Source organism: Eucalyptus grandis, chromosome 5, assembly GCF_016545825.1.
Source record: "Eucalyptus grandis isolate ANBG69807.140 chromosome 5, ASM1654582v1, whole genome shotgun sequence".
Classification (NCBI taxonomy): Eukaryota; Viridiplantae; Streptophyta; class Magnoliopsida; order Myrtales; family Myrtaceae; genus Eucalyptus; species Eucalyptus grandis.
This window is the reverse complement of record NC_052616.1, coordinates 10684832-10744899: the sequence shown is the minus strand read 5'-3', so window position 1 is coordinate 10744899 and position 60068 is coordinate 10684832. Positions and strand designations below refer to the sequence as shown.

Below are 60068 nucleotides of genomic sequence, written 5' to 3'. Positions count from 1 at the left end.
CAGAAGCTGATTTTTAACTCCCACCAAGCTCCTCTCCTTAAGTCAGTCTATTGTGAAAAGAGAGAGTCTTCAAATGATAATTAAGTGATGACTTGCTGATTATCTTCAAGGTTCATAAATGATTAGTGCACATGTAGGGTAAATCTCACTCATCAGTAGGATGAAGTATATACACTTCGACACTGCTTATAGTGCTAACATGATAGGCTGGACATGGGTTCCATTTTTCTTTGTTAATTTTGTTATGTATCTCATTTTCTTTAATTGTTGCTCCTTATTTTATTTGACGGATTCACAGGTTTTGTTGAGTGAAAAAGATGTTCCCGCAAGTTGTGCTTTTGAGAATGTGAATGAAAATCTCAAAGTGTATCTTAAGGTTCAAGGAGAACTTAATGCGGAAGCAGAACGTGAGAAGATCAAGAATAAGATGGAAGAGATTCAAAAGTAAGTCCAGTGAAAGTACTCTCCCTCCCTCCCTCCCTGGTGTTATCATGTGGATATCACTTATGTCATTCATGTGTGGCACAGGTAAAAGCCTTTGCTAGCAGCTTAGCACTGTACATCATTATGTCAACAGATTGCTTATTTAGAAATAATGTGCAAGTTTCTTTCTGTCTTTGTTGCACATTCTGACAAAAACGTTCATGAGTAAACCTGTTTTTGTCCCATGATAACTTTCCCAATTCTTTCTATGTTGTTGTTAGTACATTGTGCTGGAGAAGTATGGCATTTTTCCTTGTTGTGGACCTCATTAATCCACCTGGTGTCATCAAGACAGTCCATGTTAATTTCTCGACCTTTTTTTTTTTTTTTTAAAAATTAATTTCTCGACCTTTTTTTTTTTTTTTTTGGTAAAAATTAATTTCTCGACCTTTTATCTTGTTAACTTTACTAAAAGCTGTTAAATTCTTTTCCCCTTCTGTTTCTGTAAGTATCATTTTCTCAGATAAGTCCCATGATGTTTTCGTTGTCCCTGATCTTGTCTATCCACTTGATGTCCTCATTGTTAAGGTGATCTGTGTTATATTAATTTTTCTTGTGAATTAAAGCAATATTTTGCAGATTACTCCCCATTTTGTAGGATATTTAATTTCCTTGATTTTTCCATAATCATATAAAGAAAACCTTGAAGACAAGGCTTGGATCACTGAGCTTGTGGGCTGTGGGTCTCGTAATTTTGGTGTGACCTGTCTACTTATGCAGGCAACAAGAGAAACTCAAGAAGATCATCAATTCATCTGTCTATGAACAGAAGGTCCCAGTTCACATCCAGGAAGAGAATGCTGCAAAGCTGGCCAAACTCATCCAGGAATTTGAATTTTTGCAGAAGGAGAGCTCAAGATTGGAAGCTATCGATGAATGCAATTAAACCATTTTGACAGGTTTTCTCATACTTTACTGGCCCCACAAAGCTGAGTGACTGCGACAAGAAGCCCAATGCAATGAAAAAGTGGTAAAGGATTTTGTGAGGCTGATTCTATATTGAAACCCTGGCTAGGACCAGGAGATTTCTTGCAGGGTTATTATCTTATGTATCCTGAGGTACAATACACAGTCTTAGGTGGCTTGCACACAACAAATTGCTTTCACACAAATCCATGTCGGGTATTTGTTCCTTGAGGGGGTGTTCCTCAAGTGGGGGAAGTGCATTTGGAGGTCTACTCTGAACAGGTATACGCCCTAATTTCAGGAGAAAGAACGCAGTCAAGAATAGATAATATTATCAAATTGGAAACAATTATTTGCTATAAATGCAAAGTGTGCACAATACTGCAATCTTTCTCAGTCATATCACAAGATTGAGCTCAACACGAGCTCTGGCATTGTTACTTAGAATGATCTTCTGAGCTTAGTTCTCACCCTGATCAATCGAGTATTGCACTACATTACTCCTTTGATGGATGTTCATTTGCTTTACTTAATATAGTAGTGATCTGCAAATCCTTGCATAGTTTTACTGAAATTTGTCTCTCTCCAAAATAAATATATTTGGGAACTCCTTCCTTTCTTGATCGACACGGCGGTGTCAGTGATATCATGTAAATGCCGATAGTTCTATACTTCATCAGTTGACTCGCTTGGGTGTTGAGTAGAGTATAAAACCCCTTGCACAGACCCATTAATGGCTAGAAGAATATCAAATTCTCCTACCATAATCACGTCCTGGAAGGGGCCAACTGAGTAGGCCTGAAATATTTCGCTCATCCCTATAAATAATCCTATCTTTGAACTAAATCCTAGTTATTGAGACTGTGTGCAAAGATAGGATATTCCATGGCGTTTTTAAAATAGAGTCCATGCAATGGGAGATAGGCTCTTTCTCTTTCACTCCATACTGAGAAAGAAATCTGAAGTAGAAATGGAAGAATTCCCTGTCAGATAGAATGAATCATGAATATGCTATATGTCAAATTTCAAATTAATGGCCTAGCCTGCGAACACAACCATGGAGCTTGTCATCGGCTTCATCGGCTAAGTAAAGAAATGCAACTACTATCGACTCTTGTGAATGAGCAAGTATGTCGTAGATTCCATGGCCTCAAGACTGCGGGGTTTGAGATGAAATGATCTTGTATTGGCCTGACAATAGATTGCTTTTTTCCTTCCTCCTCGTCGGATCCTAAGGTTTTCCTATCCCAAGTCATGTGCATTCTAAGGAGAACGCAGCACCATCTCTCGTGAGATAACACGACATAAGATAAAGCGGCATACCTATCCACTAGCTTTACCCAAGCCTGTCCATTGGCATTTTGGATTAAGTTGGCCTCAACCTCGATGACGATTTTTTGTATGAAAATATCGGATTAATCAGGCTTATTTGACGACAATATACTTGCCAAAAGAGCAAGCTTGATATCCTTTTGTCGGTTTAAATAACAGGATGTCTTTACTGGCTCCTCACAAATGTTTCATCGCCGGAAATGTTCATGCACGTTGGCAGAGCGAATGCCTACCGATTATAACATGAACATTTTTGATAACTATGTAAGACACTCATCTCTCTTCCGGCATTGTCATGGCAGGAAGATTGTTGATTCATTAGAGGACATCTCTTTGTTTCCCCTAGCCACTGAAATCCCAAAAACAAAGATATGTCAAGCTCATTGTCGCTAAAAAGATTAATGAGGTGAAAAGAAAGAAAAAGATAAGTGTACTGGAAATTGTAAAACTTGTCATAAAGTTAAGTCATAAAATTTTTAAAAAATGTAATCAAGTCCTAAAACTTGTTAGGAGAGCGTAATTGAACTCTAAAACTTTCAAAAATTGCAATCAATGGAATGACTTAAATTGGACCAATTTTGATAAATCTTTAGAATTAATTGTAATTTTTGAAAATTTTATGACTCAATTACAAGAGAAAAGGAATTGAAGATACTCAAGGCTGTCGTTTAAGCAGATCTTGCTAAACTTAAGGTAAACAATTAAAAGAATTTTTGCTATATCGTTCATGTCAATGATGGATAATTTTTTGCTTCCGGTGATATTGTAATGATCTGCAAATCATTGCACAGTTCTGCTGAAACACTTTTCTCTCCAAAATACTATCTTTGTAGAAGATGAATATTCTTAAAACAGATTAATCAAATACATACCACTAGCGGCTCATGACATATTTTATGTGTTAGTTATTGGTGGTGTAACCGGCATAGTTGACCATCCGCAGGTCCTGTAGTGCAATAGGCACGTTGCCTATTGACATATTTAATGTGTGAATAACTTGATGATGCAATTGTTATTGGGAGGATGGCTAAAAAGTATCAAGAACCGCACTCCAGAAGATGTCACTGCATACTTCATTGGTTAGGGAAGGAAAATGGCTTACGTTTGGCACTAATTCTTTTCCACAATAGACAGCTCGAAGATTGACCAAGAACAGGCGACGCTATGGCATCTATAAAGAGGTGACGGTTTTTGAGCGCTCAACCTCGTACTCTGCTAATCTCGCTCTTTGCTCAAAAGTCAGACCCCAAAATCTTGTCTGCACGGAAACGGAATTGCCAAGGCTTCGTGACATCTGGCCTTTTGACCATTTGAACTTCTGTTTTTCGGTTTGAAATTCTCTTCTTCATTTCTCTTTCACGAAAATTCTTCTTCTACTTCTTCCATAATTCAGCTTATTGAGAGATTAACACAGCAATTTTTTTGTGGGTCGATTTCAGTTGAGGTCGTTGAGGAACGATGAGTTCAGATGGTGCGAAGGAAGATTGTCTTGGTTGGGCTGCCAGAGATCCTTCTGGACTTCTCTCCCCCTACAAATTCAGCCGCAGGTAGTACTGTTACCATTGTTCTTTATTTGATTCATCTGCTCCGTACTCTTTCAATTTCTATTGAAGTATTTTTCTGAGTAAGTCTCAATACAGTGTTCTCTGGTCCTATCCTCTCACCTGTAATGCAAAACAGTTTTTGATGCTTGTCATATATTTAAATTTCCACATTGACCAAACCATTTCGTTTTTCTTTTTAAAATTTTGTTGTGTATGCACTAATTTCTGGGTAGAGAATTGTTCGTACGCATGATATGGCATTTCCCAGAATGAGTCGCTTAGAATTTCATGGCAGACATTAGGATTCAGGTGCTGCCCTTTGTGAGCATTTGAGGTCGTATGTACTATTCAGACAAATGCCTATATCATGGATTTGGTTCCTTTTCATTTCTCTTTTCTTAAATTTAGTTTTGGGTTGAATGTATGATTATCGTAAGTCACGCTTAGTTTATTGATCTGAAAAATGAGAATAAAAGGAAACTGAGTCTGATTAGTTGCTTGATTAGATGCTCAACTGTTTGGGAATTCTCTCTTTAGGACCGTGGGAAGCGATGACGTCTCGATTAGGATCACGCACTGTGGAGTGTGCCATGCAGATGTGGGTAGGACTAGGAATATGGCGGGAGACTCCAAGTATCCTCTGGTGCCAGGGTAGGATGCAGCGTGATTCGAATGTTAATCTTTTTTCTTAGCACCATCCTAATAATTCTCTGAACAAACTTTGCGAATGATTTTTTTGATTCATTCAGGCACGAGATAGTTGGAATTGTGAAACAGGTTGGCTCCCATGTCCAACGCTTCAAAGTTGGCGATCATGTGGGTGTGGGAACTTATGTCAATTCATGCAGAGAGTGTGAGTATTGCAATGACGGGCTAGAAGTCCATTGTGAAAAGATGGTTTTGACTTTTGACCGAATCGATATGGACGGTACAGTCACAAAGGGAGGATATTCTAGTCACATTGTCGTCCATGAAAGGTAATTGCTTATTGACACAATGTTATTAGGCAGCATTTTGGACTGTGAAAGAATTTCAAATCATGGTTGCCAAAAAAAGATTTCGTATCATGTCTTCTTCTCTGCTAATTTTCTTCATATTCTGATTGTGACCAGAAGTAGCATAATGCATAGGACTGTGAGGAATGGCTTTTAGGCATTAATTGCATCTTGTGGAAAGGGATAAAAATACTTTCTATAACGGCCCTGGATAGTCTTTAAGTTCTCTGTATCCAATTACCATCCAAACCATTCAATGGAGAATTGGCTTTATTAAATGCAAAAAGAAATTCTTTCTTTTCAATAACCATTGTCAAGAATGGAATAAGCTGTCCTTAGATTGTTAGAGGTAGATCATACGTATCAGATCAAATGGGTAGCTAAATGTATGTGCTTTCACTAATTCTTGTATCTGATAGAGCCACAGGAATCTTGTGTCCCTTGGAGAAATTGATTGAAGGAAATAGAGAAATTACGTGTTCAGTCAAGCATATGTGATATGCCACCAGTTTCCTTTCTTAGAGCAAGTGACTTTTCTTAATTTTAATCGAGTGTGGCCTCCGGTATGCTGCAATTGCTTTATTTTCGTTGCTACAGCAAGAAATGTTTGTCTTGAGCAATTTGTGGTCAGAACAAGGATCACAGAAACAACATGATGCTGAATTGTGGTCTAAGCAAGTAAAATTCCCAAGCACACAGAAGAAAGGATTTCTGGCTCTGTGATTGGATACCTGTAAACAGAAAAGATGGCATGCTGACTCTATCGGGAAAACACTTCCTCTTTCTGGTTTTGTTTGGAAACTTAATTTGCAGTGCTTCAATGGCAGATACTGCTTCACGATTCCAGAAAACTTACCGTTGGCTTCAGCAGCACCATTGCTCTGTGCTGGAATCACAGTATACACTCCAATGATGCGTCACAAGATGAACCAACCTGGTAAGTCTCTTGGCGTAATTGGACTCGGTGGGCTCGGTCACATGGCAGTTAAGTTTGGGAAGGCTTTTGGACTGAAAGTCACAGTGTTCAGTACGAGCATTTCTAAAAGGGAGGAAGCACTGAGCTTGCTTGGTGCTGACCATTTCGTCGTCTCATCTGACCCGGAACAGATGAAGGTAAAAGGGGAAATTTGGAACTACCAATACTTTAGATCCATGGAGGTCAAGTTCTGCTGTGATCTGATGAATCCAATACATGCAGGCCATGGCTAAGTCCCTGCACTTTATAATTGACACGGCAGCCGGCGATCACCCATTTGATCCTTACATGTCTCTTTTAAAGACGGGTGGCGTTCTGGCGTTGGTTGGGTTCTCACGTGAAGTTAAATTCAGTCCAGCAAGCCTTAACATCGGTATGCTCTTGTCCTCAAAGCTCATCACTAGGTGAATACTAGGTACCTGATAGATGAACAAGCTAAGTTGCTCATAACGAACTTTTTGGCAGGTATGAAAACTGTTTCGGGTAGTCTAACGGGAGGAACAAAGGATATCCAAGAAATGATAGACTTCTGTGCGGCGCAAAAGATATACCCAAATATTGAAGTGATACCGATCGATTATGTCAACGAAGCTTTGGAGAGGCTCATCAAGAAAGATGTTAAGTATCGATTCGTGATCGACATTGAGAACTCCTTGAAGTGACACCATCAAATGTTGTAGTTAACTTTCAATTTTTACATGTCTTCAATAATGTAATAGTGGAGTCCTAGTCAATAGGAAGTGGCTTGTTTTTAGGAGTTAGTTTCTGCACATGTTCTGGTTAGTGGAGTGTGTTAGTGGGTCTTTGTTGTTGTTATTCTGTAGCTATCTCCTTGCTAAGTGGTTTGGATGTTCTGTCTATTTAATAGGCTTCTGTTCTAATGAATAAAGTTACAGCAACAATTCTCTTGTGTGTTTTCTTCTTCGAGTCTATTTGATTAAATTTCATTTCGGAAGTTGGAAATTGTTGCTGGCAAAGCTGATCACACGGAGAGGAAAAAGGGAGTTTCAGCTAGAGGAGAGCATCATCTATGCCTTTTTACTTGCTCTGCTGGAGTACAAATAAAATATGCCTGATATACTTCGATACCCGCGAGTTTTATAGCAGAAATAAGTGAAATGGGTAATGAAATCCTAGTACTTTTCTATGTGATGATTGAGAAACTGTCTGAAAAATTGGCTTATTGAGAGTTATGCTTGAATGGCTTCGCCTCTCCTACAGGTTTTCTCCTCAAGCATCTCCTTAGCCACTTGGAAAATCACGGCCATGTGGCTCTTTCCGAGGATAATATTCGAGAGACGTGATTGACTAAAATTTGGAAATGTTTAAAAGTCAATTGAACCAAATAAAATATTTAGACCCCAATTGAAAATAAAATATTTAGAATCCAATCGGTCAAAGGGCAAACGATCAAATTGCTTTTATTTTGTCATTTATTTGCTCAGTCCTCCTCGTTTCCCTTTGACCTTTCATTTTTGTCCAGAAGAATAAGATTCTTTTAATGACTTTGTAAGATCACTTGCCTTTTTTAACCACTTACCCTGGTGGCCATCCTTTTATGTTGGAAGGGGATTTCTGTCCCTTCTCAGAAGGTTGGGTTGAAGAATTAGTTTCATTCTTTTAATGAGTGCTTAGAATAAGAGTAAAGTAGGACTGGCCAAAAAAATTAAAAATGATCCGTTGCCTTTTCAATGTATTAATAAAATTAATATCAGAACACGATTCCTTTTGTGTCGTTTTTCAATTACGTCTATCAACTACATGTTATATCATCATTCACTTCCTCTCCGATAACAATTACGATCCAAGTCTTCTCTTAAAATTTATAAATTTATATAATGACTAGTAGAAAATACACCACTATATGTTCGTGTCAAATTAATAAATTTTATTTGCGAATAAGCAGAAAAGGCTAAAAAAAAAAAAAAATAAGAACAGGAAACTCTTATTTCGCGCTCCCGCCGGCTGCCCACGTCGTATTACGAATTTCTTTCTTTAATTAATTAAAAAAGCGTCAGAGCCGTGCCAGTCTGACACTGTCAGAAAAATCCCTGCTGACAAGTCCCGCCGCCCTCGCCTCCGCCGAGCTCGGTCGCCGTCAAGTCGTCTCTTTGAAGTCACGGTCGCCGCCCTTGTTCGCCGGCGGCTGTTGGGTCTACTTCTAAACGGAGCTCAACCATCTGTCCCGGTGCTTTCTCTCGTCGGAATCGAACTTTGGTTGCAGTCTCACGCTTACCAACCATCGAAATGGTATGTTTTCTTGGGTGGAAGCTCGTCTGATTGTAGCTTATGAGTTATTGGGTTAGCTGTGAAAATGGCAACTCTATGATCGTAATGATCAGATTGATGAGTCGATGTTGGTCGTGCAGTCTCAACCGGATAACAAGCCGGAAGGCGTGGAAGACCTGGAGAGGAAAATGAAGAAGGAAGAGAAGGTTTGATCAATGCATCATTTGATTGTCTTTTGAATGCAACGGACTTCATTTGGTTTGAATACAATGTAATTGCCCTTGCCAACTGAGGTGCAATGCAGATCATTTTTCTTTCTCTCTTTTTTTTGGCTTGTCTGGCTATACTATAGCGTGTGAACCTTACAGTTTTGAATGAATGACTAACATCAAGTAGCAATCAGCTTGTTCCTCCGCATGCATTCCTATCCATTCGCATAGTATGCTGCGGAGGTGGTCAAGATCATTGGACAAACTTGTCCCAGTTTTGTCAAATTGAGGAGGCTTTTTAGTAGCTTTGTCGATGGCAATTTGTCTTACTATTCTACGTTGCGTTTTCGTGTTTTTTTTAAGGCAAGGGAGAAGGAATTGAAGAAACTCAAGGCTGCCGAAAAAGCAGAGCTGGCTAAACTTAAGGTAAACTATTATATACCTGTTTAAAAGAATTTTTTGCTATATAATTTTTGTGAATGATTTGTATTTGCTCCTTTGTGTACTTGCTTTGAATCTCATAGCTTTCAATATTGGCGGTTGATGATTTACTTTATGTAGGGTCCCGAAAATGCCAATGTCTGTATGCATGTTAACATCGATGACTTTTTCATTTTATTTTCTTTTCAAGGCTCAGCAAGGTGCTGATGCCCCCAAAAAGAGTGCAAAAAAGAATATAAAGCGAGATATAGGTGAAGATAATCCAGGTGATTATGTCGACCGAGAGACTCCATTTGGCGAGAAGAAAAGGCTATCCCGCCACATGGCAAAGCAGTATAATCCAAGCACCGTTGAGAAATCATAAAAATGAACTCGTCTTCTGTTTACGCTGTATTCACATTATTATTGTCTCTCAGAATTTTTTGGACCCACTTCCTGTTGATTTAGATGGTATGCATGGTGGGAGAAGTCAGGCTTCTTTGTGGCAGATGCCAGCAGCCCAAAACCGCCATTTGTAATTGTGAGTACTTTCTACTTCTGGACACTTTTCTTAGAGTTATTGTTTGCAACTTGGTATCAGTGATTGAGTGAGGATCTTACTGGGGATCTTAAGATTCAATTCAGTAAGTTCTGTTCACCGGTTTGGGTTCTCCTGGAAAATTTATAGTGTAATTGCAAATACATAGACTTCACTTGTTTACTATGTATTCTGTTATTTCCCTTTCAAGGAGGCATGCTTTTTGATGGTTCCATGCTTTTCTTTCTTTCTTCCTTTCTTTCCTTTTTCATTTTTTCCTATTTTGACAGCACCAATTTATAAAACTATTTGCAATCATAATTGACAGAGGATTAACTTTAGCATGGATTAATTCGCCACCATGTGCTACTGAACATAAGTGATGGTAGGAAGTGTACTTTTAGGAAAAAGCAGTCAATTTTAGAAAGACTCCTTGTAATTTGCTCGTATTTCGGTCCCTATTAATGTGCTAAATTTTTGGTTTTTTTCTCTCTTAAGTATAATTATTTATTGTTCTTATTCCTAAAATATGGTACATGGATCTTGAAATGAGTTAAGAATTGGATGCTCTTATTTCGGTTGGCTATTAAACTGTGTATATGGAATAATTCATGCTTAAAACAGTCATCTTATCAGTATCAATGGCCTTAACCAAGAGGTCATGCTACCTTCAAATATTTTTCAACACTATTGGTGGAACAGTATGAAAGCGGATATCGCCAGACATGTTACCAAGTGTTTGACGTGCCGGCAAGTGAAAGCACAACATTGCAAGCCTAAATGACTTTTGCAACCTCTCGAGATTCCTGAGTGGAAATGGGAACATATCACGATGAATTTTGTGATGGGATTGCCGAGGAGTCAGTGAGGTAATGATTCCATATGGGCTGTAGTCGATAGGTTGACAAAGTCTGCTCACTTCATTGCCATACAAAAGGATTTCGCATTAGACAGGTATGTTGAATTGTACATGCAACAGAAAGTTCGTCTTCATGGAATTCTAGTGACAATCATGTCAAATCGAGATCCAAAGTCTACGGCAATTTTTTGGAAAAGTTTACAAACTGCCTTGGGAACAAAGCTGCAATAGAGCACGACCTATCATCCATAGACGGATGGTCAGTCTGAGAGAACTATTCAAATTTTTGAGAATATGCTGCGAGCTTGCGTATTGGACTTCAAAGGAAGTTAGGAGGAACAGCTTCATCTAGTTGAGTTCGCCTATAACAACAGCTATCATCACAGTATTAAGATGGCACCATTTGAAGCGTTGTATGGCAAGGCCCACAGAACTCTTGTTTGTTAGGATGAAGTTGGAGAACGTAAGATTACGGGCCCTCAGTTGGTTCAGCAGTCAATCGATGCTGTCAAAGTCATTCGAGATAGGCTCAAGACCACTCAAAGTCGTCAGAAGAGTTATGCAGATAAGCAGCGTAGACCATTGGAGTTCCAAGTAGGTGAACATGTATTCCTCAAAGTGTAACCGATGAGGGGTATTTCGCGTTTTGGCAAGAAAAGGAAGTTAAGTCCGAGGTATGTCGGTCCTTTCGAAATTTTGGAGCAAATTGGGACTTTGGCATAATGTCTTGCGTTGCCACCGAGACTTACTCAAGTGCATAACGTCTTCAACGTGTCGATTTTAAGAAAGTATAAACCTGGTCCAACCCACGTGCTAAATTTCAATGAGATAGACATGGACGAGAAAGTGTTGTACATGGAGAGACCGATTCAGATAGTGGATCAAAAAGAGCAAGTGCTACGCAGTAGGACGATCCCCTTGGTTAAAGTGGTCTGGCAACACCATGGAATGGAGGGAGCCACGTGGGAAAGCGAAGAATCAATGAGACGTCAATACCCTACCTTTTTGTGGAATGATTGTAATGGTATAAATTTTGAAAACGAAATTTTTATAAGAGGGGGAGAGTTGTGACATCCCAAAATTTGGTCCCATTCCGAATATATGAAATGGTTGTTTCATTGACACGCTTATGGTTATTTTAGTCGAAACTGATCACTCGCGAGTTAACTAATCTATTAGGTGAGGCGATTAAGGGATATAAACACGACAGACTAGAGAATTCAATCAAAAACCGACCGCTTGACCATAATTATCAGCAATGGTCAATTTGACACTATTATAAATCTATTAGTGAACAAATACAAGTTGATTCGACAAAAGTATGTAATCAAATTGCGGGTGGTTCCGCACAATTACGATGTTCGCGTCGAACGGCAATAACCCGATTTTTTATAGATATTATATTCAGGATACGTAATTGAACCCTCGTAATTTTATGACAATCAAGCGTCGTCAACAATTCGAAGATGCACAAAAGTGGATCGAAAATTGTCGACCACGGGTCAAACGCGCTAAAACCCCTAAAAACTACCCGGTAGATTAGGTTATACTAAAGTCACGTTCGATTGATTTTAATCACGAAATTTAATTCGATTTTGAGAATCAAATGTTCGAGTGTGTCACGATTCATTTATTGGATGCCGTCTTATCTTTCGGTGAATTTTCGTCAAGTTCGGAATTTTGCTGAAAAACGATTTTCGGACAAAAATAATTAAAGGAATTCCGATGGGTAGAGAAATTGGATTTTTCTACCCAAAAAGGCCTTAATTGTGAGAAATTAAAGGGAAAATGGCGATTGGATGAACTTAGGACTTTTGAGGCACGAAGACTTTGTGGCATAGGTGATGATGGTGTAGATATTTCCCTAAATTTGTGATTGATTGTTCCTTTGATCTCCTTATTCCTTCTCTCTCTCCCTCATGCACATTCAATCCCTCCCCCACCACCAGTAGAACAGCCCCCACTTTCCCAGCTTCTTCTCTGCCTCTTTTCCTTTCATTTTGCTGTTGCCGCATCACTATCCACCGCACATCTTCACCGCCACCACGACGCCACCCCAACCAGCTCCCATCACGCCCAGCACCCCAACTTCACCCGCCATCCATCAACCCCATGCCAGCAGCTCCCATCCATCTCCACCGTCCACTCCTCATCCACCACCAGAACAGCTCCTCCGCGTACAACGTCCAGCCGCCATCTTCACCGAGCAGCCACCACCTTCACATCACCACCACCGCATCACCACCTCGCCATCCTCGCACCATCACCAGCCCAGCAGCCCCCAAGCCAAGCCAAGCCTCCCTTGGCCGAGAGCTTGTAGGGCCGACACCGCCGCTGTCAAACCTCCATTTGAGTCGCGGTTGTCTTGTGTTTTCATTGCCGTCATGTTGCCGTCGCCGAAAGCTCGCCGCCGTAACAAATCGTGAGTTAACTCCCTAATATTTGATTATGTCATTAATTGTGTTTAGGGGTGGTTAGATTAGTGCTAATAATGGTTAGTCTTAGTTAAGCCTAGATTAGTCTTCATTAAGCTTAGTTTAGTTTAATTGAAATTAAGCATGGTTTAGTTTAATTTTAATTGTGATTAGCCTAAGTAATTATGATTAGGTTAATTAATTATGGTTAGGTTAATTAATTTGGTTTATTTTAATTAATCATAATTTACTTAATTTAATCGTTATTTATTTAATTAATCGCAATTAGCATAATTAGTGACGGATTAGGCGTTACGTAGAATTTTACGCTCGTTTTCTTAGATGAACTTATGCGTGATTTTGAGTGATCGTATGTGTGATAATATGCAATTGATTGCTCTATGGTAGTTATCGATTATTATTGCAAAACTCGATTTCATAGGCAATTAAATGGAAAAATGCTAAGTGTCAGGTTTGGACGCCAACTTTTATGTACTAGATAAAACTGTGGAGTTTTAAAATGGGAGTGTACTAAATTTGACGGTTTGATTTCGAATATGTGACCACGTGCAATTATTTTATCAGTATCAAAAAAAAAAATTTGTCCAAGTTCATTATTTGAAAATAAGGCATTTGAACACAAAGTATGGTATTCTTGACTAAATATGTGCTTGTATGGTCACTTAATGGAACTCGTCACCCGACGAGAGTTAAGGGCGATGCCCGATTAAGTTCGGATGCCCCCAAGTCAACGGAATGCCGAGTCACGATTGAGGCTGGACCAATACTCCTTTATGAAATGCCATCTAGGCGGGAGGTGCTAAACGTTGTAGTGCTCAATGGGACGCGCCATAATGGTTTTGCCTTATAATCAGGACCCGTGTGAATGTTTGGGTGGTGAGAATTATGTGTTCTGGTTATTGATTATACTTGTCGTATTTATAACGGCATATGTGATGTGCTAACCTACCGAGGTGTGCTGAGGCGAGGTGAGTTTGTTTGTGGTGTTTGTTTAAGCTGCCTCCGAGACGAATTTGCGTCCTAATCGAGGCTTGGGGTTTAACTCGCTAAGATTTTATCTCACCCATTTTGGTTAAACATTTTCAGGTCCATAGATGAAAATCCACCCGGTCCGATTCGGGGTCCCATGGGATATGGAGGTAGAGTCTACCTTCTACCCTATCCTCGGGACCAACCGAACTTGTGAGTTAGTAGTGACGACGGTTTGGGTCGATGAGGGTTTCTTTAATGTGGTGCCTCATCATTTCAAGGCTTGGTTTATCAATGAGCCCAACGGTAGTCAGGAGGGTTCCTTGCGGGGTTTTGATGGACCGCCCATCAAAACCGAGGATGGGCAAGTAGGTCACCCCATGGATATCGACATCCCGGGCAGTGTTGTGGTGGATCCAATGCCCAAGTCGGAGGGGTCCAAGGTGTAGGTCGCCTAGGAGTTCCTTTTTGAGGTAGACTTGTATATATGAACTCGTTGGGTTAACTTGATATATATATAAATTGTAGTTTGTGAAAAATTGTGATGTGCTTTTACTATCCCTAATTTTATTGATTGACTGGGTGTGTATTTCATTCACTTCCGCATGCGTATAATCGAAAGATAAAAAGAATGGGTCGGCGACGCATCCTGGGACGTCGCATTTTTAATCGACCGCTGAGAAATGTTTACGTACCCAGAGTTCGGGGCGTGACACATCAGGAAGACGAATTCCTACAGATTATTGCATGAACATTTTTTATAACTATGGAAGACACTCATCTCTCTTCCAGCTTTGTCATGGCAGAAGATTGTTGATTCATTAGAGGATGTAATTTTGTTTCCTAAAGCCACTGAAATTCCGGGAACAGAGATATGTCAAGCTCATTGTTGCTTAAAAAGATTACCGAGGTTGAAAAAAAAATAAGTGTATTGGAAAAACTAAACCTTGTCATAAAATTGCAAGTAAGTACTGAAATTTTCAAAAATGCAATGGAATGATTTAGATTAGACCAATCTGACAAGTTCTAGAACTTGATTTCAAAGTTTCATGGCTTAATTGTACTTTTATGATAAGTTTTAAAACCTCCAATGCACTTATCCAGATAAAAAAATTGGTCAAATTGTCATGAACTTAAATATTTCTACAGTCCACTCAAAACAAGACGCATCACAAGCAGAACATACATAAAACAAGCATAGACGCTCCCAAGTATTTGGAGTCAAAGCTCTTTTGAATATTTTTAATATAGGATATATCACGTGACAATGACATGTAAGCCAACAAGTCTAATAAATGGATATTCTTGGGATAGTAATTTGACGGTACATCATGTCGGATGTGTAACCAACAACGTATGACCATTCATAGGTCAACCATTCATAGGTCCTAGCGGTAGATTGCTCATTGACTTCTTTCTGAGTATATAACTCGAATAATTTGATTAGGCCGGGGATAATATTTAACACAGAAAAAAAAAAAAAATTGCCAGTAACCACTATCTAGAAGATGTCGCTGCTTACGTTCTCTCGGCTAAGGAATGGTCATGGCATACGTTCGGCGTGAACATCAATGACTATTATTGCACTTATTTTGTCATTTATTCGCTCAATTAACGACTTTTCATTTTATGCATCAAGCTTTTTTTGGTTTGAATTCAATCTAAATGCTCTTGCCACCTCAGGTGCAAATCATTTTTTGCCCGCTTGTCTGGCTATCTTATGGCACATGAATCTTACAGTTTCAAATGAATGACTAGAAGCAGGTAACAATCAGCTTGTCCCTCTGCCTGTATTCCTATCCATTTGCACAGCAGCTGCGGAGGTGGCCAAGATCGCTGGAAAAAACTGTCCCAGTTTTGCCAGATTGAGTAGGCTTTTACAGCTTGATCAATGACAATCTGTCTTGATATTATGCGTTGCATTTCAATATCTGTTTGAAGGCAAGAGAAAAGGAATTGAAGATACTCAAGGCTGTCGTTTATGCGGATCTTGCTAAACTTAAGGTAAACAATTAAAAGAATTTTTGCTATATCGTTCATGTCAATGACGAATAATTATTTGCTTCCGGTGATATTGTAGTGATCTTCTGCAAATCCTTGCACAGTTTTGCTGAAATACTTTTCTCTACAAAGTACTATCTTTGAAGAAGATGAATATTCTTGAAACAGATTAATTGAATACATACCACTAGAGGATCATGACATATTTTATGTGTCAATTATTCGTGGCGTAATGTAGTGCAATAGGCACGCTGCCTATTGACATATTTAATGTGTGAATAACTTGATAATGCAATTATTATTGGGAGGATGGACAAAAAATAACAAGAACCGCACACCAGAAGACGTCACTGCATACTTCATTGGTTAGGGAAGGAAAATGGCTTACGTTTGGCACTAATTCTTTTCCACAATAGAAAGCTCGAAGATTGACCCAGAACAGGCGACGCTATGGCATCTATAAAGAGGTGACGGTTTCTGAGCGCTCAACCTCCTGCTCTGCTAATCTCGCTCTTTGCTCAAAAGTCAGACCGCAAAATCTTGTCTGCACGGAAACGGAATTGCCAAGTCTTCGTGACATCTGGCCTTTTGACCATTTGAACTTCTGTTTTTCGGTTTGAAATCCTCTTCTTCATTTTTCTTTCACGAAAATTCTTCTTCTTCTTCTTCTTCTTCTTCTTCTTCTTCTTCTTCTTCCATAATTCAGCTTATTGAGAGATTAACACTAGCAATTTTTTTGTGGGTCGATTTCAGTTGAGGTCGTTGAGGAACGATGAGTTCAGAGGGTGCGAAGGAAGATTGTCTTGGTTGGGCTGCCAGAGATCCTTCTGGACTTCTCTCCCCCTACAAATTCAGCCGCAGGTATTACTGTTACCATTGTTCTTTATTTATTTCATCTGCTCCTTACTCTTTCAATTTCTATTGAAGTATTTGTCCGAATAAGTCTCAACACAGTGTTCTCAGGTCGTATCCTCTCACCTGTAATGCAAAACAGTTTTTGATGCTTGTCATATATTTAAATTTCCACATTGACCAAACCATTTCGTTTTTTTCTTTTTAAAATTTTGTTGTGTGTGCACTAATTTCTGGGTAGAGAATTGTTCATACGCATGATATGTCATGTCCCAGAATGAGTTACTTAGAATTTCATGGCAGACATTAGGATTCAGGTGCTGCCTTTGTGAGCATTTGAGGTTGTATGTACTATTCAGACAAATGCCTACAGTCATGGATTTGGTTCCCTTTCATTTCTCTTTTCTTAAATTTTGTTTTGGGTTGAATGTATGATTATTGTAAGTCACGCTTAGTTTCTTGATCTGAAAAATGAGAATAAAAGGTAACTGAGTCTGATTAGTTGCTTGATTAGATGCTCACCTGTTTGGGAATTCTCTCTTTAGGACTGTGGGAAGCGATGACGTCTCGATTAGGATCACGCACTGTGGAGTGTGCTATGCAGATGTTGCTTGGACTAGGAATGAGCAGGGACACTCCAAGTATCCTCTGGTGCCAGGGTAGGATGCAGCTGAATCTGAATGTTAATCTTTTTTCTTGGCACCATCCTCATAATTTCCTGAACAAAATTTGCAAATGATCTTTTGATTGATTCAGGCACGAGATAGTTGGAATTGTGAAAGAGGTTGGCTCCAGTGTCCAACGCTTCAAAGTCGGCGATCATGTAGGCGTGGGAACTTATGTCAATTCATGCAGAGAGTGTGAGTATTGCAATGACCGGCTAGAAAACAATTGCGAAAAGGGGGTCTTTACTTTCGATGGAATCGATGCGGATGGTACAGTCACGAAGGGAGGATATTCTAGTTACATTGTCGTCCATGAAAGGTAGTTGCTTTATGACATAATTTCATTAGACAGCATTTTACACCATAAGGTTTCCAAATCATGTTGGCCAAAAAAGAATTCAAATCATGTGTTTTTCTCTGCTGATTTTCTTCTCATTCTGATTGTGACCATAAGTGGTATAATACATATGACAGTGAGGAAGGCATTTGAGCCATTAATTACTTCTTGTGGGAATGGCTAAAGATATTTTCTATACCAATTCTAGAGTCTCTAAGTCCTCAGTATCCAATAACAACCCTACAGAGAATTGCCTCTATCAAATGCAAAAAGCAATAAACCTGGTCAAGAATGGAATATGCAGTCCTCCAATTGTTTTACAGAGAGGATCCCTAGACAGTAAGCAGTAGATCAAATGGGAAACAAGATGTATGTGCTTTCGCCAATTCTTGGAACTGACAGAGTCACAGGAATTTTGTGTCCCTTGGAAAAAATTGATTGGGCAAAATAGAGCAATTACATTTCCTGTCACGCACATGCAATATGCAACTTATTTCCTTTCTTAGGAGCAACTCTCTTTTCTCAATTTCAATCTAGTGTTGCCCCCTGTATCCTGCGGTAGCTTTACTGTTGTTGCTATAGCAATAAGTTTTCGTTTTAACCAATTTGTAGTCAGAAAAGAATCTTCAGAAACAACCTGATTTCGAATTATAATCTAAGCAACTAAAAGTCCCAAGCACACAGAAGATAGGATTTCTGGCTCTGTGATTGGATACCTGTAAACAGAAAAGATGGCACGCTGACTCTATCGGGAAAACACTTCCTCTTTCTGGTTTTGTTTGGAAACTTAATTTACAGTGCTTCAATGCCAGATACTGCTTCACGATTCCAGAAAACTTACCGTTGGCTTCAGCAGCACCATTGCTCTGTGCTGGAATCACAGTATACACTCCAATGATGCGTCACAAGATGAACCAACCTGGTAAGTCTCTTGGCGTAATTGGACTCGGTGGGCTCGGTCACATGGCAGTTAAGCTTGGGAAGGCTTTTGGACTGAAAGTCACGGTGTTCAGTACAAGCATTTCTAAAAAGGAGGAAGCACTGAGCTTGCTTGGTGCTGACCATTTCGTCATCTCATCTGACCCGGAACAGATGAAGGTAAAAGGGGAAATTTGGAACTACCAATACTTTAGACCCTTGGAGGTCGAGTTCTGCTGTGATCTGATGAATCCAATACATGCAGGCCATGGCTAAGTCCCTGCACTTTATAATAGACACGGCAGCCGGCGATCACCCATTTGATCCTTACATGTCTCTTTTAAAGACTGGTGGCGTTCTGGCGTTGGTTGGGTTCCCAAGTGAAGTTAAAGCTCATCACTAGGTGAATACTAGGTACCTGATAGATGAACAAGCTAAGTTGCTCACAACGAACTTTTTGGCAGGTATGAAAACTGTTTCGGGTAGTCTAACGGGCGGAACAAAGGATATCCAAGAAATGATAGACTTCTGTGCGGCGCAGAAGGTATACCCAAATATCGAAGTGATACCGATTGATTATGCCAACGAAGCCCTCGAGAGGCTCATCAAGAGAGACGTGAAGTACCGGTTTGTCATTGACATTGAGAACTCCCTGAAATGAAGCCATTTGTTGGGAAGGTGGGATTTCTTCCAGGCATAAGAAATCTCGAGGAGAGGAAAATGGAAGACAGAAGGCAATAAGCAGAATCATATGTATATTTTTGCCCAGTAGGCAATGAATTCTACATCCATCACATACCTTAGTTGAGAATCCATTGTTGAAATGAGTGAATTAGTAATGTTGTGTTACTTTCCTGTAGTATGATAAGAATCAAGTACTTCGAATTATTGGCTTCTTTAGTTCCCTGTATCTTTATTCGACTTCCTTCAAACGAAGTATTAGATCCATGAAAAAACATGCTTGCATTGAAATGGTCATCAAAGCCAATTGATGTAGGTTCTCTGAATGTTAGATGTCTCCGTTGCATTGTCACAAAACTGCCATCCATCAAATGTTGGACATTGATTGAAAAAATCAGTTTGACATACGTTGATGAAATGAAATCCATCTGAGAGAGCTTAAATCATAAGAAACTCCCTAAAACTTGGCATACACTGTCTTGTTCCTTCAATCTACTACTGCAAATATAATTATATGTATTTTGAAGCTACAAAAACAGTCTATGTGAAGTTTGATTTATACCGACTGTCACCGACATACATTATATGACAATTGTTCAAGAAACATTAACTACAGATTCGTTGAAGGTTTCCTTTTCCATCATGAAATCTTACTACTAGCTCGTAAATTATTATTAATAATAGACATGTTCACAGCAACTTTTTATGTTATAACTCATTAGTCATACGAAGAACGTCCTAGCCTTACATCAATGTTTACTTATTCGTACGAAACATTACAGGAAGCATCAGTTATTGATATGTTTGCAATATTCTTTTCTCTCTTTTATTTTTTTATTTTTTTATTTTTTTTTACGTAGGAAAGTGCTGTCAACGTGAGAAAGGAAAAGAAAAAAGCTTGAAAGCAACCGTATGGTTTTGTCTGGGAGTTCATCTGTCATAATCAGGGTCAAAGTGAGAAAAGTGATTTGGTTTGACCCCGGAGCTCCGAGAACTCATTGTTTGTCCTTTGTTTTGGCGATAGCATCATCATAGATACGTTTGGAATATGCATTTCAAAGTAGATTTAAGCCTCATTTGTCTCACAAAAAACATTTTCTAAATAGGTATTTTCCTTATTTTTTCAAAAACGCTGCATTTTTTGCAAAACCGGCAAAGCTTTAGACCTCTAAGGAGTTTTAAGACTTTGGAAATACAGAATATGTCATCCTTTTCAAGTTAATGGCTTATCTAGCAAACCCACCCATGGAACTCGGAGTCAGTTTCCTCGTATAAGTACAGAACTGTTACTACTATAGACTCTTGTGAATGAGCAATAGATTGACCAAAAAATCAATGATGCATTAGGCCGATGATAGATTGCTTTCGTTAATCCTCGTTGTCGCAGATGATCGAAAATTAATGTCTGTCAGCTCCTCACCAATGATTCATGGCCGAAAATGTTCATGGATGTTTGCAAAGTAAATTTCTACCAACTATAGCATAAAACCTTTCGATAAGTAATACATAAGGGTGAGCAACCAAATCGGTTTTATTCGGGAACAAGATGAGACCTTCCAAAGCAGGTCCTAGAACAAGTTCTGAGTGAATACCCACCTAGCAGTCGGATCGGATTGCCTTGTTTTGGAACCGGTTTCGAAATCGGATTTATAAGCTAAAAGGCCAAAACCTTGATTTTGTTTCCCAAAATCCTAACAGCAGCCCTCCTTCATCTTTTGTCATTCTTTAGAACTTCTTGACGGTCTTTTTTATTCCCTTAATTTTTTATGGATAAAGTAGAATGAATATTTTATCATTTATAATCATACATTTTTGGTGGATAGGGATTTTTGTTGTCCATCTTTTATTTTAAATCATTTTGTTACTCATAACCTTACTTGATTTTGTTATAAAAAATGAACAAAAAAAAAAGGGAAAAACAGAAAAAGAGAACAGGTTCTCAAGTCAAACTAGAACTGGACTAGAATAACAGGGCATGTTCTAGAACCAGTTCCGAGCAAACATGATAGGTTTCATGATCAAAAAATTGGGAACTAGTTATAATAAGGTGAGTTTCAAGTTTTAGCTCTGAAACGTACATACCCCTACTGATACATATAAGAGCTTAAAAAAATCGAAATGATGACTTTCTGTTTAGATACCATACGAGATTTGATGAAATGATCGTTAACTGATATGAAAATTGTATCAAATAAAAGTTAACATATTATGTAAATATTCTAATAATAGTATGGCGACAATGGTTGAGCGCTCATCCTCGTGCTCGGCTAATCAATTTTTTTACTCAGAAGTCGGACAAACAAAATCTTGTCTGCACGTAACTATAATTGCCAAATCTTCGTGGCATCCGGTCTTCCTAGACCCTCTGAACTTTTGTCTTCTGGCCATAGTTGAAGTTCTCTTCTTGGTTTCTTTTTCACAAAAAAGAACAAAAAATTCATTTTCCGCTTCTTCTCATGCTTCTGCTTCTTCTTCTTCTTCCATAGTTCAATTTATTCAGAGATTAACACGTAGTAACTTTTGGTGGGTCGGGTTCAGTTGAGGTCGCCGAGGAACGATGAGCTCTGAGGGGGTGAAGGAAGATTGTCTTGGTTGGGCCGCCAGAGATCCTTCTGGTCTTCTCTCCCCCTACAAATTCAGCCGCAGGTATTATCATCACCATTATTCTTTATTCAATTCATCTGCTCCTTATCTTTTCAGTGACTATCAGAAGTGTTCATCTGGATAAGTCTCAATACAGTTTTCTCGGGTGTTGACCTCTCTTCTGTACTGCTGAACAGTTTTTGATGCCTGTCGTTATCTTAAATTTCCATAATAACCAAACCATTCATTTTCCTTTTTCCGTTTTTTTTTTTTTTACTTTTGTTGTGTATGCACTAATTTCTGGGTTGAGAATTGTTTGTATGCATGATATGCCATGTCCCAGAATGAGTTACTCAGAATTTCAAGGCAGACGTGAGGATCCAATGAGAGCATTTTAAGTTGTATGCCCTATTTAAACAAATGATAATAGTCATGTATTTTCTTTCCATTTTCGTTTCTCCTTGCTTCTTTTTTTTTTTTGGGGTGGAAGGTATGATTGTTGTTGGCCACGCTTAGTTTATTGATCTGAAAAATGAGAAAAAAAAAAAGGTAACTGAGTCCGATTCGCTGCTTGGTTAGATTATCACCTGTTTGGGAATTCTCTCTTTAGGACCGTGGGAAGAGATGACGTCTCGATTAGGATCACGCACTGTGGAGTGTGCTATGCAGATGTTGTTTGGACTAGGAATGAGCATGGAAACTCCAAGTATCCTCTGGTGCCAGGGTAGGATGCAGCTGAATTTGAATGGCAATCTTTTTTCTTCGCACCATCCTCATAGTTCTCCTAACAAAATTTGCAAACAATTTGTCGACTGATTCAGGCACGAGATAGTTGGAATTGTGAAAGAGGTTGGCTGCAGTGTCCAACGCTTCAAAGTCGGCAATCGTGTAGGCGTGGGAACTTATGTCAATTCATGCAGAGAGTGTGAGTATTGCAATGACCGGCTAGAAAACTACTGCGAGAAGGGACCGGTTTCTACTTTTGATGCAATTGATGCGGATGGTACAGTCACGAAGGGAGGATACTCTAGTTACATTGTCGTCCATGAAAGGTAATTGCTTTATGACAATTTCATTAGACAGCATTTTACTCTGTGCAAGGATTCTAAATCATGTTGGCTAGAAAAGATTTAAAATCATGTGTTCTCTCTGCTAATTTTCTTCTTATTCTGTTGGTCAGAAGTGGTATAATGCATGTAACAGTGAGGAATGGCATTTTAGCAATTAATTCATCTTGTGGAAAGGGCTAAAGATACTTTCTATACCGACTCTGGAGTCTTGTGTAAGTCCTTGGTATTAAATAACACTTCAATGGAGAATTGCCTTTATCAAATGCAAAAAGAAATCTCCTCAATAAATATGATGAAGAATGGAAATATGCGGTCCTCAAATTGTTTTACAGAGACAGATCTTAGTAAGTAGTATTAGATAAAGCGGGAAACAAAATGTATGTGCTTTCACCGAGTCTTGGAACTGACAGAGTCCCAGGAAATTTCATTGTTCCTTGGAAGAATCGAACGAGGGAATAGAGAAATTACATGTTCTGTCAAGCATATGGGAGATGCCACCAGTTTTCTTTCTTAGGGCAAACCCTCTTTTCTCAATTTTGATCTAGTATGGTCTCCTGTATCCTGCAAATACCATTATTTTTCTTGCTACAGCAAGTAGTTTTTATCTTGAGCAAAAGAATCACAAAAACGACATGATGCTGAATTATGATCTAAGCGAGTGAAATTCCCAAGCACCCGGAAGATAGGATTTATGGCTCTGTGATTTCATTCCTGCTAAACAAAAGAGATAGGATGCTGACTGTCTTGAGAAGCCACTCACCCTTTTCACCCTTTTTGGTTTCATTTAGAAATTTAATTGCGGTGCTTCGTTGACAGACACTGCTTCAAGATACCAGAAACCTACCCGTTGGCTTTAGCAGCACCATTGCTCTGTGCTGGAATCACAGTATACACTCCAATGATGTGTCACAAGATGAACCAACCTGGTAAGTCTCTTGGCGTAATTGGACTAGGTGGGCTCGGTCATATGGCAGTTAAATTTGGGAAGGCTTTTGGACTGAAAGTCACAGTGTTCAGTACAAGCATTTCTAAAAAGGAGGAAGCACTGAGCTTGCTTGGTGCTGACCATTTCGTTATCTCATCTGACCCAGAACAGATAAAGGTAAAAAGGAAAAATTGGAATTATTAACAGTGAGATTCATGGAAGTCAAGGTCTGTTGTGATCTGATGAATCCAATACGTGCAGGCCATGGCTAAGTCTCTGGACTTTATAATAGACACAGCATCTGGCGATCACCCATTCGATAATTACATGTCTCTTTTGAAGACAGGTGGCATTCTAGCATTGGTTGGGTACCCAAGTGAAGTTAAATTTAGTCCAGCAAGCCTTAACCTCGGTATGTTTTTGTTCTCAAAGTACATTACTACATGAAATCTTGATTCCTACTAGGTGAACAAGCTAATTTGCTCGTAATGAACTTTTGGCAGGTATGAGAACTGTTTCAGGTAGCAAAACAGGAGGAACAAAGGATATCCAAGAAATGATAGACTTATGTGCGGCGCAGAAAATATACCCAAAGATCGAACTGATACCAATTGATTATGCCAACAAAGCTCTCGAGAGGCTCATCAAGAGAGATGTGAAGTACAGGTTTGTCATTGACATTGAGAACTCCCTGAAATGATGCCATTTATCAGGAAGGAGGGATCTTTTTTAGGCAGAAGAAATCATAAGGAGAGGGAAAATGGAAGACAGAAAGCATTAATCAGAGTTGCATGTATTTTTCTTGCCCAGCAGGCAATCAATTCGACATCCATCACATGCCTTAATTGTGAATCTACCGTTGAAATATGCAAATTAATTATGTTGTGTTACTTTCCTGCCACATAGAAGTATTCGACATCCATCACATGCCTTAATTGTGAATCCCCTGTTGAAATAAGGGGATCAATTATGTCGTCACTTCCCTGCCATATAGAAGTATTGGCTTCTTGGCTCCACTGAATCTTTATTTGACTTACCTCATCCATAAAATGCATCCTTGCACTCAATTTAAGTAATCAGAACTGATTGAAGCAGGTTTGACAACATGCTGTGTCGAGTACATTGCTGCACAATTGCTGTCCATCACATGGACATTGATTGAAAAATTCAGTACGACATACATTGGCAATGAAACAAAATCCATTCAAGAGAGCTTAAAACAGAAGAAACCAAATACTTGCAAACACTCGTTCTCATCGATATATTACCACACATGGTAATACGTATCTTGGACCAACAAAAGAAACTGGAAAAAGAAATGAAAAAGAGATGTCTAAACAGTTCCTGTAAGACTTATTCTCTAGCAGCTCTATGTGCATGGTCCTAACTGCAAAAGACAAGAACCCATCGAGTGAAACCTAAAGGTTTTCCTTCTGGACCCCTATTGTACCTTCCACCTTTAGTGAAAAAATAACGGCATCAAAAGAATTCTAGTCTTGTTTCTCCCTGTCGGATCATATCAATTGAAATGGCGAACCTTGAACTTCCACTCTCCTTTGATGGGGTCATAGGACACAAACTCAGTGCCTTGTTCCTCAGCGCTCTTCTTGAGCATCTCCTTGTACTTCTCAACTATAGGCCCCTCGATGTACTGCTTTCCAGTCTTCTTATCAATGCATTTTACGTTAAGAAGAGTCACCTCAGCTGGCTTGTTGAGCCCTTGCCCTATAGGCGGTTTCTTCCTCTCGTCTGTGTATACAATCACTTCACTATTGTTGAAGCGAATGAGGGACTCGAGATCAAGCCTTCTTACATCAGTCTCCCCTGCAAATTTAATGTGACCATAACCAAGTCGTCCAATGACAAAATCTTTGACTCGACAGCAAAATCCTGGTTCAGCTCTTTCCTTGGCTGCTAATTCTTTGACATCCGGTTTGGTATAGTAGTCAGGCTGAGAGAGCTTCGGCATAAGTGCCTCGATGCCAGCATCACAATCATGCTCAACTGCAGACTCACCAGTTCCTTTATTAATCACATGTTCCTCATCATTCTGAAGAGACGAATCAAGATGAACTCCCTTAATTTTCTGGCAGACCTCGACAAAATCAGTTTGCTCCTCCAAAGGACCATCTTTGGGAATGCCATCTGCAGCACGGAAGGCAGCTTTGGAAGAGAAGAGTGAAGGAGTTTGAGTAGCTTCTGAAGAGAAGAGCGGAGGAGTTTGAGTTAAACCACTCCTGAAAACTCCGGTTGAAGTTCCCCCAAATGATACAGAGCCACCTGTTGGTGAGCTAAAAGGGTTACCGCCAAAAAGAGAACAACCAGAAGAATTGGCCACAAAAGGATTGTCATTTGCAGTGTTACGCAGCCCGAATATTGATTGTGACCCAAAGGCGCTACCAGTCAGCTTCCCAGAAGTCTCAGCAACTCCAGCTGTTTGAAAAGGCGAAGGAAAAGAGGGCTGCGCAATTGGCAAAAGTATAAAGTCAAACTAGCTGAACAATTGGCAAAAGAACTGCAAACCACAAATGCAACTAACAGATTAACCGCATGCATGGGCCACAGAAAATAGAAAAGGTGATTGATTTTGAGAGGACTCACATTTGTCTGCCTGGTTGCGGCTGCATTAGTAGAAAAAAAGGGCGATGCAGTATTTGGGAATAAGCTTCCACCATAGCCACTGGAAGCTGTATTAAATGTGCGCATTTGACCAAAAGCGGGGGTGGCAGATTGGCCACAGAGAGCAGTAGCTTGGCCAACACCAGACTGACCGGCGTGATTTGGTCCACCTGAGAATGACACAAAGTAACCGGTCAACATCAAGTTCGCAGGTTTCCGAAAAGAGAAAACAAGACAAAAAATAACCTTAGCAGGTAACAAGAGCCATTTGTAGCGCATAATCAATCGAAGTACCTTTGTCCCCCAACTGGTAGTCCTCCCATCTAAGTTCCTCGTGGCTTTTTTCTCTGTAGGGGTGGAGAGTCGTACAGCAAATTGACTGGAGCTCGCCAGATGGCAATGCCACTCCAGTGTCTGCCTCAGTCGCCGGAGTGAAGGGAGCTACACGACTTCCGCTAAGCCACCGACCTCTAAAAGAGGACTTTCCAAAATCAGCACTGCCTAATAATGGTGTAGCTACCTGAGACCCTGCATTACCAATTGTAAAAAAGATAGAACTTACCGTAAAACTCAGCAACCAGAAGGGCAGGGAGTGGGAATGTCGATGGGAGGATTTCTACCAACTTTGTTCCATCAAGGCAAGTATACAAAAATCTAGTTCTCCACCCCCAAAAAAAAAAAAAAAAAAAATAGTAGAATTGAATATCTCACCGATATGAGCTCCAAACTGATTGCTGCTAAATGTGGTTTCTGCTGGCTTAGAAGCTGTAGAAGATATAAAGCCAAATGGTGGGCTACAAAAACCCCCAAAAGCTGGATTACCGGAAGCCCCAAATGCGCCTTCAGACCCAAAGATGGGAGCAGCTGCCCTTGCACCATATGCAAATCCTTTGGGGATAAAGAAGAGGAGAAAGGGAGATTCTTAGGACGTAAAAACAGAATATACATGTACTCCTATAAGTGAAGACAATAGTAAATCACTTCTGGCATGGATAATATAGTCTCACAAAAGATTTCCAGCCCCCATAAATGGCATCTTAGAGAGTACGTAGAGATGCAAGACATCAGTCAAGTCCCAGAACAGACGCAAGAAGAAAAGCCAAAGAACATGTCGCCTATAGCAAGAAATTATTCCGAAATCATTGATCATATTGCAGGACCATAATCTTTGGTCAGGGAATACCAGTAGTAAACATTCTCACCTTGTTATTATTTATTTCTTCATGTTGAATAATGAAGGTTTTAAACACACCACATCCAAAAACAAGTCCGATGCATTCGAATTGAATTAATGTCCTATTGAGGTAAGTACAAAGTTGTAATGAGGTAAATCTGACAGCATAATGCCTGATGCACAATACTGAAAGCCAAAGCTGTATTTTATGAAAGGTGCTCCGTCAAGGGTAAGAAAGTAGGTGGACCCTAAGGTGCTGTGCATAGAGTAAGAAAAACATACATCACTGCCTCCTTCGAAAGTCCGCTTACAAACTATACGGATCCATAGTGAGATGTGCAAAGAGTTGGAATGTTTTTCGGACAATAGGAAGAAAAGAGTGTAAATATCCATCAGGGCAACAAATGTTTCAGAAAATCACCCAGGCAACCAATGTTGGACATAAATAGACAAGTCATCTGTGGTCAAGTGCTAATCAAATCAGCCCTGCGACGCAAGCCGAAGACAAATCATCATGAATATGAAACATCCTAGAGACATGTAGTTACTAAGAGACGATATAGTTTATCCAAATGACCAAGCGAAACTCACGCACACATGACTAACAATTAATAAAAGGGGAACAAAAATGATAGAAATTGTCTTACCACCAAAAGCTGACGCTGAAGAAGCACCAGGGAGAGGTCCAAAGGAGAAGACCGAAACACCTTCGGAGACTCCTCTTGAAGTTCCCCCAAACATAAAGGAACTGTTATTTGCATTATTAGCACGCCCGGATGCTGATCCTCGCCGGGAGGCACGGCCAGTCGGATTCCCGAAAGCTGCGAAAAAGGATTTCGATTTGTAAACCTTTCTACTTGAAGGATGCGGAAAAAACGCGGAACGTTACTTGTCCGGCAGGGCACCCGCAGAGTACTGCACCGAAAGAAGAACTGAAAGAAAAAGGTTGGGACTTCAAAGAGCGATCAAGCGCTTACGGTAGGTCGGACCAGACATTATCTCTCGCGATCCTCCAAAGAAACTTCCGGCGCCAAAACCCTGGTCACGAAGAAGAAACGATCAAGAAGCGCCGACTTACGCGGCACGACCACATGAAGGGCCGAAACCGAGTGAACCCGGATCACTCGCCCACGTTCGGGATTTTACTACGACGGCAATGCACACGACAAGAGTGCGAGCAACAGGCAAGACACAGGGTCATGCCAGGATGACAGCGAAGAGAAAGCAGAGGATCTTAAAGGCGATCACTCTCCACGCCTCGCTGTCATCCTGCGTTGTCACGAGTGCCCTCAAGAGCAACGACAATTCATCGAAACGAGAACGAGAGAGAGAGAGCACCTGGTGGGCCGTCAACCTCAGCGAACGTCTAGAGAGAGAGAGAGAGAGAGAGAGAGAGAGATGGATATTCAGAGAGAAACAGAGAGCAAGCAGAGGAGGTGCAGGGGAGGTGCAGGGGAGCGGGGAGTATTTGTAACGAGGGGACGTCGCGTTCGAACGACGTCGTTGCTGCTGAAAAAACGGGCGCGTCGCGTTCCGGGGGAGCCAAACCTTGGCGTCCCTGAAACGCTGAACCTCGGCACGTGATTAATTATCTCTTTCGAAATTAATTTAAATTTTACGACGCTGGCCTTCCGATTTTTTCTTTCTTTTTATATATTCCCAAACATCTAAAAACTTCTATAATTATGTAAATTTATATAGATGTTGACAAATTGATTTTCGCATATCATTCATAAGATAATATATTTTTATGGAAAAGCAAAATTATTTTTGATTATTTGATACGGATGTCGTTTGGGCCCGCACTATTTTCACCCCTTATTAGTTTTTGACACTATAATTTATCTTAAATGACCATGTTATCTCTTGCGGGCCCCATTATTAATTTAAGAAGATTTCTTACTTTTTTTTGCTTGTTTTTCTTTTGTTTCAATTTTACTAAAGATGAAATTACCATGCTCCCCGACAAATAACAATTATTAAAGTTAAATATGAGGCCCACTTTTGATTTAAGACTAATCCTTGCATTCTTTTTATTTTTATTTTTTTGGTTTTTTTTTTCCTTTTCTTTCTCATTGGAAACAAATTTTGTTTACTTCTTCTATGAAAAATAGTTTATTTGGTGGATAGTTAATAGGAAAAACTAATTATTTTGTTAATTATTCATATATTTCTTTTTTTGTTATGGGAAACTATTTATAAAAAAATAACTTAAGCACAAGTGAGAGGATAGCCTTTGAGCAAATTGTGTATAATGCATACATCAATCACAATATTAAATTTTTGGGTAAATTTTTGTAAATTTGTATCAAAAATCGAAGTCAAGAAATTCATGGTCACAAGAATACTCTTAAGAAATAAAGTAAACAATTTACAAATAAATATGATTAATACTTACTTAGATTATAATAACAGAGAATGAGTTTAAAAAAAAGAAAAGGCAAACATGAAGAAAATGTTAAAATATAATGAGTGCGGAAGAAATGGCTAGGCTGAAAAAAATTATTTGGATGAGATATGGATAAGTTTCTTTTTTAGTGAAACTGAAAAAATAAGGTAAGAGATAATTTTAAAACAAAAGTGGAACTCGCAAAGGATAATGTGATCAATTCAATTTGAAAGAGATGTAGATAAGTTTCTTTTTTAGTGAAATTGAAAAAAAGAAGGTAAGAGATAATTTTAAAATAAAAGTGGAACTGACAAAGGATAATGTTATCAATTCAATTTGATAAGAAGTGTCATAAGCTACTAATAGAGCTAAAATAATAGTACAAGTCTTTGGTTTGCAGTGCGATAAAAAGTTCGTTACTTTTCATGCATCGTCTTTCTCATGTCATGCGGGCTCAACATTTTCGAAACGAAAACATTTTCTTACTCTGAATAAAATAAAAAAAAAAAAAGTCATGTGGCCAATCGAGAAGAATAGATAAATTTCCGAAAAATTTTCATGCTGACCCATGACAACCATATTATCAATTTTCTCAATTTGTGTCCCCTTAAGATACTTATCTCTTTCAAAAAATCGCACAAAAATTGCCTTTTTTTTTATAAATTTTTTCTTTATATGTACTAAAGAGTTTTCACTCTACCAAGCGATATCCTGAAGGGAAAAAAAGTTTGAAGTTATTGTCAAGGTAGACACTTCTTCAAGTTGGATAACTCTTATCAAGTCCTCGTTACTTTAAGATCTAGCAAAATCTTTAGATGGTACAACAACCATCTGACTCTGAAATTAGCAGTAGATTCTTGATACAAAATTTCATCTCTGGCTTCAGCTACTCGTTCTGCCGAAAACCATCTGAGTTGAACCATGACTCCCTTTTGATTAAGAAAGTGCATCACCAGAGCAGCAATCAAGTCATCTTCATACTTCATCGCCGATGCACGAGCATTTGAAGACACAGGCTTCAGAGCACATCTCCCGATTCTTGGGCCTCAACTGTCGACGTTGCGTTAGCTTATAGTGACGGCAGGCTTCAGAACGCTCCTCCTTTCTTGATCTTCAGTCTTCATTGTTTGGCGATTTTCGCTTCGGGCTGCTTGATGATTGCTTCGTTGATCAAGGGCTGCAGCTCTTTTTTTGCCAATTCACAAACCTTTGAGTCCGACGACTCCAAGAATGCAGTAATCACCTTTGAGCTGCACTCACAGCAAACAGCATATATGAAAGGTATCAAATACCCAGTTCGAGAAGAGAAATTATTAAGACGCGCTGCATTTTATAGTCGCAGGAGATCCTAACCTGTGGCCTTGAGCCCACGTTCTGCATTTCCCCTTAAGCGCCTTTTCCCACAGTGTGACAGCAAAAGAAGGGCAGTCCACGATCAGCTTTCTGATTGTTCGGCTGGAATGGAAATTTTCAAGGACGTGCTCTTCTTTGGTGTCTTCAGATTTAGGCTGGGCCGCAAGAGCTGCTATTGCTTCATGCAATGAGTTTATCTTGTCATCCAGAGTTGGATGAAGGATGCCATCAGCTCCCCCAGTTGCGACCTGCATGCATAGGGGAAAGGAAGGTGATGCAAGAGAGTGACTTGGTCAAGAATCTATAGCGCACATTGGTCACTAAGAATTACCTTAGCTGATAACTACAGATAATTAACTCAAGGAGGAGGATTTTATGATATAAAGAGGAGAGAACAGAAGTGAAGTAGCAGATTATTCCAGTAGAGGTCACACAAATTAGATATTTCAAACTGTTCAATAGTAATAACTACCTCATAGACGACTTCTTTCCCAAAATTTGAAGCAATTAACTCTCCCGCATTTTCAATGCACACATCAACAAGACCCTGCAAGATTACACAGTAAATAGAGATTATTACTCACAAAGAACAGCCAATCATCATATCTAAAGAGTCTAGTTACAAAAATCACAGACTGACATGAAAGTAGTCAAAACCTTGAATAAGTAACATGGCAAATCTAGTGATTGTTTTTGGGGATTGCACAACATGGTATTTTTACTATTTGGGCATTACAATCACTGAAAGATTTTGCTACCAGACATCACAAGCTTGTACCCGCAAGCAACTTCGCAGAAAAATGAGCAAGGACTTCCCACATCACTAGATACATTTTTTACGATCTTTTACAATTAGCTTTTGGTCTTTACAAAACAGGGAAGTCCTTAGTTGAAATAGCATAGTAGTTTGCCACAAGCGTACTATAGCCACACCATAAAACAACACACCATTTTGGAAAGGCTGTCAAAATTTTGCCAAAACATTTCACTACAACAGTGCATCCCCATGTCATACTACATATGGATAAGTGCACTTTCAGTTCCCATTTCCATTTAGTGCAGGGAGACTGACTGATAGTAAGTCATCTTTGGGCTAAATTCATGTTTATCTTTATCTAAACAATAGAACTCTCAATAAATAATGAAGAATGGAAAAGCACTATTGAACTTACTAAAATAAAAGAAAATGGAAAGAGACTAGTGAAATATCATTTATTGATGCAGGAAAGGAAAAAACCTCTGCAAGCCCACTATTCACCAACAATTCTCGTCTTCTTATCAATGGATCTTTTTTGCCACCATTAATCGAGTGATCAACCTCATCAGGATTTCCATCTTCGTCATGCTCCACCTCTGCCATTTCCGTGTCAGCTTTCTTGTCACCAAGTTCATTAGCATCTGCTGATTCCGCTCTGGAATCAGCTTCCAATGCATCCTAAAAGCAAAAGGAAAACAAAACAGAGAAGATTTGCTTAAAGCTTTAACAATATAGTAGTCTCACTTTGAACTTTCCCTGACAATGGAAAATTTACCTTGCCGCATAGAGAAGGAATTGATGAATTCAAAGCAGCGAAATCACTGGGACTGAGATAGCGTGCACAATTTGGATGAAGCAGCTGTAAGAGTGGACGCCTTCCATTCTGCAAAATAAAACATGCCAATTCAATATGAGCATTAAAAAAAATCATTGAACATATCAGTGAAAGGCAACTTAAAAAATTTTCAACCACTGAATCATTGACAGTATACACCAACATTGAATAAAAACCTTATGAAGAACAAGACAAGGATTTGCTTTTAATCACAGATTACAATACACTAGATGACTGAGCTTCTGTCTGAGAGGAAAATGTAAATGCAACACTCTTCAGATAATACTGACATTTGACACCTCAGCTTCTTTTTCAATACCACAAAAATTACCAACATTATAAAGTCAAAACAGAAGAGGTCAAACCTTATCAAGAACCAGCTCCTTAAGAATCGTTTGAACCTCACGCATGACAATCTGTAATCAGGGTACATGAAATCAACTAGAAGTCAATGCCACATAAAGGTGAAGAGAGAAACTCCCCGCAACCACCTTATAAAATCATACCAACCTTTGTCACAAGCTTAGTATCATCCACAACTGAAACAACGCAAACAAGTACCTAAGAAGAAAACATGCAATGAATTACACAGCATTCTATCGGTCTATCTAAAATCACAGAGGCGAGTGGGTACCCTTTAATTTATTGATAATCATAAAAATAAAGCAATTGATGAGCAAGAAAACTAAAGTTTAGCCTTACCAAACTTCCATATTGATCGTTAGCTATCTTGCCAATATGACCTTTCATTCCCTTGATGATTTTCTTTCTTTCCTACATGCAGACAGAGTATCAAGAACAACTCTACAACCAATTGCATATGAAATTCAATGTCAATGAACAAGCAAAAGCCAAGAAAACATAATGCTAATCTATGGACAAAAATAAAGCTGTTCTAACAAAAGCAAGAAACCTTAGCACTCCCATGTTTGATGCACAACATTCCAACTTGGGATCCATCTCTAGTATGGATCATTCGGACAAGGAGAGGACCCGATAATTGTTGGAGTACATCTCTGGCAGAAGACTTCAGATAAAGATAAATTAATCAAAAGTCAGCCACACAAAATAAATTGGGAAAGATCTCCTCTATAGAATTTACTGCATATCACGACTGGCAAAAATTACCTTGTCAGCTATGCTAAAGTACTCCACCAACATTCTGTGGATAATTGAGTGATCAACAATCCCTTTCTCTAGAATTGGCTGAATAACCAAACTCATGTGTCTTATAACCAAGGATTTCTGCAGTCCAAGCTTTGAAATGACATCCACTAACCTGATAAACATGCATCCGAGACTACAATTGAACACGGCCTCCCACAACAACTAACTGAGTTAAAGAATAACAAAATTTGCAAATGAAGACCATGAGAGAGAGAGAGAGAGAGAGAGAGAGAGAGAGAGAGGCGGTAACTCATGATATACATGCCATGCTTCCTATAACAACGATGCTTATAAGAATCGCAGGGAACTTCCAAATGTGACATATCTCTATATATCCCAAATTCATATGGTATTCTTCATATGCTAATGCCATTGCACCAGATTCTTTAGAAAATAAAAAAGATCGCACAGAAGGTTCACCTTCATCTAAGAATATCAAAGAAGGGAAAAACTTGTCAACTTTTTGCTATTGTTGACAACCAAATCTCTATATTACACCAATCAAGAGGAAAAATGAACGTATGAGAACTTGAAAATATAAATTGTGGAAATGTTCTGTAAGTTGCTATTTCCACAATGTCATTGAAAGGATTAGGTAATATTTCACCAACTGATACAAGTCATAGTAGAAAAGGGGATTACTGTATTAATTTGAAACCAGAAGTTTTAACTGAAAATGTGCAAACAATGACTGGAGATGACAAGAACACAAGAGACACATGTCACAGATTAACAGTCTTCCAGGTGTGGTTTACCATAACTAATAAGGATTAACATGGTTATTACTGATTTCTCACTTGAAGTATCTGATTACAGGAAAAGCGTAAATCATTCACCTGCTTTCTTTTGTAGATACAAGGTCCTTAAACAGCTGCAGCTCTGTAGAGTATAATTCCATCAGGAGTTCTTGTTTTTGAGTCGCATTTGCCAATTGGTACACATGCTCAATTACTGCAAAAAGAGTTTCTCTCAGATGATTACCCCTCAGAAGATAAACAAACCCGTGTTAAACAAGGAAAAAAATGGTTGTATATCCTTGATATTACTCAGAGGGCTTGGGCAGATAACAAAATATCCTAAAGTATCATGTAGCCATGCTACTTTAAGGAGATGTTTATGACAACTTAAACACTGTGGAATCAGCTAAGCCTGACTCCTAGAAAATCTAGAGCGATCCGTGACATTTCTCATTCAGAAACAAAATCAAGGTTTCCTGTTAATCAACACTCTTTAAACTCTGAACTAGTATAGCACAAGCAAGCCCAATGCACTTCTGGACCTCTGGTTATATTCTTACATGTGAAGGTGCTGGAAATAAATCTAAACAAGAAAGAGAAATGAGCTAAGCAATAAATTCATACCAACGGATCCAACCATGTGACGCAGATGAGACGCAACATGCCCATGGAGTGAGGAGATAAAAGCAGCCAGCTGCTTTTTTGAGGCTGCAACAGAGTGCAAAGGTAGAATATCCATATCAAGCAAACTGCTCACAAGCTTGAAAAGCTAGGGAAAAAAACAAAAAGAACAACCAAATGCTCCACTTAGAAACTCCATTCAGTTCCAGTCTAAGGCATACCGGTATCTAACAATTTCTTGACCAGATGAACTGCATAAGTACTGGATGCAAGGTTGAGAAGATGTGGCTGAAGCTCCCCAAATACTTCGTCCTTTTCTGCTTGAGAACAGTACTTGATGCAAGTCTGGGTAGGGCATAGAAATTATGAGACGACATTGAAGTCCATATAATTGAGTGTCAGAGGAGAATGCAAAAGAAAAAGTTATACCTGCAAAACGCGAGATGAAACATGGGAGCTAGCAATTTCAGAGATTTTACCCTTCATCTTTTTCAGAGCTTCAGTGACCAACCTGGCGACAACATGCTAAGAAGTCAGTACAGTGAGAAACATATAACAACCATGCAATCCACACTTAAAAATCTATATACCGTGATCTCTCCTCCTTGGCAATGTCATGTTGTCTCATCTTTTCCCAAAGATGTGCAAGCTCCTGAGAATATGACACGATTCAGCTAATGCCAACGTCATTCAGATTAGACAAAAACGTAACACCCAGATGTTTTGTTCAGCACTCTCATGCTTGCTATATAAACCAGAATGAAATCTTCACTAACTACAAAGTAAAGCACAACGACAATTTTAGGAGAGCCAGCAAAATGAAAAAGAGCATTGTCACTGTGCATCTAGTCACAAGTCAATATAGAATTAAGGGAATCAGAATACAGGAAGCTTACGTTAAACAAAAGCTTCTCAAAAAAAGAGTTCTTGTTTTTTTGTTTAGGACTTGTACAAATGACACAATCCAAGGGGAAAAGAAGAGAAAATTGAGGCACCAAAATTTTTATCGAAATTGGCCATTATTATCAATTATGCTAATAATAAGACCTCACCATTTAGGCTCCTTGCTAATTATGTGAAACGAAGTGAGCCTTCACCAACCAACTGTTCTATTACCTGTTCAAGAGTGTAATGCCTTTTCCTTTTCTGCTTCCTAACCTCTGTCAGTTCCTGCACAAACCACCGTCCCCACAAACTTGAGTAACCCAAGATTGAACAAAGCTAATAAAAACAACTCCTCAATCGCATAACTTCTTCATCTCATACTTCCTACATAGGCAAAGCACACGAATTCGAATTGCTCACCTTGGCATGCAAGCGACGTTCTTTCTTCGTCAAGGGCTGCTGCTTCTCATTCCCAGCATCCGGTTTCTTATAATTCGACTGCTTCCGTTGCTTCTGCAACCTCGACTTGTCCACGCCCTTGGGCACGGACTTTGAGCTCACCGGCTTCACCTTCTTCGAAGCTGGAGCCTCGGGGCCCTCCTTACCATGCTTCCTCTTCTTGACCTTCCCATCCTGCCGGTTCTCGATCGCCATTGCCGAGCGGCGGCTCAAACCTGTCGCACAGATAAACTACTTCAGCGTACCACAATTCACGCCATACCTCAGCCTAATTCCCCGAACTACCGACACCCGAAGCCAAACCCACTTTGCAAAAAGTTCTTGGCTGCCCATTTTCATCTCAGGTTATTGAAAACACGGGTCAAAACCAGAATTGAAAACAAGCTTCTTTCTAATTCTCAAAATCTTCTCTTTCTCCAATGAAAACGTACGGGGACTCGGCGCGGAAGGAGCGGGACGACGATGAGGCTTCGGCTGAAACTCACCGCTGCGTACGGGGCTCTTCTTCTTCTCCGGTGTTGCAATCGGTTGGTGTCGGCGCCGACGGTCGGAGACGGGCGGCTCTTCGTCAAGAAATCTCTGTTTCTCTCTCTCTCTCTTTCTCTTTCTCGTGGGGGGGTTTTTGAGGGTTTTTCAGATTTGATCAGTGGGCCGGGTCTGGACTGACCCGAGAAAGGCCCATCTTAGGCTTGTTTGGTAAAAAAGAATAGAAACATGGGCAGACGGGCCCACTTAGGCCCATCAACGTATAAATAAAACCATCACCCAGAAATTACGATCCACCGCGTCCCCGTCGAGCCCATCCGCAGACAGCCCACGCCGATCTCATTCTTCCTCTCTCGGCGGCGGAATTAGACACCTGAGAATCGCCGCCGCCGCCGCCGCCGCCGCCGCCGCCGCGGTCCGATGGCAGTCGTGATCGAGAGCTCCGTCTGGGAGCCGAACCCATCTCTTTTCGTCTTCATCTTCCTCGCTTGCTTGCTCTCCGTCTTCCTCCTCCCTTACGCCTCCAGAAGCGCGCCTCCCTCCGTCTTCGACCATGGAGCCTCGCTGCACTCTTCGCGCTTCCAGCGGAACTTCCTCCTCCTCTACTCCCTCTGCTCAGGTCAGGTCAGCATTTTCTTCGCGCGGATTGCGCTTTGCAATGCTATCTGTGGAGAATGAATCGTGGAGATGTGTGATTTGTTTCTGGTCGGTAAGCTCTGGTCCGAACAGATGAGCGAGCGATGAATTTCCTGTGCTCGGTTTGCGGTGCGTGTCGAATTGAATTCGCTTCTCGTGCTGCGTTTTGGCAGTGATGGAAGGGCTACCGTCGGTGTTCGGGGAGTTGGAGTTCAGTTACTTCGGCGTGAGTAGAGAGCAAATGGTTTTATCTCTCTGTGTTGGATTTGCGGCTTCTCTCATTGTTGGATCTTTCCTTGGAGTGCTTTCTGATACGATGTGAGTCCATTTTCTTCTCCTGTTTTCTCTGTCGGTGAACTTAATTTCATTCTTTGCTGCAATTTGAGCTGATGATTTAGTAAAGAAATACAGGCTTACATTGGGAAGTTTTCTCAATTGCATTCAACTGGGGACTGGAATTCTGTCTGCAAATATGTGTGACCTGCTTTGATTGGGCTTACATGCTGCTTTAACAAGTGGTGCTTTCATGTTCTTGTTCTAGGAACATCCACTCTGTTTTTGAGAATCTACGATGTATTGGATCCATTCATTTAACGCTAAAAACACTGGATCTTGGGGATTTGCAAAAATTTGATAAAATAATAATCATGGCGCTTTCTCTTGACTCAGTTGTGCAGCTAGTCCTAATGTGTGTTAAATTATTGTACATGAACTGATATATATTGCTGTCTGCAGAGGCCACAGGAAATTCTGTTTATTCTTTTGCATCTTGCACCTTTTTGTTGGTATATGGAAGAGGATAACTGCCCATCCCAGTGTTTGGGTAGCAAGTGTATGTTTGTCTCTGGCTTCTTCAATATACTCTTTCAGTTTTGAGACATGGATGGTTGTTGAACATGAAAAGGTTCGTGTACATTTTCTCCCTGTACATAAGATGTTGCTTCTTGCCATTTACTATAAGATGTCGATTTGTGCCATTCAAATTTCTCTTTGTACATTTTTCCTTCTCATTAGTAGTAGAAACCACACTTCGGGGTTGTAAAAAGAGTTTGCATTTTTTTCGTTTGCTTTCTCTTTACAGCAAGGGCACAGAGAAGATTTATTGAGCGATACCTTTTGGTTAATGGCATTCTTGGGGTCTGCATCTTTCATTGGAAGCCAGGTGCTTGCCAACTGGCTGATTGGTGACAATCTGAAGAAGGGAATGACATCTCCTTCGACGGCAGCCGTCTTGTTGGCTTTGGTGGGAGTTATTTGTGTTGCACAGCTGTGGAGAGGATCTTCTCAACAAGAGGTGTTTGAGGATCATGGCAGGTCCTATAGCTATTTTTTCGATGGTAATAGTTGGGTCTCTCCTTTGCTCATATATGAGTCTGCTATCTTATGAAAAGTATCCACTTTTTATTGAAACTGACATCTCAACTTGAATTGTTGTCTGATTAAATAAAAATTTCCAAATGCTATTTGATGTTCCCAATGTGATCTCTGATTTACATCAAATAACAAGAGTACACTACTTATAAGGACATTCATGGATATTTTCAAATGGAAGATATGAAATTGGCTGAAGTATGTCTCAGCATCAGATGCCATTATATTTGGAGCCAAAAAGCACATACTTAGTAATGTTACCTCACCTAAAGGGTTCAAAGGTGGGACATAAAGCTGTGTTTTCTTGTTGCGTTGAACTTTGAGAACTTTAAGGTTAAGGTTTGCCCACAAGATTTTTCATTGTGGTTAGTTGAGGACCAAGATTGAGTGTACTAACTTGCCTACCTCAAGGCACAAGGGAGGTTATAGTCAGCCAACAGATGATTAGACGTTTCTGAATTCAAATGCCCCTGCAGCAGAATGGTTTTGCTTTGTCTATTACTCTAAATACTGCTAAAGTTATTAAAGGTCATAATCTTGAGAAAATCTGCAAGACTTTCAACAAAAATCTGCCTGAACTCAAAAGCCTGATGTTGGTAAAGCTGCAACTAGGAAATTTCCTCAAGGCTGTGGCTTCTTTAATTGGCTATCTTATTCCAAAACAATTGTGACCAATGGTTCCTTCTTTTCTTCAACAGTCTATTTTCTCTTATCACCCCTATCATTTGCTGCCATGTCAACGAATCACATGCTCTTTTAGAATTGTTGCTCTTTTAAGATTAAGCTATTGACATTTTGGTTAATATTTTTCCTTATTCACTAATAAATAGACCAATTTGTAGGTACCTTTTTAATTTTTACTCAGACCATTATTCAGTTCTTCTTGCATACACTCTTATCTACTTGTTCACAGATAGAAGAATATGGTTATTGGCATGTGCACAAGCTTGCCTTCACTTCTCCATATCAATGTTTTGGATTCTCTGGACCCCAATATTGGTGGTATGTTCACATATCTTTCTGAAAGGAATATTAATATCTCCTGGAAGACTTAAATGAGCAGCAGCATTATCCATTTTTTGCACACAAAATGCTGGTTGTAGGTTCTAATTTTTTGCTGGCAAGAGTGAGCTTGTTTCATGATTTTATTGAATGCATTGGAGTGCAGGCTGATGGCAGAGAACTGCATCTGGGCTTGATATATCCGTGCCTTTTGGGAGCAAGAATGCTTGGAAGTACAATTTTTCCTTGGCTTATTAGTGGATCTTTGTCATTTCGAACTGAAGATTGCATACTTTATGCATTCATCATATCCGGTTTTGTACTCTCTGTTGTAGCCTATGACTATCAGGTATTTATGTATTCCATAAATGTCAACATATAAATTGATATCTGATTTTGTTACCACCACATACTGATAGATACTATATTTGTGTCGTGCAGGAAATTGGAGTTCTAGTAGCATTGTTCGTCCTATTTCAGGCATGTGTAGGAGTCATCCTACCTTCTCTTGCCAGATTGAGGACCATGTATGCCATTCTGAGCTGTTGGCTGGAATTCCAACACAAGATATTGCTAATTTGGATATATGGATGAATGTTTATGATTATTGTTTATCATGTCTTGTAGGTATTTACCAAATGACTTGCGAGGAGGAATGATAGGCTTTTCTCTTGCTCCTGCGAATGCTGCAGTTTTGCTATTTTTGGTGCACGTGAGTTTCAAATATGATCTAATTTCTAGTCAATCTCCATGTTTTATGCCTGCACTGGTGACGTAAATCAGGAGGGAGATCAAGCAATTCTGTATTTGTACTGTCTCAATTTTTACTTAGATCATTAGGGTAAATGGCCCAAGTTTTGGACGTGGTTTAGCTTCAGCTATAAATCCTAAGGCAAAGTCAGGGACGTGATTGTTACAACCATCTACAAGTTTCACCGGTTTTGGAAAATTTACAGAATTTTATGGAAGAGAATATGTTCCATTTTTAGAATGGACAAGTGATTGGCTAGAAGTAGTGGCTTAATGAATAAGATTTCAATTGCTATTATGATCAAGAACCATAGTAAAAACCATTCTGCCTCTGTAGAAAGATTTGATGATAGCTCTTTCATTATGCCATACTTGCTGATTTTACATGGTCTTTTTGCATTACAAATCTGGTCAAGAGTGCATCTTTTCTGAAAGATGTTCTCAGCAAGTAAGTGGTTTATTGATGAATTAAACAATCAGTATAGACATACGTTTGTTCATTTCTAATTTCCTGCATATTTTTTTTTTCCTGGTGGGATAACTAAGTATTATCACTGTGAAACTTCTGGGTGAAAAAAGGTTTTATATATTTAGTACAGAAGACTTTTGACTTGACAGTGCCATCTGGAACCTTTTCTAATAAATATGCTGAAAAGCCAAGTTCTCCCCTCACTTAGTCCTCTTGCATGACTTTCTATGACTTGTCAGTGGTCCATGTGTTTGGGTGTTGGAGCAACACCCTCAATCACGCTCTTTTCCTGAGGACTGCCACAATTTAGCTTACTTGCATTTTCGGGTAGATCTGTTGAGAAAATGTGTCCATTATGAGTTGCCATTTGTTCCAGGGAGGCTACTATCGCAGTGTTGATAATGCAGCAATTATGGCATTTGCTGCCGTCGGGCTTTTCGCTGCAGCTGGTTGCATGCATGTCTTGAAGCGGTTAGGGAAGCAACCGTACCAGCACTTGCGCAAGTTATGAGTTCATCACTCATCTGCCAATGTCCGGATCGCTTTAATATCAATGGCTTATCAGTGGAACAGAGGAAGGATAAGGATTGGTTTCAATTGTGTATAAAATGCAGTCACAGCATGCAAAGGGGGTCGAATGATTGGCAAAAAGAGTTGATCAAATTCAACCTCCTTTACCAGTACAATTCCACGTAGCAGACATGAATTATTTCGTTGCGAGGAAGATGCTCTCAACAGTGACTATCAGTTGCAAAGTCTGTTGAACTCTATGGAAAGCTATGAAAGGAAATCAATGCCTGATCATCAAAAGCCATATGAGAGAAGACAATGATCCATTGGGGCATCACCTGGGGAATGAGGACCTCTTGCTAGCTGTGGAATCATATGCTGAGGATTTTTGTCTGGCAACTATTTTGACGTTGCTAGATTCGAGAGATTGCATTCCATATATTTTAATGTCTGAGACTCTAGAGATTAAATTTTTGCCTAGGTCTCAATAAGGAAATCTTAAGGTTTAGGGGATTCTCATTTTATTTTTCTTCTTTTATTTCAAGGGTGGCGATTTGAAAGCAATCGTGATATCGGGAAGTGTGAAAATGGAAAAATGTCTCTGTACCAAAAAGAAAGTGGAACATTTATTATTTCAGAGAAAAAAACTGAAGCCAACAAAAGCCTTTATTTTTTTTAGGGAAAACTGTGGTTCGCGGAAGTCGGTTCTTTTTAACTTGGGCTTTTTGATGAAGCAAAGTGACCAAAGTACACCCACAATACTAGTCATTAAAATTTGGAAGATAAAAGTTGCATCTTAAATTTACCTTCCAAATATTTGACACATCTAACGTATTTGCTTTTCTATGATGAGGGTGTGTATTTTTCTCTATTCTTCTTTTTGAATAGGTCGTGCTTTTTCCACTCTCATCATGGTTAAAATACCCCCCATCTCAATGTTTTGATAATATTAACTTTTATGGGTCCTATATTTTTTTAAGCATTATGTAGTTGCTTTTCTTTTTTTTCCTTTTTTTTTTTGCCGTGCCACTCCTTCTCCTCATATATTTTTCTCTATTCTCTCTCTTTGTAAAACAACCCTCATGTCAATAATAGACAAATCTTTTATACCCCAACGTCCGTCAACGACCCACAAAAAAAGTCCATCACAAACACAAGGAACTCATTAAGTCGAAGCCCAAATTTTCATAAACCTCCTCACCCGGCTAGTGCTCTTTTATCTCTATTTCTTCAACTCATACCTCAACTATAAGTAAAAGCACATTTCATATCTCTTCACTCTTTACCCCCATTCCATCCCTTTCGCTCTCTGTTTTATTCGTTGTCCCATTTTGCGTCAAATTCTTCAATTGATTGATTATGAAGACAAGAAAAAACCCTGTTTAAATATTCAAATTTAGGAGCCGAAGCCATCACCCAGAAACTCATTAGGCTCATCAGCAATGTTTGCTTCTCCACTAATAGTGGCCCAAATTTGCCCCTGCTCCCACTAAGTTGCTTTATGCGAATCGAAATTGCCACCTTCAAGAACAACAATTCCATCCTCAAGATTGGCGAGGATTTGCCCCTCCTCGCCCTTGCGTTCTCTTCTACTTCCACACCAATCTTAGTCGCCAAGCCACTATCACTGACGAATGAGAGGCCTAAAGATGTGATTACAAACTCAACCCTCAAGTCCGAGCACATATGTGACGTGGCAACTCTGTTGCCATCAATTGTTCGGATCCCCATCTTTTGATTGCCGTGAAGAAGTTCAATGGAAGACCCTTTAGGTCTGTTGTGTTCTTGGGAATCAAACTCTAGCTAGGGATTCAACAGCCAATGAGTGCGACGTGACCTAGAGGACAAGTGATAGAGGCAGACCATAGAATGTTCTCTTTTTTTAACAGATCCTAGAAGGCTTGAACCATGATTGGGCATTAAGATGGAATGAAGAGAAGTAACGAAGGATGAAAATGGGACTCACAAGAAAAGACAATAAAGAAAACTAAAGGGAAACCAAAATCAAACAAAAAGAGTGCTTAGAAAAAGTGGGATCCACAAAAGTTAATATTGTTAAAACAATGTAATGGAGAGTATTTTAGCCATGGTGGGATCGAAGAAAACGCAACATTTTTTTTCTCCTCCTTTATTTTTCTTTCCTTTCTTGTTTCTGTCATTCCCCTCTTGCGATCTCCCTCTCTTCACCTAGTCAGACGCTATCTGAGGTCGTGACCTTAAACAAGACCTCGAATTACAGGTTTCCTGAATGTCGCGATGTCCTTCATTCGAGCCGCGACCATGGTGGTTGCAAGTTACTTGTGCATGTTTGAGTGCTCGCGATGACGGTAACAAGTGTGGCTGTGGTCTTTCTTTAAAAGTATGAGCGTTTTTTTCTTAAAATCTCGTTAAATAAATGATGTACCTTCAATGTGCTAAGTCGCATCATAAAACACAGCATCAATTCAATTGATTATTTGGCCAAAAGACAATTTTGATGGAATTGACGTCAGATTCGCTGCTGCGAGGACTCTTTTCTCAGCAATGATTAATGTCCTTCCAAGTTAGCCGTCGAGATGATTCTCAAGGGACATGTTCATTGAGATGTAAAAGATACCAAGGGAGCACTCTAAATTTGCCATATTAGATTTGTTATCTGTTCTTGATGACAAAGTAAGAGTTGACAGACCAATCACTAAGAGTTTACTAGTGCACATTAAGCTTATGCTTCACCCTGTTTTTATTTTTTCAGATAAGTTTATGCTTCGGTCTATCACAAATCAAAGCATGAGCTCAACTTGAAAATTCCATTAAAATCAGTCTTTTGCTTTGTATTTAAATATTAATAAAAAGGCTATATTAAGGTCTAATGAAGAAGCAAGAAGGTCCCCAAACTAAAAGGCGAGAAACAAAAGTTTTTGGTTTCAGACTTCACAAATTACTTTCTGGTCATCTGTTTGATTAAGTACAGAAAATGGAGTTCCCAAACCCAACTATTTTGTATTATCAGTGAAACTTTCTCTTTGGGATGAGATCATCTGTAAATATAAACGAGCAAATGCTATTTTTATGAAAAAGAGGCATTAATTAATCCAAAAATCCTCTTGAGACTTATTAAATAATTAATACATGCCTATGCTCAATATTGTAAAAATGCGCACGATTAATCATCTCGCACTTGGTCTCTAATCCACTTTGGTGCCACCCATTTCTCCCCTTTGATCACAGGACAGCTCCCGTGAATTGAGGTCTGCCAAGGCCACCACAGAAATTGTTAAGCAGAATATATTTCAGCTCTTTCAGTGTCATAACAACTGTTGGGATAACAAGACTTGCACCGGAAAATACTAAGGGAAACTTATGCAACGCTTTCTCAACTGAAATGATAGTCTGAAACATGATTTTCTTATGAAGTCAGCAACTTGATAATCACAGAAGCAACCCCTTTTCATTGATCTAAATGCACAGGCACTGATATTCTATCTTTAAGGAGATCCTCGATGACGGATTTACTAAGATGAGCACTTTCGTTTTCTTCCCAATAGCACGATTCACTGGAAATAGGGGTAGAAAACTCCGGGAGCATGGCATGTCACATTGACTATAATTTAAGAGATTCAATACACATCTAGCACTGACAGTATTCCAAGGCGAGAAAAATATCAGCAGGCGCAGTTCATGATGAACAAGAGAAGTACTCACGGGATCAATTGTACCATTTGGTAGTAAGGAATAGAAGAGAAGTCCGTCACCCTGCCGTGGTTTCACCTTCAGTCCAACACACTTTTTAAAATCATAGGTCCCATCCATGTTCATACCATTCTGCATGCCAGAGTCAAATGAATACATGGTTTAACCAAACTCAAGAGGAAGAAGACCATCCAGACATACCTCAAAAGGGAACATGATTTCTCCCCCCTCTTCAACGTCAGATAAGTACAGCAAGAAAGTGGCAACCTACACTCAGATTGAGCAAGAGTAACATGACCAACCCTTTCAAGCTCTTGAAACGTACATGTTGTGGCTAACTATGTATGAAAAAAGGGTAAACATATGAGTATTCTTGGACCTCGTCCTTATGCACAGCTTCTTTACCATCGAATCGATGAAATATGATAGGAAGAATTTAACAAGAAAGTCAGAGAACTAAAGCAAAAAACACTTCACAGAAGGCATCAATCTAGATTGAACTGACTGTAGCAATTTATTGTCGAGTGAACCTTCAATATATGTTCTGAAAACCGAAATTGATTGAAAAGTTTTAAGCTTAAAGCTGGAAAAGAATACCAACAGAGCATGAAAACACACTTTTCTATACATCCGAGAAAACCACCAACTTTTTTTTTCCACTCCTATAAGCCATTTCAGAGAACCGTGGAGAGCTCAGCTAGCTTAATAATAGGTTGTACTGATATAAAATATGGTGTTTCAGAGCCTTGTCGGTAATAATTAACCTTGCCATTATCTTAAGTTTTCATTGACGAACTTCCATGATAAGGGTTTCTAAGGGATTAATGACATGTTTACAAGGACATCATCATCCATGCCTCAACAAATTAGTAAATATTCAAAAAAATAGAGGCTGCATTTTTTTGTAGCAAACATGCCCTCTGGCTCTTTTGTGGGCCATATTGAGCGGGATCGAATGCATCGCAGTGAGAATTATATTTTTGCCCAATCTCGTAGCGTAACACAATGAATGCCTGAAACATTGTGACATCCCCAAACAATTTTAAACATCCCTGAAAATGAAAGGTTAAGGGTGCGAATGGTAACGTTTCTGTTCTTTTTTTGTTCCAGGGAACAGAAACAAAAAAAGTGTTTCTGTTCCGAGGAACAATTTTTGAACAAAAGAACGCGTTTGGTAACGTTTGGTTCGGGAATAAAAAATGAATAGAAACACGTTTGGTAAATTTTATTCTTTTTTTGTTTCTTTTAATTTTTAAACATTTTTATTTTATTTTTCATTTTTTCCTTTCTTTTTATTTTTTCTTTTTTCGGCCGGTCACCGGCCTTCGGCGATCGGCCAACGAGGCCGGCAACCTCGCCCAGCCATGGCGAGGCTCGGCCTCGCCCGCGCCGGCAACGCCAGCCTTGCCTTGGCTGGGCGAGCTCGGGCTTGCCATGGCTGGGCGAGCTCGAGCTCGCCCGGATCCGGCGAGGTTGAGCCTCGACGGCCGGTCGCCGGCCATGGCCGAGGCCGGCGACCGGCGAAAGAAAAAAAAAGAAGAAAAAAAGAAGAAGAAAAGAAGAAAAGAAGAAGAAGAGAGAGAAGAAACGTTTCCTTCGTTTTTGTTTCTGGAGCAAGAAACAACAAATTGTTGTTTCTTTTTTTTGTTCTTATTTCGTTCCAGAAACAAAAAAACAAAAAAAGAACAGAAACGCAACCAAACGCGTTTCTGTTCTTTTTTTGTTCCCGGGAACAGAATCCGTACAGAAGTGTTCCGGAAACGTTTCTTAGAAACGTTTCCATGCACACCCTAAGAAATTTAACCAAAAAGAGAGAATATATCACATGGAGTGACTATTTGAGAATGAAGAAGAGCCGCAAACTTAGGGCATAAAACCCCAACATGTGCTTTTCCCCGCTCAATAAATGATTAGTGAAATTAAAACCTAGCAATCACAATTTGAGTTTAATAGAGGAAATAAGATTGTACACACAACCTATCAACGGGTATTTTTGTTTCTCTATCAATAATTAGTGACAATATAAACCTTCTAGCCAAATGAGGAAACTAGATTGTATAAACAATTTAACCACTAGGGGTGAGCATGGTTTGGGTTGGGCAAGTCCACCCTTTAACCCTAGGACCAACCCACATAGTACCGGTCCTCAATTTTTAGGACTGAGAACTGACCCTATTGAGCTTGTGACCGAGGACCGGACCGACCCAATGGGTTTAATCTGGTTCTAGGATCAACCTAAGACCAACCGATAATTTTTTATTTTATTTTTTGTACTTCTTAAAAAAGCGATTGAGGACTGGATTGATCAAATGGGTTCAGTCCGGTTTCCAGGTCAACTCAAGACCAACTAATAATTTTTTATTTCATTTTTTTTACTCCTTGAAAGGGCAATTGAAGACTGTACCGACCCAATTGGTTCGATGATAAGTGAGATTAGCTAAAAAAGGCAAACGGTGAGGGTCAAGTGGAGTGAGCGTCGAACAAAATGAGCATCGAATGTCAAACGAGAAGCAACAAGCCAAGCGAGCATCGAGCGGCGAGCGGCACGAATGATCCAAAGCAAGTGATGCGAGTGTTGAGTGGTGAGCGGAGAAGTTATTTCTTTCAATTTTGGCAAATTGAAGACTAAGAGGACAAATAAGACAGAAGATAACGAATATTAGAGGAAGATGTCATAAGGAGCTGTTTATGCCTTTTTGGACGTCGTAAGAACTCCTCACAAAAACATTTTCTCCATTTGTAAATTATGACTATTGACACTGTAAAAAACATTAAAAATCTAAGTTATTAAATAATAATATAAAATTATTTGAACTCCTCACTAAAAAACTATTTAATGTTGTTAACGCTATTTATTTTAAGGTTTTCTCTATATAAAAAATTATAAATAATATATTAAATGTATATATACGCGCAGGGTTGGTTCAGGAATTCTAGGATCAAGGACCGATCCAGTCTCCTTGGGAACCGGACTAGGATTGGCAGGGTTGGGCCGGTCCAGGGTCAGTCCACCTGGACCGATGCTCACCCCTATGTATTAACCACCATAACATGTTGAGCAAAAAGTACCATACTATATATTCTGTTGAGATAATAGGTTGAGGAATGTATATTATTTGGAGGCGGAGAAAGAAGTTGGCTTCCCATATCTTAAGTTGGTCTTGTGCACATTCTGTATACCATTATCTAACTCAAAAGTTGAGATGCAAATTATCTTGCCAATTCATGATCATGAGGTGAGATACCTTTTACCCTGAATTCCTCACTTCTAGTAGGCCATAAAGACAACAGCTAGAGGTGAAACTGAGTTAAGCTACTAACTAATAAGTAGCTCAGGTTTGCTCGATAATCACTCAAGATTGGCTCACCCGTTTCTAGAGAGCTCAAGCTAGAGCTATTGAGTATCTTGTCGTTGACAAGCTCCTTGGTGTAATCAACTCTAATTGAGCTTCCATTATTTTTCGAGAATATCTTCTAATTATAGAAAGACACATAAGTCATTAAAATTACATATTTTAACTCTTGTACACATATACATGGAAACTATTTGAGCACAAGCCTACATTCTGATACTCCATTGAGCTTGAACCAAGTTTGGAGACTCAAGCATGCAAGTTGAGCCAAGCTTGAGCTTGGCATTGTATCAACTCAACTCACCTCGATTGCACCCATAACAACAGCTACTCAAGACAAAGAAAAATGAGCTAGTCAATCGGGTTTGTGCAATAGCGCTCAAGGTGAAAGAGCACTTTGTTCATTTAGATCATTCAAATACAAAATCTGAACATATGCACTCTGGTGTGACTGAAGAGAGTACGGGTAATAGTAAAAGTCAGGAAAAATTATCAAAAAAGTCATAAACTTATTGCACTTTTACCAATTCAGTCTTAAATTTATTTTTTTAGCTAATTGAGTCGTAAATATCTTGTAATTGTATCAATTCAGCCCATTCAGCCAAATTTGTTTGGTTAGCTCGATGTGGATGCTAGCGGATAATTTTTTAATAACATATATTTTTATTTTTTTATTAATTTTTTATTTTTCTTTTTTTCCCTCCTCCCTCCTCCTTCCTCTTACTCCAATGACTAGCCAGACAGGAGGGCTAGTCGCCGAACTGAGGCAATCGACCAATGGTGAGCTCACCTCGCCATCACCGGATAAGTGCAAGGTTGACCTTGCCCAGATCCAACGAGGCTCACCTTGCCAAGGGCTAGGTGAGGCAAGCTTTCGCCAAATATAGATGAGGTCGGCCTCACCTAGCTGCGGCAAGGCAAGCCCTCGCCGATGGCTAGGCGAGCTCGCCACTAACCGATTGCCTCGGCAAGAGGGAGGGAGGGAGAGGGAGAGAGAGAGAGGAAAAAATAAAAAAAAATTGTTCGCCAGCACTAGCAAGTGTCCACATCAGTATTGGCCAGCCGAATTTGATAGGATGAACTAAATTAACACAATTACAAAATGTTTAAAACTCAATTAGTTAAAAAATAAATTTAAAAATAAATTGACATAATTACAATAAATTATGACTTTTTTTGGTAATTTTCCCATGAAAGCCAACATGTTGTGAGAAGGGACGCTAGGTAGGATCGCACACTTACAAACTAATCACCCAAAAAAAGCTCCATGTTCCCTTGGAATCATCGTCACCCTTGCAATTTTCTCTTCAATAATATCCAAGGTTCCGGTTTTGTCTTCAGAAGCACTTATGAACATGCCAGAACTGCTCGGAAAGAAAACGTTAACCAAACATCACAATAAAGCCGCCTCTTATTCTACTCTTGCAATGTATGCGCATCGTCACGCATGATTGGGTATAAAAGAAAATTAAGTAGAGGAACTTCAGATGCATAGAAAAAGTCTAATTCATCCGGTGTCCATAGTATCACGTTGTAGTAGCTACAAGATCTGTTTCAATGTTAAGTTGATCAACGTCACTTTTTCTCTTATAAATGGGGGAAAAGACTGGCAACCTTATCACTCTAAGAACAAGAAACGTAATATGGTTCAAAAGAATTTAAGAGAAACATCTGTCCTGTTTTTGTTCAGAGACCCACCCAAAACGCACACACCCCACAAAATTCTACCGCCGTTAATCCACACAATTGAACATGAATCCGACCAAAACCACAAAAATTCGAAAAATCCGAAAGATGATCCCAAATTCAACTACCAACAAAATAGGAAAAAAAGAAATGAAAAGAAGTCTCATAACAGTTATGGAAACCTGGAAAGGAATTGAAACGAAAGAATCATCCCCGGTCTCTCCACGTGGCAACAGTGCATAGTCTCTCTTGTCCCTGACCGATCCGAGAACTCTCGCCCTTGTTTTTGCTCTGGACGCGTCCTACAAGATCTGATGGGTTTAGTCTATGACTTGATGGGCCTAAGTGGGCCCATCCGCTCATGTTGGGCCTAAAAGCCCAGCCTGTAAGATAAGGGCCCATGGAGGAACAGTTGCGATATGAAAGTCTACATTGTTTAGAACGAGGAGTTGTATCTATTGGGAGAAACGTTTTATGTTGAGGGGTTACGTCTTTTGGAAAATGCGTCTTAAGGGAAATAACGTATTCTCAAGGGGTACGTTCAGTTAATTATCTCTCACTCACTTGAAACGATATTACGTACGTTTTCTCTCTCTCCCTTGAAGAAGCGAGAGAATAGTACATTCCCAAAGACAACGTTTTTCTCCCCTAATAGCAACAGTACGCTCTTCGGTCGAACGGGATCAAGATTCTTCCTCGAATTCTAACATTGGTATTTAATATGTGGATAATAAGTATGCTCGATTCCGTGGTGTATCTTTGATCGGTGATACATGTTTGTTCTTGAGCTCATCTTCCGCATTTATTTTAGGGGTTCGCTTTAGTGTCGAATCCGTTTTAGGGAATCATTAATTCCCGCCAAGATCAAAACGAACTCAACTCACTTCCACCACTGGAGAAACACACAACAAGCAAATCCAGGCGCACATAATCAAAACAGCGACCCGAGGAAGGAGAGAGGAGCCATAGAATCCAGCGAGGAAGAAGAAGGAGCAAGCGAAGATGATCATGGGCAACTCTTTCTTCAACTTGGAGCTCCAGCTCTGCCTGATCACTTTGCCTCTCATTTTGCCCGCAAGCGATCGATCGCCTCCTGTTCTCGTGGTCTGAAGTCTCGTATGAACTTTCGATAGTGAGCAGAGAGCCAAATCAGAAGAGAAGTTGGTGTCTTCGTTGCAGACGATGAAGGGTTCAATAAAATGCAGATTCTTCTTCTTCTTCTTCTTGCTATTTCAGAATGCGAGAGAGGAGAGAGAGAGAGAGAGCGCTTTAAACCTTGCGACGCGGCGGGAATGTTCATGCCGAATTTTTGCGGAAACCGAATCAAATGTCGGCAATCAAATGTAGGTAAATAATTATTAGGTCACCAACAATAACTGATACATTCCTTACTATATTTATTTCAAATTAATTTGTATATTATAAAAATTCACAGACTGATACACTCGTGTCATATTTACTTCTAATTAATGCCCCGGTACCACATTTATCCTAAATTTATTTTTACATAACAAAAAATCCGAAACCGATACTCCTAAATCGGTGCATTAACTGACAAAAAAAAAAATTGGTGCATTAAATTTGGCACGGGTGCATCCCATCGAGGTAAATGTTGGACATATGTATATTTTTGTTTAGGATAAATGTGGTGCAAGGTAAATTAGTTTGGGAGTTTTTGTGACACAAATTAATTTTGACTAAATGTGTACTAGTGTATTAATTTGGAGTTTTTAGTAGGGATGTCAAAACTGAACAAGAAACCGATCCAAAATCAAAACTGAGCTGAATTTTCGTGCATTTTCGGTTCAATTATATTCAAGTTTCGATTCCAATAATGAAAAAAATAATCCTTTTTTGTTCTAATTCAAATAATCTCATTTCGGTTCAGTTCAAAATCAAATTGAAAATTGTCCATCTCCTTAAGATTACCAAAAAAAAAAATCGAAAAACCGAATCGAACTAAATCAAGTCTTCAGTTCGACTCGCAATTAAGTTCAAAGCTAATGCAAACCCAAACGATTTGGTTCATTTCAGGTTTCTTGAAAACCTAAACCGAACCATTAACATCCTTAGTTTTTTGTGGTATTATCCTTAATTATGAAGTTGTTCTAGTCAAGCTACGAAGTATTAAAGTATATTTTTACTAATATTATTAACCTTAATGAATTACCCCATTGCGATTATTCGAGAAAGATTGCAATGGTATTGGAAATTTATTCGTGTCAACGTTCTCGGTTTATAAAGTATGAATTAGATTGCAATGAGTTCAGCCAATTTATCAAAAGTTTAGGTCAATTATCGAGTATAGATTCTATAACTTAATGCTAATTACTGTGTAAGTGTCCTCGGATTACGAACTCTATAACTCTATTTTTATAGGAAAAGGAAAGTATTAACTATAGGTTCAATCAAGATTACGGCGACTTATGTGGTGATTGTGCAGTGATATCCGTTCTATAGTAAACATTACCCAGTGAGGTAGTAAATTACTTCTAAAAATCGAAAATTTAATATATCTTCAAGGTAGTAATATAAGTTACAAAGACGTAATATGCATGTAGAGGTGGTAAAATGGGTTTTAGACCAATATAAATGGGTCATGTCACTTAATTTTTGAAGAAATTAGTTAAATGGGTTTAATAATTAAAGACTTAAGATAGATGAGTCTTAATGAGTCTTAAATGGATTGAACTTGAAACCCATTTTCATCTAAAGCCTTACAATCTCTCTCTTCCCTCTTTAACTTTACAAAAATATTTTTTTTTTAACAAAATTTGAAATTATAATTATTTTTTATATTTCAATTTTCTTTTTCTTTTTTTCTTTTTTTTTCCTTCTTCCTCCTTCCTTAGCTAGTGGTTGGCACGACGACAGCCACTTACCGACTAAGTGAGGCTCGAGCCTCACCAATTTGGCAAGCCTCGAGCTCATCGGTGTTGGGCGAGACTCTAGCTCGCCGACGTCGGGTGAGGCTCGAGCCTCGTCGATCTAGCAAGAGGCGAGCCCGACGCCAACGAGCCTCAAGCCTCGCCAATCTGGCAAGACTCGAGCTCGCCAGCATCGGCCGAGTCTCAAGCCTACCTATGGCCGATCGCGGCTTGCCAAAGAAGAAGAAAACAAAAAAGAATAAGGAAAAAGAAAATAAAAAATTATATTCTTAAATATTATTATTATTATTATTATTATTATTATTATTATTATTATTATTATTATTATTATTATTATTATTATTATTATTATTATTATTATTATTAAAAATTCAATTTAAAAAAATTAAATTTCGATTTAAAAAAAAAATAAAAATTATTAAAATTGTCCATTAAATTTGTGTTGCACCAAGTATCTTAGCAATATCATTTAAAAAAAATCATAAGAAATAAGTTTTCTTAGGTTTAGCTTAATGGGTCGGGTATAATCGGGTTTGGTACGGGTGAAAAATTTTGCACTATAATAAATGGGTCATAAATGGATTAAATGAATCGATTTGGGTCGGACCATTTATGACCTGACCCAAACCCGACCAAACCCACCCGTTTAACGGGTCTATACACATTATAGAAAATAATTCACTTTGAAAGAAGTATTTCCCTTTCTTATGGTAATCCTCGATTGGAATAACGTACCTACAAAAAGGTACCGGATACTTGGAATGTCAAAACTTGACATAAAATGATATTTAAATGTCAAAAGTTACGAAAGTGACACTGTGTCACTTTTTTTTTAAATATGAGACACTTGAGTGCCAAGTTCAACGAAAATTGCTAAAAATCTTACGTGACAATTTTTTAATAATATAATTCGTTTACATGGCATGTTGAAGAGCTGAGTTGGCAACGAAGAACCAAAACAACATTTTTTTTATAACTTTAATATGAACATTAATTAAATTAAAATATTTATATTTAGAGAGAGAGAGAGAGAGAGAGAGAGAGAGAGAGAGGAGAGGTGGCTGAGGGTTGAGGGTTGAGCCCTCGCTACCACCTCCCCACGCTTGTCGAAAGGACCGGCGATGGTGGCTAGGGCTCGGCGACTCCGGTCAACCCTTTCCCCCCTCGTTCACTAGCCCTTCCCGCTACAGCCGGAAGGCCACATTGAGGGCTTACCCCTCAGCCGCCTGCCTCCTCCATTTTCTCTTTTAAAAAATTTAATATATAAATAAATTTAGTTTTAAATTTAATTTAATTAATATTTATATTAATTATTTAGCCACATCAGTAAAACGACAACGTTCTTGCACTTGTCTAGTTACGTTAGCAGGTAAAACGATGATGTTTTGAACTTATCTTGTTGGAAAATCGTCACGTCAACAATTTGGTGGAATTTTTTGCTGTTAGTACTTAATTGATCCATTTTATGGCGATTTTGGCACTTAAATTTCATTTCGTAACTTTTAACATAAGTGTCTCTTCGTGCCAAGTTTTGATACTCCAAGTGTACTGTTGCCACCTGCAAATAAATAATATCTATTGAGAGTCCAAGATAAGGTAATTTACCTTACCGATCGTGACAAAGTAGTTGTTTACCTTGTAATCAGTAAATTGAGTAAGCACTAATTCTTTATGACCGTCATTATACTTATTCTAAATAATTACTAACGAAATATAATTGTAGTAACATTTTATTGCATCGTAATGGAAAATAATGTAAGTTATATTTCGTATTCGTGAAATAAGTTTTAAAATCATAAATTGTCTCTAGATTCGTTAGTATCTATAAATGTAAGACTTATCTTACATGTTGTAAATCATCGTTTACGTCCGCAAATTATCTACAATTGAAGTAATTATAAATGTGTGGCATTTTGAACATAAAATGATGGGGTGGTCGAAAAGAACTACCCGAACTAAACTGACCTTATCCAAACAAAAAAATTTGAATCTTTTTTGATCGGGTTTCCCTTCATCGTGTAGTAAGTGAAAGAACGAGCTTCTTCTGACGGTTGAGTTCGATTTCAAGTTTATTTCTTAACCAACCCAAAATACATTATTGAACTTCTAACATTCGATTTGGCTCGATTTTGACTCTCTCTCAATCACACACTCTCGCCCTCTTTCCTTCCCACGCCAGTCGCCTTCTCACATTTCCTTGGGCCATGTCTGCATTTCTTGCAACGAAGCTAGCGTCGAATTCCTCCATATCTCAGCTACTAACCTCGTCTTGCCACCCCATGTCCCCGAATGCGTTCGGTCATTCTCCCCCCTCATCCAATGCAAACACCGAGAGCCGATTGTCACCGTCGTCGTCAAGGTGACGGATCTGCGTGACCAAGTCACCATCAGCTAAGCCACGAAACACACCCTTAATCGACGAGATCTCGTTCCGGAACTTCCACCATGAGTCATCACCCGTAGTCATCGCCTAGGTCTCGTGAATAGGCGAGCGGAGGTTCTTGAAGGTCCCGGAATTTCCACTGTGAGTCGGTGCTAATTTCCGACTTCATGCGGGCCAAGAGTGATGTTCAACAAGGACAATCACTGAGCGAGAGAATCCTCGACTTCAACCGAGAAGCATGATGCGATGAGTGATTGTCCATGGCATCCAAGTGTGGCAACACACGTGCGCAAGATAGAGAGAGAGTTAGGGAGGAGGAGCACAACTTTGTTACGAAAAGCAAGCGATTGAAAAATAATATAGACTGAATAAAAAAAATAGATCGGACAATAAATTTACGTGATTCCTACGTCCACGAGGAGAACAGTAATAAATTACACCATAGATCAAGCGATACATAGATATTACAACCACACTTGAGTCACTCAAACAATCTTAGTATTTTTCAAGCCCAATTATGCCCAATAACACACATAGTATTTATCCTCGAAATTTCTCACGAAATAATCTTTTAATCTTATAATAGAATCACACACAAATCTTAAACTCACAAAATTTAATTGGCTTGAACACTAATACTGCTTGGTGTAAACGCGCAAATGAAACCAACTAAGAAATCCATAGCCAAGCACTCGCTTGGAGACGGCACTTCAAGATTACATGCATCAACAACAATGGCGTTTTTTCTCTCGTGGCTAAAGAACAACCCATATATTTGTTCTATTTCAAACAAGATGAGGATTACCCTTCCTGAAGCGAACTTCAACACAAAACTTAAAGGTAAAGTCCAAGTTTGACCGTCTTTATTGCCGATTTCAACATGGTAAACAAATTCCATGCCGTTTGGTCAACAAGTCCAAGATTTGGACTTTCGTTTTCTTGTTCTTAGCCGAATCTTAAGGCCTATTTTTTAAAAACAATTTATGTTCCCCAAAACAAAAATTTTATTCTTTTATTTCCGGGAACGAAAAAAAAATAGAAACGTATTTGGTAAAACTTTTGTTTCCGAAAATAAAAAATCCATTTTTTTGTTCCCGAAAATAGATTTGGAATAGAAACAAGAAGTGGAAAAAAGTAGTTTCTTGTTTCCGGAAACAATTTCTAAAATCAATTTTTCTCTCTCTTCTTTTTTCTTATTCTCTTTCTTTTCTTCTTATTCTTTTTCCTTTTGGCCGATCACCGGCCTTAGCCATGGTTGGTGCTAGCAACCGGCCAGATGAGGGCTGACAACCTTACTGGAGCGTCGCCGGCCTGAGCCTCACTGTGGCTGGGTGAGGCACGATGAGGTCGACCTCGCCTAGATCTGGCGACGTCGAGCTCGCCCGACCACCTCCAGGACGGCGTCGCCTGGCGAGGCTCTAACGAGCTCGTTAGACGTCGCCCAACCAATGACCGGCCAAAGAGAAAAAGAAAAAGGAAAAAGAAAAAAAGGAAAAAATAATAAAAGAATTAAAAATTTTAAAGAAATTTAAAAAACAATCTAAGAATCTTACTAAACGTGTTTCTATCCCGGGAGCAGAAATTTTGGGAAGTTACCAAACACGTTCTTTTACTCAGAAATTGTTCCCGAGAATAGAAACAGAAAAAAATCATTTCTCATCAAAAAAAATTTCCTCGGAACAGAATCATTACCAAACGTGCCCTTAGTGGAAATCAATTTCTTTGGTTTCCTCTTTTGTTTTCATTGACTGACTTGAACAATGCTGGGGATAATCTCCGTGGATTTCAAAACAAGACTTTATCCACTTCATAGAAAGAAAATCATTGCATTCTAATTGCTCAATTTCAGACATCCATAATTACATCCAAATTCATCTCAGCTTCGCTTCATTCGTCGGCTCAAATTCGAGACATATTTTTAACGAGCCAATTCCATAAAAAAGCACCAACTTTAGCCATTTTCCCAAATCTTGGCCCGAACTATTTTTTGTTCCAAAAAAAAAGCCCAAACTTTTAGTAGCATCCCAAATCTGGCCTCCATTACCATCCTTCCATAGTCACTATTAGTCATCTCTGAGGCATTTCCAGAAAATTTGTTCCCATTATTTTCCATTTTCTCAAAAAATTTCCATTCGTTTTTGTTTGGAATCGAGCCGAGAAATCACCGATTTCTCGTCCCGGCGAGTGTGAGGTCATGATTGCGATGATGGATTCCGAGGAGGAGGAGGAGATCGAGTTCGAAGAGGACGAGAAAGTTAGGGTTGTGAAGGAGGCCAATGCCCCCGTCGCTGTCGATGAGGATGGCAAGGAGACGACGAGGAAGAAGAGGAGGAAGACGGCATGCAAAGCCAGGAGGAAGCGAACGGTGAAGGAGATGGGCGCAGCAACGTGGGTGACGAGAACGACGGCGAGGAAGAGTAGGACGACAAGGACGACGGTGGGTTATCGACCCACCAAAGTCTTCTTCTTTTTTCCGTCTCTTCCTCCTACTTCAACCTTGCTTGTCGCAGCCATGGACGGGGCTTTGTTTTAGATCTAGAGTTGGCCGTCGGGAAGATGAAGACAAAGACGAATAGCCTTGCGAGCAGATTGTGAATTTCTGAATCAACTTTAGCATTCAAGTATGGGTTTTCTTCTTCTTTTTTTCCTATTCCAGCGATGAGCTGCAATGAATACAAGGAAACCTCTAGCATTCAAGTTTCTGGGTTTCCTTTTCTTTTTCCCCCAAGATTCCATAGATTTCCCATAACCCAGCTTCCACAAATTCCGCATAACTCGAGTTGTTTGCGGCCATGTCTTCCATGTTTGGCCAAAAAGACAAGCCAAGAGACCCACTGATTTTTTACCCACGTTGCTCTGTAAACTCCTCTAAATATCAAATCTTTTGGCTAAAAAGACAAGCCAAGACACCCATTGCCCCTTCCTTGTCTCAAAGATTTTTCCCTAGATTTTTTCTTTTTGAAGACTTCTATTTTTTCCAGATTTTTGGCCATTTCCTCAGGCCAAAAATGGGTAAAGATGACCACAAAGACAATGGAGATGGTGGACTCCTTTCGGCGAAGATGAAACTAACAACAAGGACGACGGAGGGGTGGTCTAGTTTGGACGTGTAGTGTTGGCTTGGACGGGCATCGGCGGTGGACACGCGGATGTCAAGCTTGGCGGTGACACTAGTCGGAGGATGTCAGAGAGAGTGACTTGATGAGCATAAGGACGAAGAGAACGCCACTAACGGTGACTATGGAAAGATGGTTAACGGAGGCCAGATTTGGGATGCTACTAAAATTTTGGGCTTTTTTTTTGAACAAAATATAGTTTGGGCCATATTTAGAAAAATAGTTAAAGTTGGTGTTTTTTTATGGAATTGACCCTATTTTTAACAATCTCTAACTTGACTTGAAGTTTGAGCTAAGTCACAATCACTTTTCTAAAAATATCAAACTCTACTACTACTTTCTCATAGCACTTAATGGGCTCAACCATCACAGATATTTTTCAAATCCAAGCTTTCCTTGAACTTTGCCATAACCAAAAATCTCATCAAAATACCAACTCCACAAACACCTTTAATTTCTTCACAAAGATTTTCTAGCATAACCTCATTTATCACAAATAAAGCAAAACTATTGTTACATCCATGTCTGTCAGAAGATTAAACACATACCTTGTCAATTTTAGCAATTACAGTAATCATTAGCTCTATAGGGCCCACCTTGTTAGAAGCACCATCTATGTCGATTGCTACCTTAATAGTTTCTTGTTGCAACTCCACCTCAAGTTGAAAATTGTTCAGATCCGTATAAACGCCACTATAATCGCTCTTAACCAAAAGCATTGGAGACTCATTGAATGTAACTTCTCTACTAATAACAAATGAATTTAATTATGGGCACCACAATTGCTCCGCTTACCTTATGCATAACCTATGAACATGTACTTTCA

The 60068-nt window shown here is 39.3% G+C and overlaps 10 protein-coding genes and 1 long non-coding RNA gene across 15 annotated transcripts in view; 8 read left to right on the top strand and 3 right to left on the bottom strand.

Annotated features, from left to right (window-relative positions):
• The window catches only part of LOC104444165 (probable cinnamyl alcohol dehydrogenase 1), a 34007-nt gene extending 26712 nt beyond the window's left edge, over positions 1 to 7295 (top strand). The window contains exon 8 of the mRNA XM_039312071.1: positions 7183 to 7295. The gene's annotated coding sequence lies outside the window, so the exon portion shown is untranslated. The remainder of the gene's footprint in view (positions 1 to 7182) is intronic.
• Positions 146 to 1951, top strand: LOC120293172 (valine--tRNA ligase, mitochondrial 1-like). Its single transcript, XM_039312083.1, has 2 exons — positions 146 to 444; positions 1204 to 1951. The coding sequence occupies exons 1-2, from the start codon at positions 161 to 163 to the stop codon at positions 1367 to 1369; spliced, it is 450 nt and encodes a 149-aa protein (XP_039168017.1). The 5' UTR covers positions 146 to 160; the 3' UTR covers positions 1370 to 1951.
• On the top strand, positions 3864 to 7146 carry LOC104444160 (probable cinnamyl alcohol dehydrogenase 1). The gene is made up of 8 exons (XM_039312081.1): positions 3864 to 4049; positions 4161 to 4268; positions 4803 to 4916; positions 5015 to 5242; positions 6088 to 6373; positions 6459 to 6609; positions 6702 to 6909; positions 6956 to 7146. Exons 2-7 carry the CDS (start codon positions 4180 to 4182, stop codon positions 6896 to 6898), a joined length of 1065 nt encoding a protein of 354 aa, XP_039168015.1. The 5' UTR covers positions 3864 to 4049; positions 4161 to 4179; the 3' UTR covers positions 6899 to 6909; positions 6956 to 7146.
• A 957-nt stretch (positions 7296 to 8252) lies between the features above and the next one.
• On the top strand, positions 8253 to 9970 carry LOC104444154 (valine--tRNA ligase, mitochondrial 1-like). The gene is made up of 4 exons (XM_039312084.1): positions 8253 to 8486; positions 8606 to 8671; positions 9038 to 9100; positions 9306 to 9970. The coding sequence occupies exons 1-4, from the start codon at positions 8484 to 8486 to the stop codon at positions 9477 to 9479; spliced, it is 306 nt and encodes a 101-aa protein (XP_039168018.1). The 5' UTR covers positions 8253 to 8483; the 3' UTR covers positions 9480 to 9970.
• A 2443-nt stretch (positions 9971 to 12413) lies between these two features.
• Positions 12414 to 14453, top strand: LOC120293173. Its single transcript, XR_005550874.1, has 2 exons — positions 12414 to 12913; positions 14013 to 14453. It is a non-coding gene; the product is annotated as an uncharacterized LOC120293173 (long non-coding RNA).
• Positions 14454 to 15962: 1509 nt separating this feature from the next.
• On the top strand, positions 15963 to 19568 carry LOC104444153 (probable cinnamyl alcohol dehydrogenase 1). The gene is given in 6 exon segments (XM_039312060.1): positions 15963 to 16363; positions 16650 to 16757; positions 17294 to 17407; positions 17505 to 17732; positions 18563 to 18848; positions 18934 to 19568. Coding segments are annotated over 5 exon segments (1113 nt in total). The 5' UTR covers positions 15963 to 16363; positions 16650 to 16668; the 3' UTR covers positions 19330 to 19568.
• Positions 19569 to 21644: 2076 nt separating this feature from the next.
• LOC104444152 (probable cinnamyl alcohol dehydrogenase 1) lies at positions 21645 to 24817 on the top strand. 2 transcript variants are annotated; one of them, XM_010057767.3, is made up of 6 exons: positions 21649 to 21995; positions 22543 to 22656; positions 22754 to 22984; positions 23819 to 24104; positions 24189 to 24339; positions 24431 to 24817. In XM_010057767.3, exons 1-6 carry the CDS (start codon positions 21907 to 21909, stop codon positions 24625 to 24627), a joined length of 1068 nt encoding a protein of 355 aa, XP_010056069.2. In that variant the 5' UTR covers positions 21649 to 21906; the 3' UTR covers positions 24628 to 24817. The 2 variants fall into 2 exon arrangements, with proteins under 2 accessions (XP_039168014.1, XP_010056069.2); XM_039312080.1 differs by lacking the exon at positions 22543 to 22656 and having other exon boundaries at positions 21645 to 21995.
• Positions 24818 to 25049: 232 nt separating this feature from the next.
• LOC104444151 (nuclear pore complex protein NUP98A-like) lies at positions 25050 to 29091 on the bottom strand. Its single transcript, XM_039312055.1, has 6 exons — positions 28698 to 29091; positions 28368 to 28541; positions 27258 to 27434; positions 26841 to 27074; positions 26529 to 26716; positions 25050 to 26388 (listed from the first exon to the last, which is right to left on the bottom strand). The coding sequence occupies exons 1-6, from the start codon at positions 28714 to 28716 to the stop codon at positions 25447 to 25449; spliced, it is 1734 nt and encodes a 577-aa protein (XP_039167989.1). The 5' UTR covers positions 28717 to 29091; the 3' UTR covers positions 25050 to 25446.
• A 1750-nt stretch (positions 29092 to 30841) lies between these two features.
• On the bottom strand, positions 30842 to 37519 carry LOC104444150 (pumilio homolog 24). Of its 2 annotated transcripts, none has more exons than XM_010057764.3 (18): positions 37355 to 37519; positions 36885 to 37138; positions 36696 to 36749; positions 36170 to 36231; positions 36009 to 36090; positions 35801 to 35924; positions 35583 to 35666; positions 35058 to 35172; positions 34183 to 34333; positions 33968 to 34081; positions 33757 to 33828; positions 33565 to 33615; positions 33420 to 33470; positions 32995 to 33102; positions 32700 to 32897; positions 31935 to 32009; positions 31463 to 31710; positions 30842 to 31359 (listed from the first exon to the last, which is right to left on the bottom strand). In XM_010057764.3, the coding sequence occupies exons 2-18, from the start codon at positions 37116 to 37118 to the stop codon at positions 31230 to 31232; spliced, it is 1953 nt and encodes a 650-aa protein (XP_010056066.2). In that variant the 5' UTR covers positions 37119 to 37138; positions 37355 to 37519; the 3' UTR covers positions 30842 to 31229. The 2 variants fall into 2 exon arrangements, with proteins under 2 accessions (XP_010056066.2, XP_010056067.2); XM_010057765.3 differs by having other exon boundaries at positions 37409 to 37519.
• Positions 37520 to 37717: 198 nt separating this feature from the next.
• Positions 37718 to 42735, top strand: LOC104444149 (molybdate-anion transporter). Of its 3 annotated transcripts, none has more exons than XM_010057761.3 (9): positions 37718 to 38028; positions 38219 to 38363; positions 38781 to 38949; positions 39127 to 39382; positions 40330 to 40418; positions 40585 to 40767; positions 40860 to 40945; positions 41046 to 41130; positions 42014 to 42735. In XM_010057761.3, the coding sequence occupies exons 1-9, from the start codon at positions 37830 to 37832 to the stop codon at positions 42146 to 42148; spliced, it is 1347 nt and encodes a 448-aa protein (XP_010056063.2). In that variant the 5' UTR covers positions 37718 to 37829; the 3' UTR covers positions 42149 to 42735. The 3 variants fall into 3 exon arrangements, with proteins under 3 accessions (XP_010056063.2, XP_010056064.2, XP_039170024.1); XM_010057762.3 differs by having other exon boundaries at positions 37898 to 38033; XM_039314090.1 differs by lacking the exon at positions 37718 to 38028 and adding an exon at positions 38100 to 38118.
• Positions 42736 to 45289: 2554 nt separating this feature from the next.
• Positions 45290 to 56210, bottom strand: LOC104444148 (probable prolyl 4-hydroxylase 9). The gene is made up of 6 exons (XM_010057760.2): positions 56071 to 56210; positions 50433 to 50533; positions 46734 to 46831; positions 46018 to 46083; positions 45829 to 45948; positions 45290 to 45376 (listed from the first exon to the last, which is right to left on the bottom strand). Exons 1-6 carry the CDS (start codon positions 56208 to 56210, stop codon positions 45290 to 45292), a joined length of 612 nt encoding a protein of 203 aa, XP_010056062.2.
• Between the last annotated feature and the right edge of the window lie 3858 nt (positions 56211 to 60068).

What these genes read in the sequence shown, in the direction of transcription:
- LOC120293172 (XM_039312083.1), top strand. Translation starts at nt 161, where the DNA reads ATGAAGTATATACACTTCGACACTGCTTATAGTGCTAACATGATAGGC. An exon ending in AAGATGGAAGAGATTCAAAA is followed by an intron (nt 445 to 1,203) that starts GTAAGTCCAGTG and finishes CTACTTATGCAG; the next exon opens with GCAACAAGAGAAACTCAAGA.
- LOC104444160 (XM_039312081.1), top strand. Translation starts at nt 4,180, where the DNA reads ATGAGTTCAGATGGTGCGAAGGAAGATTGTCTTGGTTGGGCTGCCAGA. An exon ending in CCCTACAAATTCAGCCGCAG is followed by an intron (nt 4,269 to 4,802) that starts GTAGTACTGTTA and finishes TTCTCTCTTTAG; the next exon opens with GACCGTGGGAAGCGATGACG. An exon ending in TCCAGCAAGCCTTAACATCG is followed by an intron (nt 6,610 to 6,701) that starts GTATGCTCTTGT and finishes ACTTTTTGGCAG; the next exon opens with GTATGAAAACTGTTTCGGGT.
- LOC104444154 (XM_039312084.1), top strand. An exon ending in AAATGAAGAAGGAAGAGAAG is followed by an intron (nt 8,672 to 9,037) that starts GTTTGATCAATG and finishes GTTTTTTTTAAG; the next exon opens with GCAAGGGAGAAGGAATTGAA. An exon ending in CAGAGCTGGCTAAACTTAAG is followed by an intron (nt 9,101 to 9,305) that starts GTAAACTATTAT and finishes TTTCTTTTCAAG; the next exon opens with GCTCAGCAAGGTGCTGATGC.
- LOC104444152 (XM_010057767.3), top strand. Translation starts at nt 21,907, where the DNA reads ATGAGCTCTGAGGGGGTGAAGGAAGATTGTCTTGGTTGGGCCGCCAGA. An exon ending in TACATTGTCGTCCATGAAAG is followed by an intron (nt 22,985 to 23,818) that starts GTAATTGCTTTA and finishes CTTCGTTGACAG; the next exon opens with ACACTGCTTCAAGATACCAG. An exon ending in CTGACCCAGAACAGATAAAG is followed by an intron (nt 24,105 to 24,188) that starts GTAAAAAGGAAA and finishes CAATACGTGCAG; the next exon opens with GCCATGGCTAAGTCTCTGGA.
- LOC104444151 (XM_039312055.1), bottom strand. An exon ending in TCAGTTTGGAGCTCATATCG is followed by an intron (nt 27,075 to 27,257) that starts GTGAGATATTCA and finishes TTGGTAATGCAG; the next exon opens with GGTCTCAGGTAGCTACACCA. An exon ending in CCGCAACCAGGCAGACAAAT is followed by an intron (nt 26,389 to 26,528) that starts GTGAGTCCTCTC and finishes CCAATTGCGCAG; the next exon opens with CCCTCTTTTCCTTCGCCTTT.
- LOC104444150 (XM_010057764.3), bottom strand. Translation starts at nt 37,118, where the DNA reads ATGGCGATCGAGAACCGGCAGGATGGGAAGGTCAAGAAGAGGAAGCAT. An exon ending in TTCCTTCTCTATGCGGCAAG is followed by an intron (nt 32,898 to 32,994) that starts GTAAATTTTCCA and finishes TTTTGCTTTTAG; the next exon opens with GATGCATTGGAAGCTGATTC. An exon ending in ACGTGGGCTCAAGGCCACAG is followed by an intron (nt 31,360 to 31,462) that starts GTTAGGATCTCC and finishes CTGTGAGTGCAG; the next exon opens with CTCAAAGGTGATTACTGCAT.
- LOC104444149 (XM_010057761.3), top strand. Translation starts at nt 37,830, where the DNA reads ATGGCAGTCGTGATCGAGAGCTCCGTCTGGGAGCCGAACCCATCTCTT. An exon ending in TCTGGACCCCAATATTGGTG is followed by an intron (nt 40,419 to 40,584) that starts GTATGTTCACAT and finishes ATTGGAGTGCAG; the next exon opens with GCTGATGGCAGAGAACTGCA. An exon ending in TTGTAGCCTATGACTATCAG is followed by an intron (nt 40,768 to 40,859) that starts GTATTTATGTAT and finishes TGTGTCGTGCAG; the next exon opens with GAAATTGGAGTTCTAGTAGC.
- LOC104444148 (XM_010057760.2), bottom strand. Translation starts at nt 56,210, where the DNA reads ATGACTACGGGTGATGACTCATGGTGGAAGTTCCGGAACGAGATCTCG. An exon ending in AAATCATGTTCCCTTTTGAG is followed by an intron (nt 45,949 to 46,017) that starts GTATGTCTGGAT and finishes TCTGGCATGCAG; the next exon opens with AATGGTATGAACATGGATGG. An exon ending in CAAATGGTACAATTGATCCC is followed by an intron (nt 45,377 to 45,828) that starts GTGAGTACTTCT and finishes TGGCCTTGGCAG; the next exon opens with ACCTCAATTCACGGGAGCTG.